Source organism: Sander vitreus, chromosome 22 (genome assembly GCF_031162955.1).
Source record: "Sander vitreus isolate 19-12246 chromosome 22, sanVit1, whole genome shotgun sequence".
Taxonomy (NCBI): Eukaryota; Metazoa; Chordata; class Actinopteri; order Perciformes; family Percidae; genus Sander; species Sander vitreus.
Genome location: NC_135876.1, coordinates 4,205,828 through 4,272,811, shown reverse-complemented (window position 1 = coordinate 4,272,811; position 66,984 = coordinate 4,205,828). Strand labels below are relative to the sequence as shown.

The window sequence follows — 66,984 nt, the reverse complement described above, 5'->3', positions numbered from 1 at the left end:
CTGTGAGAGCCAGAAATCTTGCTTGTTTGTAGGTGACCAAATACTTATTTAAATGTCTGTTCTTGGTCTTGGATTTTGTGAAATAAATTTCTAAATAAATGCGACTTATAGTCCAGTGCAACTTATATATGTTTTTTTTCTCTTCATGACGCATTTGTTGAGTGATGCGACTTACACTCCGGAGCGACTTATAGTCCGGAAAATACGGTACTTATTTTCCACCAGAATTTGCAAATAAATTCATTAAAAATCCTACAATGTGATTTTCTGGATTTCTTTTTCTCATTTTGTCTCTCACAGTTGAAGTGTACCTATGATGAAAATTACAGGCCTCTCTCATCTTTTTAAGTGGGAGAACTTGCACAATTGGTGGCTGACTAAATACTTTTTTGCCCCACTGTATGTGTATATATATATATATGTGTATATGTATATGTATGTATGTGTGTGTGTGTGTGTGTGTGTGTGTGCACGAACACACCTGCATGGAGTGTGTTAGCACAACATGTCCTGTTCTACCAGGTGGAGGTTGTGTTTGTTAAGGAGCTGAAGAGTCCCTGAACAAAAAGTGCTCGGTCCCATGGTAACTGAATCATTAATTCAACACAGTAAACATGGCAACCCACGCTGTGTATGCAAGTTTCTGTGATATATGATTGAGCAGAATCTAATCTGTATTCTAAAAAGGCCTTTTGCCAGAAAATTGATGAGGCCAGAACTGTCTGTGATAATAAATGACACACAATGGACAACACAATTACAGAAGTTTAAAATCAGTTTACACATGGCATGAGCTGAATGATGATGACCGCCAATGCTCATTGCCTGCTAATCTCTCCCACTGATGCTGCACTTTTCCCAAGCATTTCCAGCACTTATTCCACATGAAACATATGTTTCTATCAGGATAAGGGGAAGGCAGAAAATGTATTAGTGATTTATTTACTGTACTTCCATAAAGTTGACTCACAAGATGCAGAAAAAAGGAAAGAATGGCCTCTGTGGGCTCTGTGCCACGGAGGCAGAGATTTCCTTTCAGTCCATAGTACAAGTCAAGCTCCAAAAATAATGAATCCTACACTTCCCACAGTGCATCTTGATAGCATATTTCACAAGAGCATCCATGCCTGTAAACACCTAGCCTGATTGACACCAGACCCTAGTGGGTCTGGGTAAGCTTCATTCACAGCCCATTTCCAAAGGGGCGTCGCCAACGGACGCCGCTCAAATGCCTCTGGGCACAATTGGATAGACCTTCAACCAATCAGACCAACGATCCGGGTGATGTAGCAGCGACAGCGGCATCAACGGGTTGCTGCGCTTCGTTGGCCGTCATGTTGAATGTAAACAAAAAGCTGCTTTCCGTCATCGTGTAAAGCCCACCTCAACGGTTGGGATTGGTAACTCGATTTGGAAAAATTGGAAATGGGCTCTTGGCCAGACTGACTTGCAGAACAAATCTCAAATTTCGTCATTTCGTCAGGGTTTTCCCAGGATAGTAAACACCCACATCTGTACCCACACTGCACATGATGCAACTAACTGCAATTAATCACACAGAATAATAAACCCACTGCACCATTAGGATAGAAACCCTACACGCTTGCCTTCATGGCACGGTGTTTGATCTAAACGCAGCCACTGCTTTCACCATCACATCCCCTTGACTGGCCTTCATAATGTAGCAGGATGTTTTTACCTTCTTCATCTGGAGTGGTTCAATACACCTATTCATGCTGCTGCTTGTATAGTGCCTTATCAGTCTTCCATGAATCAGCGTAAACTGTATAGAAATCCTGCAACTCGGCAGAAAAAACAGCTTACAAAGCAGACTTTTGTCCGAGTTCTGAAACTACAAATAAAATGTGTTTGAATGCATCCAAGACGATTGTGATTGGTTTAAAGAAATGCCAATAAACCAGAGCACGTTTTTCTCCCATCCAGGAATGCTGTGTGAACTAGCCAGATCCTAGACCCTGTTTTTTAATTAAAATGATGAATGGGTTCAACGAGCAAATAGGTCTGTACAATGTCTGTATGGAATGTCATGGCAACCCGTCCTTTAGTTGTTGATATGTCAGACTGATATTAGGGCTGGACCAAAGTGGTGGACCATGAACACTGTCATCCATAGAGCATGGCTAAAAATGAAAGAATATATTTGTGAGGTGTTTTTAAAGATTCCTCAGCAGTAAAACGATTGCCTGGGGCGTGAAGTACAGAATGGGGAAAATAAGAAAGTAAAGACAAACTAACACATTGTTGGTTTGGGTCGGCACTGGGGCAATTTGAGCTCTTTTTAGGGATGCTTCAGCAAAAAAAGTGTTAATGTGTTAATCTAATGTGAGCTAAGGAGTTCTAGGAATGGAATAGGAATAGGAATCTGCTCTAGGAATATCAGAACAACGTGAAACTAAACCCAGAATCTAGATGCCTAGATCATTCAGAAAAACATTGGGAGCCATTTTCAGAAAATAGTGCTTGTCAGCCATTAGTCAAAATCACACAAATCTCAAATTTTCAATAGTTATTGATACTGCATTTTGGAAATGTCTGCTTATTTCCATAGGTAGATATCTGATTTCATATGTAATACCACCTCACCTTTCTAGTAATGGCCCTGTGGCTCAGCATTATAGGAAGTTCTCTCAGAATTGTTGGTGTCTTTCTAGTTACATAATTCAGTGTTTCCCCTATCATGATGCTCCAAAAAAATGTTAAAATGCACAGACAGCACAGTAGAATAACTTTTACAAAAATTACGTTAAAAGGGTTCCAGGCACCCTTAAAGCTCTGATCCTAGAATCGCCCCTTCACATGATGGGATGTGTTGACAGTAAGAAATATAGAACATAATGGCAAACATCCTTTTGTGGACAACTAAGGAAGATTAGAGTGTTGACGTCCTGTGTGCAGCGCTGTAGAGATAATGGAGCCTGATTTGCTAGGCCTGAAGGCAGATGTGTTCTTACTTACTGCTTCTATACTTTTCATTTGCTTCGTCTGTCTCGCTCTGCCTCGCTGCCGTCTTTTCTCAGACAGCGAGCACGTCTTTGGCACTATGCATTAATAATGAGCTGTGTTCAAAAGTTGAAAATGACAAAGAAGGAAGGTAAAAAGGAAGACTTTTTCATCTCATTTTCATTTTATTCCAGACCAATATGTATATTTAAAAAGAGCCTGGTGACATTTCTGAAGACATATAACAAAGGATGAGTCAGAGTAACGTTTCAGTTCACGTTCAACATTTGCTGTCCTCAGAACACCAGCCTCATTTTCTCAATGTCAGTATCTGCAAACCTACTTCTTAAAGAATTAAAGCACAGAGTTAAATGGTTGATCTAAATCTACAACCGGAAGTCAGCATCTACAACATCTTCATGCTCTATGATGTTTGGTTTTTTAGTTTGGGCTATAATTTTGAAGGAAAGAGCTGCTTTCAATGCTTTTTTCTAGCTTGATCATTCCATAACTCCAACACAGAAATGTCAGCAGTGCAGCCAGTGGCCCTGCCATGCCCCATCCAGGGGTCTATTACAGTACTGCAGGAGCATAGTCTAGAGAGAGTAGAGAGTATAGAGTATAGTCATAAAAACTGGGGGGGAAAAAAATCATTGGACTCACCCTGCCCTCTGGAGGACACCTTCAGGACCCCGCTGCCTCCGCAGATCTAACAACAAACTACTTTATTTATCCCTAAAGGGCAATTCAATTTTGCATTCAACCAGTCACATAAAAAAACAGACAAGAATAAACACCATCGCCATCATTCAATCAACCAACATGTCAGTAGCAGCACGTCAACAAATGGGCGAAATATCTTGTCTTTGTTAATGTATTCAATTGAATATAGGTTGACAAGGATTTGCAAATCATTGTATTCGGTATTTACATTTTACACAACGTCCCAACTTTGGAATTGGGGTATGTAGAATTAAAATACTTTGCACTAAAATGTGGATCAATCAACAACAAAAAAAGAAGAGGTTTAGGGTTTAGTTACTCTTTAAGTACAGTAATTATTCTGCAATGAGAATCATGAGAGGCTTGGCTTTGGTCCAATAACAGATCTGGGATCAGCAGACAATCAGCCTCTGAACAGAATCTGCATAAAGGTGTAACATAATGAATAAAAAGGTATCGAGTAAAAATGATAATTCTTCTCAAAAATATAATCAAGTAAGAGTAAAATGTATGCTGCCTAGAAACCACCTCAATGAGCACAATTCAATCCAAAAAGGTAATGTTTGTAAGTAAATACCCAGCTCTGCATAGTAAATAGAAGAATATACACAGCAGATTGAATGAATATATATCTGACAAATACCAGCTGTAGCTAATAAATCGGACAAACATTATTGTTGACTTCTTGATCTACTTAAGACGTCTCACTCTGTTGGATTTGTTGGAACCGCAGAATCCGCCGGCCCTCTGATTGTACAGTGACGTTACAGAGTGAAGCTTCTTTCTTCACAACTGATCTTTGTTTCATTGGCCTGTTATCAAGCTACTCCTAGAGTTCCCATCAATCAGTGCCAGCTGATATGACACGCTGATGACATGCTGATGGCCACATTAGTTCATTTTAGCTGTGAAAGCTACGCTCAGCGCCGGCTAAAGCGTGATTTATGGTTCTGCGATCGATCTCTTTAAGAGCAGAGCAATAGCAGGGCCTGTTAGCAGGGCCTGTGTGAGTGTGTGTGTGTGTGTGTGTGTGGTAGAGCGAGTGAGAGTGATGGTGATTAGCTTCGGAGTGAGTAGAGACTCTAGAGTCATAGTGACCACGGTAGGAAATCTGTAGCAGGAAAAGTTAAACCTCTCCTTGATTTCATGTTGTTTATGGAGAAGGAGAACCAGGAAATGGGGGGGAAATGAGACGTGTAGTTAAATTTTTTGAGAGGTGCACATCAGGCTGCGGCGTAGGGTCGGTATCTCCACGTACCTGCGTACGTAGCCACATAAATCACATAACTCACAATTAAGAAAAGGAAGCTGCTACAGTACCTGAATGTTTTTTTTCCCACACTGAGCTTTACTAGCAATGGTGATAACAAATTTAACAACAAATCCGTTAGTATGTAATCTTAATAAATCGGTGTATTTTGCCAGTCCGTGTGTCAGAGCTCAGCTCACTAACAGCTTATATACACGCGCCGGCTGAGGAGAACAAAACACAGTTGAGTACAGGTAAGAAAGGATCGGCATTCGATCGGTTTGACTGAAATCCATACTGATCCATTAAAATGTCCCTGGATCATTCTGATACCGAGGATCAGTTGGAGACTTTAGGTATTGGTTTCAGTCACCTTGAAACCAATTGACCTTCACTGCCACATGGGTGAGAGTTGGCCTCCGCCAGGGCTGCGCTTTGTCACCAATCCTGTTTGTAGTATTTATGGACAGGATATCGAGGCGTAGTCGGGGTGGAGAGGGGTTGCAGTTCGGTGGGCTGGGGATCTCATCGCTGCTTTTTGCAGATGATGTGGTCCTGATGGCATCATCGGCCTGTGACCTTCAGCACTCACTGGATCGGTTCGCAGCCGAGTGTGAAGCGGCTGGGATGAGGATCAGCACCTCTAAATCGGAGGCCATGGTTCTCAGCAGGAAACCGATGGAGTGCCTTCTCCAGGTAGGGAATGAGTCCTTACCCCAAGTGACGAAGTTCAAGTACCTTGGGGTCTTGTTCGCGAGTGAGGGGACAATGGAGCGGGAGATTGGTCGGAGAATCGGCACAGCAGGTGCGGTATTACATTCAATTTATCGCACCGTTGTGACGAAAAGAGAGCTGAGCCAGAAAGCAAAGCTCTCAATCTACCGGTCAGTTTTTGTTCCTACCCTCACCTATGGTCATGAAGGCTGGGTCATGACCGAAAGAACAAGATCCAGGGTACAAGCGGCCGAAATGGGTTTCCTCAGGAGGGTAGCTGGCGTCTCCCTTAGAGATAGGGTGAGAAGCTCAGTTATCCGTGAGGAGCTTGGAGTAGAACCGCTGCTCCTTTGCGTTGAAAGGAGCCAGTTGAGGTGGTTCGGGCATCTGGTAAGGATGCCCCCTGGGCGCCTCCCTAGGGAGGTGTTCCAGGCACGTCCAGCTGGGAGGAGGCCTCGGGGGAGACCCAGGACTAGGTGGAGGGATTATATCTCTAACCTGGCCTGGGAACGCCTCGGGATCCCCCAGTCGGAGCTGGTTAGTGTGGCCCGGGAAAGGGAAGTTTGGGGTCCCCTGTTGGAGCTGCTACCCCCCGCGACCCGATATTATATATATATATATATATATATATACACACACACACACATACATATATTTATACTTATATTGTTTGTTCTGTTTAACCTGTTTGTTTAACTTATTTTAGAGAATGTGTGACATGCACCAAAACAAATTCCTTGTATGTGTAAAAAACGTACTTGGCAATAAAGCTTTTCTGATTCTGATTGTGACTATTATTGCCGCTGTTCATCACACCCCCAACCGGCACCGTCAGACACCGCCTACCAAGAGCCTGGGTCTGTCCGAGGTTTCTTCCTAAAAGAACATTTTTCCTCGCCACTGTCGCACTAAATGCTTGCTCTTGGGGGAATTACTAGAATTGTTGGGACTTTATAAATTATAGAGTGTGGTCTAGACCTAGTCTATCTATAAAGTGTCTCGAGATAACTCGTTATGATTTCATACTATAAATAAAATTTAATTGAATATATGACAATTTTTGAATGTAAGATTGTGTCTATATTGCCTACTCCTACCTTTTAACTATTTTTTAAAAGCATACAAATAGAGCTGTTACAATTCCACGTTGCTGTGCAATTAATTGTCTCAGAAATAATTGCGATTTACAGTATAATTGTCTCTTTCAGTCAAATTTAAAAAGATGTATTAATGTATGACTTTTTTTATGAATCCCAGGATACATCTTTGTCTTTGTATCACTGTCATGTGACCCAGATGATATAATAACAAGGGTACAACAATGCCGCTTTATTATCATAAAACATATTTTCTAACTGTACAGCCCCCAACCCCCCATTATTTTTGTTGCTATGAACGTGTTCAGGGTCAAGTGCCAACAACTGACAATTGAAATAATAACCAGTAATCACTTATATAATTACAATTTGGCATATTTAAACAAAACCAACAACTACCAGTCATACACCTTAAGACTTTAGCTAATGTTAGCAATTCATTCAGGTTAAACCAAGAAACCGTGATTATTTAAAAAAAAAAAAAATTGACAATTAGACATCATGTAATAATTGTTACAGGCCTACATACAAATGCACTATCGAGTGAGTAACTTTCCACGTAGTAAGGAATGTGACACATTATAGCACATCATGAAAGCTGCTCCATTTCACTGTGACGATAAGACCCAGATTAACAGTCCCATGGAAACACTTTTCAAAATAAAGATGGTAAAGTAACTGAAGGTGAATGGGACTTGATGATGTGTGTGTGATTCAATTCTTTTGCCACTAGATGGTGACAGAATACTGTTTTTTTTGTTAAAAGCACTATGTTTGACAGTTCATTGAGTATCATCAATCATCAAACATACAGAAATAATGCTGCTTTCATTTCCATGACTGGATTACCTGGTGGTGGTAACATTGCTGTTATGTCATGTTATAAACAGTTTCTGAGCAGCACATTAAGGCTCAGGATCATTAAACCATGAAGGCATCCATCTTTTTCTGTCTTTAGAAAACGTATCTTATGTCTTACCTCGCCTGCCAGTGACATGTACAGTTTCATTCGCTCTGATCTACCGAGTTGTTTTGGTGGCATGTTGACTTCCTCTTCTTATAAGCATGAACTGCAGAAGAAGAACAGAGACAAGTTAGAAAAGACAACATTTGGGAGTGTGAGAGGCAGGAATGATTGGGAAAGGGGAGATAACGACAAAGATTCTGAAGTCAGAGCCAGGACATCACCGTGGCTCTTGGTCCACTGAAAACCATCAACGTGTACTATGAATATCAATCATATTGTGCATATGTTGTAATTGTAAATTAATCCTATATATATATATATATATATATAAAAAATACAGAACACAGCCTTTATGCTTTTGTCCCTGATTCGATTATTTCACGATACATGGGTGCCGATTGAATTTGTATTGCCATTTTCATTAATCCTTCTCCGGGAACCATCACCTTATCGTGGTGGAGAGGTTTGTGTGTCCCTATGAACCTGAGGGCTGTGTTGTCTGGAGCTTTGTGCTCCTGGTAGGGTCTCCCAAGGCAAAGTGGTCTCAGGTGAGGGGCCAGACAAAGAATGGTTCAAAAATCCTATGAAAAATCGAGGAAGGGATGAAGTGACCCTGCCCGGAGGAAGCCCGGGGCCCCCGTCTGGAGCCAGGCCCAGATGGAGGGCTCGTCAGCGAGCGTCTGGTGGCCGGGTTTGCCACGGAGCCCGGCCGGGCACAGCCCGAAAAAGCTACGTGGCGGACATCCCTCCATCCCATGGGCCCACCACCTGTGGGAGGAACTGCTGGGGTCGGGTGCGCTGCCACATGGGTGGCAGTGAAGGTCAGGGGCCTCGACGGACCAGACCCGGGCAGCAGAGGCTGGCTCTGGGGACGTGGAATGTCACCTCTCTGTGGGGGAAGGAGCCGGAACTTGTGCGGGAGGTGGAGCGCTACCGGTTAGATCTGGTGGGGGCTTACCTCTACGCACAGTCTTGGTTCTGGAACCATACTCCTGGATAGGGGTTGGACTCTTTTCTTCTCCGGAGTTGCCCAGGGTGTGAGGCGCCGGGCGGGTGTGGGGATACTCACAAGCCCCCGGCTGGCGCCGCTACGTTGGAGTTTAACCCGGTGGGACGAGAGGGTCGCCTCCCTACGCCTGCGGGTTGTGGGGGAAAAAAACTGACTGTTGTTTGTGCATATGCACCAAACAAGAGTTCAGAGTATTCAGCCTTCTTGGAGACCTTGAGTGGAGTCCTGCATGGGGCTCCAGTCGGGGACTCCATAGTTCTGCTGGGGGGGACTTCAACGCGCACGTGGGTAATGATGGAGACACATGGAGAGGCGTGATTGGGAGGAACGGCCTCCCTGATCTAAACCAGAGTGGTTGTTTGTTGTTGGACTTCTGTGCTAGTCATGGATTGTCTATAACGAACACCATGTTCGAACATAGGGATGCTCATAAGTGTACTTGGTACCCAGAGCACCCTAGGCCAAAGGTCAATGATCGATTTTATAATCGTTTCATCTGATCTGAGGCCATATGTTTTGGACACTCGGGTGAAGAGAGGGGCGGAGCTGTCAACCGATCACCATCTGGTGGTGAGTTGGGTCAGGGGGTGGGGGAAGACTCTGGACAGACCTGGTAAGCCCAAGCGGGTAGTGCGGGTAAATTGGGAACGTCTGGAGGAGGCCCCTGTCCAACAGACTTTCAACTCACACCTCCGGCGGAGCTTTTCGTGCATCCCTGTGGAGGCTGGGGGCATTGAACCGGAGTGGACAATGTTCAAAGTTTCCATTGCTGAAGCTGCGGTGAGGAGCTGTGGTCTTAGGGTCTTAGGTGCCTCAAGGGGCGGTAACCCACGAACACCGTGGTGGACACCGGTGGTCAGGGAAGCCGTCCGACTGAAGGAGTCTTTCCGGGATATGTTATCCCAGACGACTCCGGAGGCAGTTGCAAGGTACCGAAGGGCCCGAAGGGCTGCAACCTCTGCCGTGAAAGAGGCAAAGCAGCGTGTGTGGGAGAAGTTCGGAGAAAACATGGAGAAGGACTTTCGGTCGGCACCAAGGTACTTCTGGAAAACCGTTCGCCACCTCAGGAGGGGGGAAGCGTCGAACCATCCAAGCTGTGTACAGTAAGGATGGGACGCTGTTGACCTCAACTGAGGAGGTAATAGGGCGGTGGAAGGAGCACTTTGAGGAACTCCTAAATCCGACTAATACGCCCTCTATGGTAGAGGCAGAGCTGGAGGATGAGGGGGATTGGCATCAATTTCCCTGGTGGAGGTTGCTGAGGTAGTTAAACAACTCCACAGTGGCAAAGCCCCCAGGAATTGATGAGATCCGTCCAGAAATGCTTAAAGCTCTGGGTGTGGAGGGGTTGTCTTGGTTGACACGCCTCTTCAACATTGCGTGGAAGTCTGGGGACGGTGCCTAAGGAGTGGCAGACCGGGGTGGTGGTTCCCCTTTTTAAAAAGGGGGGACCAGAGGGTGTGTGCCAATTACAGGGTATCACACTTCTCAGCCTCCCGGTAAAGTCTACTCCAAGGTGCTGGAAAGGAGGGTTCGGTCGATAGTCGAATCTCAGGTTGAAGAGGAACAATGCGGATTCCGTCCTGGTCGTGGAACAACTTTACTCTCGCAAGGATCCTGGAGGAGCCTGGGAGTATGCCCAACCAGTCTACATGTGTTTTGTGGATCTGGAGAAGGCGTATGACCGGGTGCCCCGGGAGATACTGTGGGAGGTGCTGCGGGAGTGCGGGGGTGAGGGGTCCCTTCTCAGGGCCATCCAATCTCTGTACGACCAAGCGAGGGCTGTGTCCGGGTTCTTGGCAGTAAGTCAGACTCGTTTCAGGTGAGAGTTGGCCTCCGCCAGGGCTGCGCTTTGTCACCAATCCTGTTTGTAGTATTTATGGACAGGATATTGAGGCGTAGTCGGGGTGGAGAGGGGTTGCAGTTCGGTGGGCTGGGGATCTCATCGCTGCTTTTTGCAGATGATGTGGTCCTGATGGCATCATCGGCCTGTGACCTTCAGCACTCACTGGATCGGTTCGCAGCCGAGTGTGAAGCGGCTGGGATGAGGATCAGCACCTCTAAATCGGAGGCCGTGGTTCTCAGCAGGAAACCGATGGAGTGCCTTCTCCAGGTAGGGAATGAGTCCTTACCCCAAGTGAAGGAGTTCAAGTACCTTGGGGTCTTGTTCGCGAGTGAGGGGACAATGGAGCGGGAGATTGGTCGGGAGAATCGGCACAGCAGGTGCGGTATTACATTCAATTTATCGCACCGTTGTGACGAAAAGAGAGCTGAGCCAGAAGGCAAAGCTCTCAATCTACCGGTCAGTTTTTGTTCCTACCCTCACCTATGGTCATGAAGGCTGGGTCATGACCGAAAGAACAAGATCCAGGGTACAAGCGGCCGAAATGGGTTTCCTCAGGAGGGTAGCTGGCGTCTCCCTTAGAGATAGGGTGAGAAGCTCAGTTACCCGTGAGGAGCTCGGAGTAGAGCCGCTGCTCCTTTGCGTCGAAAGGAGCCAGTTGAGGTGGTTCGGGCATCTGGTAAGGATGCCCCCTGGGCGCCTCCCTAGGGAGGTGTTCCAGGCACGTCCAACTGGGAGGAGGCCTCGGGGGAGACCCAGGACTAGGTGGAGGGATTATATCTCTAACCTGGCCTGGGAACGCCTCGGGATCCCCCAGTCGGAGCTGGTTAATGTGGCCCGGGAAAGGGAAGTTTGGGGTCCCTTGCTGGAGCTGCTACCCCCGCGACCCGACCCCGGATAAGCGGATGAAGATGGATGGATGGATTTTCATTAATCGGATTCAAGAAGTATTGCGATTCGATAGTATTGAGTATTGGGATTTTCTTTTCCTTCTTTAACAAAAACAAAAGATTTTGAATAATACACTAGAGACAATATATCATGAGACATTTCTAAAAACTGATTGTTTTCTAAAATTAATGCACATCACATGTCAGTCAGTCTGACATTTATTTACTTTGTAAAGAAGAACATAACATGGATTTTCTGCATTTTCTGCTTTCACTCTGTCTTGTTGGAAACGTGTATTTGATGAAGTCGCCGTCGGCGGTACCAAAGAAACTTTAGGTGAATCATTGGTAAAGACAAATAATTAAAAATATCCATTTTAGGGGAAATTATTGATTTTTTTTCCCATCCCTAATATTAATGTTATACTACAGGCTGTGGGTATTTCTCTGTGGACTGAGCGTTTTGATACTTTCACAGTATTTATATAGCACCTCCACCTGATTTATAATCAAAGAAGACATGGAAATTCCACTTTTTACAGTAAAACAGAAAGCTTCATCCTAGTACTGGCAACATTTCAATAATTACTTTCAATACTCAGACCCAACGAGTAGATTAATATCTGTATAAACAAAGAGGATAAGCAGGACGACTGGTTTTAGATACTTTACGATGAAGGCAATCACAATATCCGGTAAATGCGCTTCATTTCCTTTTCCGCTTCATCCTCGTCCTCTTTCACAAGTACAGACAAAGAAAAGAAGGAACAGTGAATAGGACAGAAAACACGATGGCTCAGTGAGTATTTTAAAATACTTTTTCACCTCCTCTGACGAGCTCCAGCTGCTCTGATGAACTTTAAACATTGCTGGTGAACTTTACAAGTTTGTGATTGAACATGTCTGGTTTCTGTTCTGCAGCTTGTTCTCGTGGTTTCCCGTTTTCTCTTCAGATTCTGTAATCCAACAAAAGTTTATTATTTATAAGTTTCTCTGTTATTTTATCGACAAAGTAGCATCTGTCATGCCAGTGTTAATTTTAGTGTGTTTGTACCTGCTGCTCCTGTGCACTCTGATGTGTTTGAGGAATTTACAGTTTTTTCCGATCGCTATGACAATTTTTTCAATACGTTTAATAACTTTCCTAAACTCTTAACGTACCAACACACCTACAACACACAATTGACAAAACAGTTAATTTCATGCTCAAAATCACACATTGAAAACTAAACTCTAACACTAATTTTGAAAATACAATAATTCACTAACACAATACACTATGTCCACCAAAACAATGCAAACATGTCTCAAAATCAAATAATTCTTCCAAAACACTATCACATGTCCTCTTCCAACAGGAACATTCAGTCAATCACTGCACAATGTCATACAAAACACTAACATCAGATGGAATTACAGAAACTGCATTATTTATCAGGTCTGCCCTTATACAATAGACAATAGTATATTGTATTGACAATAGATTGTGTTTTACACTGCAGTTTCTCTTGAAGCCTCTCTACATTTTTGTTTTGTTGGGTTTAGTAAATGCATGCATTTTGTTTGTTTTGCTGCAGAAATTCAATACAAAAAGTGAATGACCCATCTCAGAGTAGCTTTATAGAATGTACGGTTTACTGTCTAAAAAAAAGAAGACAGAGACTGAATTGTCCTGGTACTCGTCTTCCTCTCACTCGTGCAGCAATTTTTCTTACTTTCTTTGTGTTCATCTTCATTGTTCCTTTTCCATACAAAATCAGCCCAAATAGGTCCTCTTTTACTGTATGTACTACAGTAACATATGGTCATGCGATTGAAAGAACCTCAACACCTGAGTGTGTTTCCTAGATGGGAATCAGCTGTGATTGATCTATTTACATAGCTTCAATCAGTTGTTTTCATACAGTTACAAGCCTTTTTACAACAGAACTCTGTGTTTGAAATATTTCAATATTGTTTCAGATCACGTCACAGCACTGAGTCTGCACTATTGAGAGTACACAATGATATTGCCTTGTCTGTAGATGCCAGGAATCCTGCTGTTTTTGTGCTTTTGGACCTCACAGCGGCTTTTGATACAGTGGACTATGCAGTCCTCCTCTCTCGCCTTGATCACTGTGTAGGCATCCGAGGCTCGGCTCTTAAATGGTTTAGCTCCTGTTTTGCAAATATGTGCTTCTCTGTCATGATTGGTGACCTCTCCTCGTCACCTGCTCTTCTCTCTTGCTTGGGTACCTCAGGGTTCAATTATTGTCCCTATCCTGTTTTCCTTATATATGTTGCCTTTAGGGGCTATAAAGGCAAGCACAACCTGTCATTTCATTGTTATGCAGATGATTTGCAAATTTATTTGCCTATGAAATCAAATGACAGTGTCGCAATAAACTCCCTGCTTAGTTGTATTAATGATATTAAGTTGTGGCTCTCACATAACTTTCTTAATTTGAATGAAGATAAAACTGAGTGTATTATATTCAGTACTTCATGCATGCCAAACGGTCCAGCTTTGAGTTTGGGAGCTCTGGCTTCATACACTAAGCAAGCTGTTACATTTGATTGCAGCATGAAATTTGACAAGCAGATCAGCAATGTTGTTAGAATGAGCTTTTTCCAGCTTTGTCTCCTGGCTAAAGTTAAGCCCTTCCTTAACAGGCACGATCTAGAAAAGGCGATTCATGCTTTTATTAGTTCAAGGTTGGATTACTGTAATGCTCTTTATGTTGGTCTGAATCAGACCTCCATCTCACGACTTCAACTTGTGCAAAATGCTGATGCTTGCTTTTTAACGAATACATCTAGACGTGCACACATCACTCCCGTTCTCTACACCCTACATTGGCTGTCCCTGTTTTAGAATCGATTTTAAGATTTTATTGTTTGTTTTCAAGGCCTTAAATGGCCTGGCCCTGGAATAGGGGGAATAGGGGGGAGGAGGGGGTGATCAGGCTTTTGCAGTTGCTGCCCCGAGACTCTGGAACAAGTTACCCCCTGATATTCGCACTATTACAGATTAGGGCTGCAACAACGAATCGATAAAATCGATAAAATTAGATTATTAAAAAAAGTTGGCAACGAATTTCATTATCGATTCGTTGTATCAATATGCCACTCAGTCGCGGAGATAAAAAAAATAAATTCAGTTGAGCACAGAGCGGAGCAGCGCAGCGCGGAGCAGCGCAGCGTGAAAGAAAAGAAAAGAAAAAAGAGCAGAGCGGGGGTAGAGGAAATACGGAGAGAGACCGGAGAGACCCGTAACATTGTTCTGAAACACATGGCGGAGGCAGAGAAATCAATACGATCTAAGTCATCCGAGGTGTGGGAGCATTTCACACTAAATAAATCAAAAACGTGTTAATTGCAAGATGAGCAAAAGCGACATGGCATTAAGCACCTAAAACATAACATGTTGGAGTCCTTGATGAGGAGGAAGGGAGTTCAACAGCAGGGTAAAGTCACTACAAAATCCTACTTTTGTTCCATTTTGAAGTGAGGAACGTAACGTCCCTCCAGTAGCTCTTCTGGTGCTGGTGTGGTATTTACTCGTTATCCAGCTTGACAAGCGTGACAAGCTAGCGTTAGCTCGTTAATAACAGTAGTTAAGCAGGGGTGGTATAATTTGCAAGACTAAAAATACGTTTTTATTCACTCGCCTTTTTTGGCCCATTCATTTTTCAATCTATTGTCATGTATATATTCTGTGCTTTGTCCCATATCAGTTATTGTTGACAAATATATTTGTGCGTGTTGTACTTTTTAATTTCATTTTAAAGTTCTTTTATAGCACTTGGTCATCTTAAGCTGTGTTTAAATGTGGTGTACAAATGAACTTAACTTGCACTTACTACAATGATGGTAATAATTTAATGAATAAGCTTCAAGTGAACGTGTGTGTGTGTGTGTGTGTGTGTGTGTGTGTGTGTGTGTGTGTGTGTGTGTGTTGTCTGTATCTGCTCTTTGGGTTACTTACCTTTACACAACAATAAACTAAAACAAGTATGTATGTAAGTATGTATTGAGTTGATGTAAATTAATGCTTTTTTGTTTTTTGTTTTTTTATCCGATTCATCAATTAATCGAAAAAATAATCGACAGATTAATCGATTATTAAAACAATCGTTAGTTGCAGCCCTATTACAGATGTAGCTCTTTTTAGATCCAAACTCTAAACCTATTTGTTTAGATTGGCTTTTAATACGTAGTAGTGGTGTGACAATTCCCCTCTCCTCCTCCTGTTTCTATGTAACCTTTTCTGATTTTACTGTTTTCTATACTGCTTTAAAAATACGAAAAAATGCTTTGGGTTGTGTGAGAGAAACGTGTCTGTACCTCACGGTACATTAAACATAGAGATTCAACATCAGCCTGGCTGCCAGGAAACGGTAGGGGTGTGACATAAGTATCGTGATGATATGGTATCGTGAGGCCTCTGGTGATTCCCACCCATAGGAAACAGGGTCTAACCTGTTGCCATTCATAGTTTTCAGTGGCGTGACTGTTGCGGAGACCTGGAGGGAAAAAACAGATACCGCACAGGCCTCAAAGTCAAATCTTCATCTTTTACAAACCACGTGTACAAGTGTTTAGATCACCTCTTTAAAAAGAGAATAAACAAAGATATATATATATATATATATATCCTACAAACTGCAAGTCTTAGGCACATGGTGCCCATTTTCAGCACCCACTGCGGTATTTCAATCATTTAGCCTAAGTGTATGTATTTGATAGGGGTGCAACAGATCACAAAACTCACAGTACGGATCGGATCACGGTTTTGAGTCATGGATTGGATACATTTTCGGATCAGCACAAAAAAAGGGGGAATATATATATATATATATGTAAAGTTTAAATATATATTGAATGAAAGTGAAAGTCTGAATATATGAAATGAAAGTCTGAATATATGGAATGAAAGTTTGAATATATGGAATAAAACTGAATATATTGAATGAACCTTGAATATATTCAGCAAGAAATCTAGTGTCAGCAATTTTGAGCAATGAAGAGATTATTAACACACTGGCGAATGCATGTATTGGCCAAAACACTAGTAACGGTAACTGTATCCAGTACCGTTCTCCCAATGAAGAACTTTATTAACTTTTTCATTGTGACAGACCGAATGAAAGGAGCCTCTTTGGTCAGGCAGGTCCCTTTCATCAGGCTAACGTCAACACACCTTTCATTCAATATATTCAGACTTTCATTCACTATATTCTGACGTTCATTCAATATATTCAGATTTTTATTCAATATATTCAGACTTTCATTCAATATGTTCAAACTTTACATACATACATACATATACACACACACACATATATATATATATATATATATATATATACACACACATATACATATATATATACACACACACACATATACATATATATACACACACACACATATATATATATACACATATACATATATATATATATATATATATACACACACACACACACATATATATATATAAATAATTGATTGTTTGAATCATGTGTGTTACATGGACATGAATATTGCGGTTATGAGGCTTATCCCAATTTTTTGATCACATTAGGGATATAATGTTTACATCGCAGACAGAGAAATCATGTCATATCTCAGGACAGGCTCGCTGACAGCTGTCTCCTCTGAGCGCATCCACCTCTCTCTCTCTCTCTCTCTCTCTCTCTCTCTCTCTCTCTCTCTCTCAAAACGCATCAGTGAAATACACATACATACACATTAAATATTATAAGAACAGCTGATTCCTGGGGCAGTAAACCGCTTTAGCCGACGGGTGGTTTTTGTGCGTAAGAAATAGAATAGAAATAGAATCCTACCAGCGCCTCTGCTGGACGATATGAGGAAAATATGATACGCGATAACGCTGCTAAAATACAACCCATTGCTTGTTGATTTTAAAACAAATGAAAGGAACTCATTTCCAAAATTCATTTCATTTATTAAAGAAATTGAACATTGAATTGAATATTAAAAAGGCACCACTAAAAAGAAGAATTAAAAAAATGTTACATTTTAAAGTGCATGTTTTCTGCTGATATTTTCTTTCAACTAACAAAAAATCTCTGAGTGTCTTTGGTGACGTGTCGCAGCCTTTTTATGATGCGTTTATTGGGCCAGTTGATATCTCAACGACGATAAAAAAAAATTAGATATTGTGCAGCCCTAGAAGCGAGGCCTTAAAACATCTTGCCACTATACTTTGCTTTTACTTTACTTTTCTGCTTTGAAAGTTCAACACTATGTCAAGCGGTCTGCTTCGAGCGTAGCATCACTACCAGAAAGTGTAAAACATCTGCAGATGAAATACAGCAGATATTCAAAAAAAAAAAAAATTTAAAAAGAGCACGGCTGCAGTAAGGGAACAGGGTTAAGAACCTACCCAATCCCACTGAGAACCATGCAGTAACAGTAACAGCAGCGCTCCAATTCATTGCCGTCAAAGGCTTACGTCTGTGGAGCGCCACTCCTGTCCATCAGTGTTGGGAGTAATGCGTTGTAGGGCTGAAACGATTCCTCGAATAATTTGATTCCAAAAAATCCTCGATGCAAAATGATTTGCCTCGAAGCTTCGTTAAATCAATGTTACCAACGTTGTATTGCTAACGGACGGTGTTTCCACACAGATCATTATTATTTTCGCACACCAGACGCTGCTCAGTCTGCTGGCGACACATGCCAGAGCGTAAATAGTGAGGGGCTAAGAGAAGAGACAGAAAGTGTCCAAAGTTTGGAATCAGTTCAAACGTAATTAAAACGAAAACTCGGTACAGTGCGTCTACTGAAAAACCGAACTAGCTTACCACAATAATAGCACGACGTCAATGCTACAGCATCTCAACAGAAAACATTTCTCATCCATTCCACGAAGCGGACCCGACAAAAGTAAATCACGGAGTTGTATGGACGATGAAACTACACCAAACACACCAACTACCAAAAACAAAGGCAAGAAAATACGTAGCAGTGACCACAATTTGATCTAAAGAGCCGACTTGTTGACCATCCCGTCGGAGAAACAGCTGATTGTTGCGCACCATTTTCTCTCACTTTCTCTCTTGGAGAAACAGCTGATCAACGATCTACTAGCATAAGTGTAACAGTGCTGTGTAGCATTGTAATCAAATACATAAATTAAAATAGAGTATAATTAATATTTACATATATTTACATCTATATTACGTCTCAGGATGAAACTTGTAGTTCTGAAAGTTAAGTTGCACAACTTAAGGTCATGTTTATGTATGTTTAATGTATGCCTTAGTGTGAAGTTGATATAATTTCAGAAAATGTTTTCTTTAAAAATTTTACAATGTAATATGGCACTTAAATGCACTTCATATGTTTAGTTTTTTGAGAGATGATATTGTAAGCAATGTAGGCAACAAAAATTTTGCTTTTTCCGAAAATTTAACCAAACTATTGTTTATTATTGCTCTTCAATAAAACAAAAGTATTTCTTATCTGATTAATCGATGGAATAATCGGTAGAATACTCGATTACTAAAATAATCGATAGCTGCAGCCCTAATGCGTTGCAAAGGTTTTTACTGCAAGGCAGTAATATAACGCATTACTAATTGCATTTTGGTAATATTATACCCGTTACAATCTCAGTAACACGCGTTACAACGCAACATTTAGTGGTGTTTTGTTTTTTTAAGAATTCACCAACACTGCGACACATTTCTTCAAACAAAAAAAAAAGCTGCGAGTATTATTTCCTGTTGCTAAATTCGGTGGTTGAGATGACTGCAGAGACGGATACATTTGCGAGATGGATATTCATATTCATATTAATTATACAACATATTCTGAATAATCTATGATGTATTAAAGTGGATAAAAAGGAGACTTTATTGATCCGGTTGTGAAATTCACAAGCTACCTGCCAAGTCATACTTATTATTATGGTTGTTATTTTGGTGAAAGTAGCTCAAAAGTAATGCAAAAGTGGTGTAAAGCATTACAATTCAGGGACATTAATATTGTAATATAACTAATTACTCTCAAATGACAGTAACTAGTAATCTGTAATGTATTAAATTTTGGAAGTAACTTGCTCAACACTCATCACATCACCATCACAATGCAGTGTAAAGGCCAATTTATGCTTCTGTGTTAAATCGACGCCGAGGCTACTAGGGCTGCACAATATTTTTTTTTATCGTCATCATGATAGCAACTGGTGCAATCAACACATTGCAAAAGGCTGCAACATACCCCAAAAGACTTCACTTTAAAATGTAACTCTTTTTTGTGCTGCCTTTCATATTCAATGCAATGTTCAATTTGTTCAGTAAAAGAATGTCGGAAATGATTTCCTTTCATGTGTTTAAAATTCAACAAGCAATTTGTTGTAGTCTAGCAAAAGAGTGAAAACAGCAGAAGTGAGTACACTTCAATATCTGTTTATTTATCACAAGTAATATCGTTAACACGATATTCAACAATGTTATCGCATATTTCGCTTATAAGGTACATGGAGATACCGACCCTACCCTATGCCTGGCGTGCACCTCTCGAAAAATGTAACTACACACACCTGGTTCTCCTCCATAAACGACATGAAATCAAGGAGAGGGTTAACTTTTCCTGCTACAGATTTCCCACCGTGGTCAGAAAGAACAGGGGAGACACTTTGTTTCTCTCACTATGACTCTAGAGTCACTACTCACTCTCTCACACACACACACACACACACACACACACACACTGCTATTCTCTCAAGATTTTTACCTTAATATAAACAGCATGAAGTCATTTTGATGGTAAACAAACCCGTAGTAGGGCGAATCATCCCGATAGCAAAGCAGGGGGGGGACGCCGCTGGCAAAACCAGCAATGCAGGTTTGAGAGGTGGCATCCCGCCAAATCTCGCGAGAATCACAACTTGCCTTACGGCACGACGTCACATACATCAACAACATATAAGAAGCAGCCTCTATGAAAGACCGTGCGTTCACGGACATAGGAAAAACATTTTTCCAAGTGAAAACGTCACCATTCACGTCCCTTCCTGTGGGAATCAGAGGTGGGAAACTCGGGCCAGATTTTGCTAACCGAGTTTCCCAGTTGGTGACAACTGACGTTTGATGTAGGCGAATTTGGTTCACTGAACATATTTCAATGACAAACGTATTTATTGTGGACAAACAACTCTGCTGAGAAACATACACAGACATAACATGTTTCAAATTATTCATAAATAGGCCTATGTATAAAAAAAAACAACACTTTATCTGTGTCCTTTCCCGTTCGTTGTCCTGCAGATAACACAAACACCTAACGATGTGCTGTTTGTATGCTCGCATAAGAAAACAGCAGCAAATTATTGTGGCCTCCATGTTTTTACACACCTGATGCTCTAGGCTACAGCCAACAGTTGGTGGCAGTCACGCCAATATAACAGAAGAAGAAGAACACGCATCCCGACCATCCTAACCATGTGAACGCTGGTAGTTGGAAAAATAACGTAATCACGGGGGTGGTCCCTGTCATTCCGAGGTGGCATGAATGCGCCAAGACACTAGCACGCATTTCAGACGTGAATCATGGCAGAGTTGACAAAGAAAACGAAGAAAGCACGGTCGGAAGAGTCAAGGGAAAGAAAACGAGAAACTGACCGCGTGAGGGACCGGACAAGAGTCCCACTCGGTCAAGGTTTTCACTCGTTGGCGAGAGCTAAAAAGCAGCAAAGGTAACGTTAAATACAAGTACTCCATAGCGACTCTAGGAGTTGCTGTTTGACAAAAAATGGAAATTGCATAGTATGCCTTTAAAGAGATCGATGCACACACCAACGCACAAGTTTAAACTTCAGACCACTTATGTAGGCTACAGAGAAAGCTCAGTGTGGAGCCTCCACAGAACCGTAAATCAAGCTGAACATCAAGCTTAACAGGAAACTGAGAGGCAGCACTGTGTGCTGCAAGGCACCCAGTCTGCCAGAGATTCAGAAGAAGACAGTCGAGAAGGAAGGACGTCTCCCAACTTCCTTACGTAAAATAAAAAGATCATTACATTTATCAATTAATAAATCTTTAAATGATACATTTGTAATTGAACTTTGAGAAGATTTCAAAGATTAGGGGTTGAGTTTGAATGGTCAGATTCAAAGCAGCAGAGACTCAGGTATCCGGACTTGAACTCTGTATATCGGCCACATTTTTCAACTGGATCCTTCACTTCTCATGATGCAACTTCATAGTGTATCTTCATGACATCCAGAGACACAGAAGACATTGTAGCCTACAACTGTTTTCACAGGCTGAGTTGTCATGTAACCTTAATGTGTAAAATATATGGAGTATCTTTTTCAATATACAAAACCAACTCTAACCATAGAAGCAGCATTCGATTTAGCAAATGCAGCACTCTACTCTTTCCTGGGATGGCATCAAGATAACACATCGACCAAAAGGGATCAGCGTGACACTGCTGGGTAATCAGAGATGTGTGTGTGTGTGTGTGTGTGTGTGTGTGTGTGTGTGTGTGTGTGTGTGTGAACCCACAGCTAAGTCACGTTACTCTAGTAGAGTAAGTTTTATCACCTTGCTAAGGCTCAACGATAAGCAATGCCATAAATGAAAGGTGTTATTGTGACGGTGACGCAGACAGACTAGGTTAACCGAAGCCCCCTGACACTGGTCCAGAGTGGGATACACCGCTGCTTCCTGCTCGTGTGAGCCGCTCAGCGGTGCGGACAAGGCGGCTACACAGCTGAAGCACACCGGGTGGGGAAGGGGGGAGAGCTCCCTACCTTGGACAGCTCCAAGAGTTTGTGCAGCCTCTCTGGAGTCTCAGCCGGCTAAACAGCAACACACGGCACCAGTTCAGGGGTCCAAACAGCAACAATGTCCGCTGCCTGCAGCTTACACCGGCTCCGCTAGCTCCCAGCTATTCTCTTCTCACTTTTCCGCATCTTCGCTGCTTTTTAATTACCGGATCCTCCTTGGTGGTGCATGCACGAGGGTTTTGCTCAGACGCATGCGCGGCTCAGGTCAGTCCGTGGTAGGCTGAGGTGAATGCTGCCTTCAAGTCATGAGTGAAGTAAGGTAAAACAGAGAAATCGCCCCAGCAATATACTGTAAATACATTAAGTCAAAGTCAACCATTTGAAAAATAAAAACATCAGCAGGAGTGAACTTCAGAGAGCTGCATCAGTGTTACTTGGTACAAATTACAAGCACGGGGACATGGAGTTTGAATAGAAAATAAATAAATAAAAATGATTGTGTAGTTTGTGAAGCTAGATGCAGTCCAACAATGGCCAATGAGAGCTCTTCTTGTTTGGTTTAGTTAAGTTTATTTGCACAAAAAGAAGATTTAGAAGAAAAAAACTATTTCAGTGCAGGAGAGGAAGGAAGCCTAAAAGACTTATTACAAGACCTCACCTAAAACAAATTTAAAAACGACTAAAATGATATAATTAATCAACAAAATCGCACAAGCAATACAACTAACAAACTAACAGGGAAACATATAACACAGACAGAAATAATAGTTCAAACTATGTATAATAGTAATAGTAGTTTTCGCAGATGGGAACGCCCTTCTTCTGTTGATTGGACGAATGCGTCACGTGGGTCTTTCTGCTCCCGGATTTCAACCCTGACTATAATGGCGGCTCGTTCGAAATACGAATAGTTCACCGAAACATGTCTCTGAAAACATGTTAAGCAAGCAATAAGCTATGCAGTTGCGGAATCTGTCTTCATTTCAGATCGACAACAGCCAGTTTAAAATATTTCCGTCAGCTTTTGAAAGGAGGTTCCTCATTTGCATCATCAACTTTATGCAAATGAGGAGCGGGCGACTCGACGCCCCGCTTCTTTGAGATAAGATAAGATGAAATAAGATAAGCCTTTATTTCCTCCTATTGGAGAAATTTGTCTTGGGCAGTCAAGAGAACAAAAGAAAAAAGTCCCTGGTATTCTCGACTGCCCAAGACAAATTTCTCCGATAGGAGGAAAGAAAGGCTTATCTTATCTCATCTTATCTTAAAGAAGTGGGGTGTGGAGTCGCCCGCTCCTCATTTGCATAAAGTTGAATGCTGTGTCTCAATTGTTTTTGGGAGTAACCAACTCGGGTACTCTAGCTATATAATTCAAGGTGAGTACACAAATGTTGAAATTACATAAAATGCCCGCTCCTAGTAGCTGTGATAAATTAGCCTGAAGCTAACGCTTAACTGTTTAGGAGGAAATTAACCAACTCCTCCCATTGTAGAAAGTGTAAAGGATCCAAACTGTTGTGTGTTTAACGGTCTAATCATTTCAGCTGGACTAGTAGGACATTATATTGTTGGCTAGTTTACTTTAGAATAAAACATCAGATTTTATAAACTACATGTGTTTAGTGTGCAGAAATCTTGTGTGTAATGTGTAAACTAACTAGTAACTAAAGCTGTAACAGATGAATGTAGTGGAGTAAAAGTACAATATTTCTCTCTGAAATGTAGCGGAGTAGAAGTAGAAAGTGGCATGAAAAGAAAAGACTCAAGTAAAGTACAAGTACTTCAACATTTGGACTGTAGAACAGTACTGGAGTAAATGTACTTAGTTACATACATTCCACCACTGTGGCACAGCCTGATAACCACTGCAGGGCTTGCATCATTTAACATGAATACTGGGCTTTCATAGTCGCTTAACCAAGGTTTACTGTGCATTGATAACTGTTCCTTTCTGACAATACGTATGTCTTTTAAAGTGGAAGGAAATCTGCAATAATAACAATAATCTTTAATTCTCTCCCAATGTAACTCATATTTGACATTATCTGTTCATAACAGACATTTGTATTCACTGCTTTAGCTTACAGACACGTGTATCTGCCCTAAAAACCTTTCATATGCAACAGGATGTTTTTTGTCTTAGAGCAGGGGTCTATTAAGCCAAGGACCCCTTAACTGAGAGAGAAACAGAGCAGGGACCCCCGCTTACATATATTGTATAACATTTTGTATAAAGGTTACTTATTACTGGATCTACAATAACATTTGGGTGGTCTAAAGCCTTTATACATACATTTTTAGTGCATAGAATTATAATTGTTGGCATGATTTTACAAATCACGTTTTGAGTTAAAAAATACATGTGGCACAGTGAATCCTTAGGATGAACTTGGGCCAGTAAGCCTATCATCATTGTGTTTGTTTGTTTTTTACAAAAAAGGCTGATTTATATTTGCTAATAATATGTTAGATTAATGTCAAGGTATTTCAATTTTTGAGAAAACTTAAAAACTTAACAAAACGTTGGTGGCTGGATGTTGGAGCTTAGAGTAGACCGTGAACATTGCCCCTATTTGTGTCTGTTCCAGCAGCAGTAACAAGAGTCCTTTCTTTCTTTCTCACTCTCACACACTCACACACACACACACACACACACACTCACACACTCACACACACACACACACACACACACACACACACACACACACACACAGTGACTGTGCATGTGGTGTCCATTTCCCAGGACAGCAGTCATGGAGCAGTGGGAGGAAACGTTGGTGAGAAGTTTGTGTGTCAGAGCTGAGGTGTTAAACCTCACACTGCAGCAAAGACTCTGTGATGACAGCTACACACACACACACATATTGTTAATTAGCAGACGTTAGTATGGTCTTTTGAACGCAGATGCTGCTCGTTTTACATTGACATAATGAAATATTAACGAATATCTGTGTGGGACCTGATCAGCATTAGAATTAATTTGGCCCTACATTAGATACACTCTGATCAATCAACACTGTAGAATATATCTATCATACCAGACGTCAGTGTCGACTGTCAGTTGGAAACCATAGGTTTGAATGTGAGTGTACATATTATGTATACCTGGTATATGAATAAAAATATTTACTAGTTTCAGTTTGACAGTCATATGTCTCATGACTGTGCTGCATGGTTAACGTGTTTAGGTTATTATATTACCATTTTACCAACTTACTGAACTTACTAAAATTCTGTCACCACATTATCAATATAGAAAGGCATTTACCAACATAGTGTAAAGAAAGCAGAGCAGTCTGTCTGCAGTGTTAAATGGCAAGTATAAGAATTACTGTGATAAGACAGTGTTTTAAAAAAAACTCGAAAAAAGTGACAATAACCTTGGAAAAAGACTCGAAAAAATGTTTCAATTCAACATAAAAAGGCTAGAAATATCAGAAAGGCACAAAAACTTCGAAAAAGTCAACAAAAACTCAGAAAGAAGCAACAAAAACTTTGAGAAAAAAAACTCCCAAAAAGTATATGTACCCCCCCAAATTACGCCTATGGATAACCATAGCAACTGGTATACGTAGCACCAGTAACAAGCAAACTGACTACAAGTTCTGCAAGGTAGCTCAATATTGGCTCTGTTTCTCGCCAGTACAACTGACAAATTCAAGCGTGTGTGATCTACAGCTGACTGCAGAAAAAAACACAGATCTACTTGGATCTGTGTGTTTGCACTGTTGAGAGAAAGACTGATGCACTGTGTTTGAAAATGACAAAAAGTAATTATTCTAGCTCTGCACTTCACTACCAGACAGCAAACTGCAGCATCGCTCTTATGCTGTATGGAGAGTTCCATTTCCTTCTTTGATTATAGAGGCAGGTTGAGGTGCTATTAACACTGTGAAAGTATCAAAACGCTCAGTCCACAGAGAAATGCACACAGCCTGTATTCAGAAACCGTGTCTTCCACTGGATGCGTAACGGCTGCGTAACGGCTGCGGATCCGCACCGGAACCTCGGCGGAGTCATTAGGTTTCCATTAAAGTCAATGTGTGTATTTCCACTGACTGCGGAACGGCTGCGTTCAGACTGCGTCCCAGCTCCGGCGATCCGCAGCCCTCCGGAGCAGATACGCAGAGCTTCTATTTTTGCCGGACGCCGGAGTGCTCCGCAGCAATTCAGCACACGGCAAATAGTGCGGGACAGGAAGTCGAGCACAGAAACAAAATAAACATCCGGTTAATTTTCAAAATAAAATACACCGTGCTCACGGCAGATCATATTTCTGCACTACACCTTGAAAACACAGCACAGAATTGTTTTCCCTCTACTCCTCTGGATGGAAACAAACTGTTGTTGGTTTTGTGGTTTTATTCTACGTGAATTCGTGAGATATTGTGGGTCCTCGTGACTACAGCTGTCGGCCGCAGCCGTGCTGCAACAAATCCGGACCTAGTGGGTATTGATGGACGGAGCACGCAGCCGTTCCGCAGCGGAGCCGGTCCTCAGACGTTCCACATCCAGTGGAAATCCGGAGTGAGAGCGCAGATGTGGAAGACCCGACCAATCACTGCAGACTGGGCTTTTTTCGGAACGGGGGGCTTAAAGAGACTGAAACTGACTGTTTAGACAGAGGGGAAATACAGCAGGTACATTCAGACTGACGTGACCAAAGTGTTTTTTGAACATTAAACATGTAAACATGTTCTAGCACATGTATCAAACTCAAGGCCTAATCTGGCCCCTCGCAGATTTTGATCCGGCCGCAGATCAATTTGGGTCCACAATAAATTTTGGCTCACCTAATTTTTGTCGCTTCTTCAACGTTTTGTGGCTTTTTCTGAAGTTGTATCTTTTGCCGACACTTTTGGCTCTTTTTTTAAAAATGTTTTTGCCAGTTTTTGCTAAGTAGTTTGGCACATTTTTTTTCAAACATTTTCCCGATGCGTTTGTCGCTGTTATCTTTGATTGGCTAAGTTACTTTTTTGGGGCTTTATTTCGACCAAGCTGTCAGTGAGAAGAACATATGAGACATGCAAAACAGTCAAAGATGTTTGACTTTTTCGATGAAATAAAAGCATATCAATGAACTATCCATGTCTGGCCCTTGATGTGATTCTCATTTTCCAGTGTGGCCCTCAGTGAAGTTGAGTTGGACACCCCTGGTCTAGCAGAAACCTAAAACACAAGTGTGAACCTAAAAAAATGAGCAGAATATGGGACCTAAGAAGTATTCAGATCGGGTAATAAAATGATTATATAGGGTATTTCACACTGTTCCTTAAGGTCTCCTAATAGGGTAGGGTATTGGTTGGGCTGAAAATGCATCGTGTGCTGTTCTATATTGCCTAATGCAATCCCTGTGGAATGGCTCTATTTCAAACAAGAGCTTTTCTTCCAAATATGGTATGCTCATGAATATTTAGATGAGCTGCGCTGATTGGTTGAGCGAAACATACACATACAGTGGAGACGAGACAGCAGGTCTCATATTTCAGGGTCTGTGAAGGAGGACAGGCATGTCACGTTAGCCTGCGGAGCTATTGAACTCCGACACACAGTTGGACAAAATTTGCAATTAGCCATCAATTTTCTTAAAACGGCACATATTTGACCTCTACATAGTTGATTTCTCGCATAAAAAAGTCTCAAAAGTGAATTTAGTGATGAAATAGCAGACAAACAATGTATGAAATTTCTGAGATCTGCGCGACCTAGATTCACAAGACAAACTGGTCCCAGATCAGTCAGGCCTATGTACATTTTGGGGCGTAACAAAGATAGAGGGTAGAGCCAAATAAGGTAGGAGTTGAGGAGTTGACGTCAACTTTTAGCTTTGTTGAGATCCACTCGTTTTCAGCAGCAGTTTCAAATTGTGAGATTTGCAGAGGAAAGAGGTGTCAATGTGTCTCTGTACGTCCTTTTAACACCAAACTGTCGTTATTCAACTATGACAAGGTAAACTCGGTTTTGTATTCTATCACCCCTTTAATTGAAGTATTATTTAAAAAAATCTACTCTAAAAGTAAAAGTGCTGCATTCTAAATGTTACTTTAAAATGTAGTTGGAATATTGTAACGCGTGTTAGGCAAAATGATCAAACAATTGGCAAGCACTGAACAATGTGGTCAATATTGCAAGACGCGTATAGGAAAATATTGTTTTAGTGTGAGCAAATGTGTGAACTGTCCTGTTGGTGTCCACATGGTGGAGCTGCATCTCTCATTGTTGAACATAGGCGTCATTTACAGGGACCCCCCCCTGTAAATGGGTGTTAAACTCCCCTCCACCCCAATAAACAAAACAGGCCACCTCCCAAAAACCTATCATAATGTCCTTTACATAAATTAACAATTGCAACACAAATGTTTGCAGAAAAATTCACCACAGTGCAGAAAATGAAGTGTTTGACGTTGAAAATGTAAATTCTGCTCAGAAGTGGAGATCGCAATATCCCCTCTTTGTTTAATTTATTTGTTTCACACAACATAAAAAAACACAAATTACAGTGATCACATAGAAAATACATTTAATACACAACCAAAGGACATGTAGTTGTACAAAATCTAAAATATCACCCATACAGATTAAATGGGGGGGGGGGGGGGGTCGAGCCTTCATAGGGTGGCACTGGCCACCCTTGCCGTAGAACCGCCACTGCTCCCTACCCAGTGCGCCTGCGCTCCCTCTCCTCCCTCCCTCCGTCCGTGTGGCTCCGTTCTCTACCTGACAGCTCATCGGAAGACATGCACACAACCGATCCCCGGGCTTCCCGCGTGTAGAGCTAAAGGGCCGCTCTAGCGGGTCTGTGTACCGGGAGTCCTGGGCTGGACACTGAGCCGCTTCCCACTCCGCACGGCACGGCACGGCACGGAGGCATGGCGCGCTCCTGATCCCGGCTGGACGCCCGGAGAGCTCGGCCGTTCTTCCCCCCGTCACATCTTGGATCTCTTTCGATACTGAGAGGCCTGACCATGTCTGCGAGAGAGAAGGGGATTCCGACCAAAGACAGCGTCAGCCTGCTGCCCTGTTTCTATTTTGTAGAGGTGGGTTCACTCTGCATGCCCCCCATCCAACAGCACAGCAGAGAGAGGATACGTCTGATCCATCACTAAGATCCAAAGAGATGGGCTTCCTATGACGATCAGCTTCATATGACTCGACCGATGCTATATTAATATGTAGGTCACAAAGAATACTGTCGCAAATACAAGGCAATATCCAGCACAGGCATGTGCATATGGTGCGCTCTCCTCCACTACAATGATAGTTATATCACATCATTTATCTATTAGCTGTACACTGGAGCCACCTGTACTACAACTGGCATGCACTGCTGCGTGCATTTGTTAGGCTACATGTTGCTACTGTAGGCTATTCATCTATCATTATACATGTCACAAAGCTTAGCTGTACAGGGCTGCTATGGTAATAGTTGGATCAACATATTGTATACATTCACACATATTGAGACAAGGACATTTGTCTCTATATGTGTGAGACACAGTGAAGGAAGAGCACATGGACACAGATACATACATTTGTTTTATTAACTTTTCCAACAGATTATTACTAGTCCTTGAGATCATACATTCAAACATAATTTGCATACTAGTTACAATCCAGCGCTGGAAATGGCTGCAGCATCAACACATGATTTCACACAAACAGGAAGTAAGTAGAATAACACTATATGGACATTATGTGCAGCACAAGGTACTGCCAAGTGTAATATGAGTGTGTGGTGACAGCCAGGATAGTGCAGCCATGATGGATGTGGATGAGGGACTCCTTAGCGGCAACAGAGTCTTTGATGGGACCAGTCAACCAGACTCCTCTGATGATTTTGTACATTTTTAAATAGCATGTCAGGTTCAAAGGTTCATCGAAAACTAATGGAAATGGGCCGATGATTTCAAACATTTAGGTACATATGGCATGCATCTTGTGGGCACTGTCACTTGTTCCCCTGCTGTTTATGCACGCTCTAATTCACCACTGGCCTGTGGCTCTCCAATCACACTGGCATCATCATATATTATAGAGCTGCCTCTGATACTGTATGATGGATGTTGTTGGGATGGCTGCACCATTCCTATGGATTCCTCTCGCAGCGCCAACTTAGATAGGGGATTCCCTCGATTTTGTTTTGGTGGTTGGAATCTTCCATTTACATTTCAATGCGCTCTCATTACAATGAATGTGCCTGAACAAGAAATGTCAGCCTCGAGCTTTTCAAATCGCCACAGCTCCTGTTCACTGAAGGATTTTTTTTAAACTAGGCCAATGCTGAAAGTTAATTCTACTCAGTGAACTACAGCACTTGTGCATATAATTAGGCCCACTCAGGCTGATTCCCTGAGTGTGTGTTTGTGTGTGTGTGAGCGGGTGGCCTGTTAAGCTCAATCCCATCCCGTTCTCCTGTCAGCTGTGACTGGAATGTCCCACACTAGATCAGGTCTCATGGCTCTTCACCTGCCGTATGAATTCTTAATGCTGATAGTTTTAGAGTCAGGATGAAGCAGATCTAACACCACACCATTATGTAATGAGGGGTTAAAAAATACCTCGCGATGAAGCAAGGGTTTGGGTTTAATTAGCTCTAACAGTCTGACATTGGCTGAATTCAGGCATGCATGTTTGATTGGTTTGGCACTCTTATATCATTAAGCGCAAAGTTAGTTTTATCAAAGAATCTCTTTAACTAAAGATAGCGCTTTACATGCTGCGCCAGTGCCATGAAACGCGACACACTTCCTGTCTCATAAATGGGCGTGTAGTGTAGTGAGTGTCATGTTTTTTACTTTAGCTAACATTAGATACACAGCTAACACAGCTAAAAGACATATTTAGCTTTTTGAAAATTTGTTTTTATATGGGGAGTTGGCTAACATTAGTTGACGTTAGCTTTTCTGTGTTGGCAGATCTCGTGAGAGTTTGTTCCTGAAAAATGCCATTTTAGTGTCAGAATGTTCTGGAGATATGTGGCTTGTGAAGACTGGCTCCAATATTTACTTTACATGAACACGGCATGATTAATGGCTGTTTCCTCTGGTTGGTAAAACACTCAACCAATAAGCACGATTAAGAATTGAGAGGTCATCTTTACGGCTACATACTCCACACCTTCTCACTCCCATCGCGTAAAATACGGACGCTTGGTCAGGTGCCTTTGGCGTTGTTATTGATGCTAAAAGTCTCCTTTAGCGTCATATCTAAACGCGCTTTATCTAAATGCGCTGGGTCGAGACTATTGCTGTCACCTTGGACGCAGTTAGGTTTAGGAAAGGATGGTGGGTGGTGATGGCGCAGTGGATATGAGACATGCCTTTGGTGTGGGAGACCTGTGTTTTCCCACTGCGATACATCAACCAATGTGTCCCTAAGCAAGACACTTAACCCCTAGTTGCTCCAGAGGCGTGCGGCCTCTGACATATATAGCAATTGTAAGTCGCTTTGGATAAAAGCGTCAGCTAAAATGACACATGGGACAAGAACGGGACAGTTGGGTTTAGGAAAAGAAGGACGGGACAGTTGGGTTTAGGAAACGTGACACGCGGGACATGAACCCCGGTCTCCGGAGTGAAAGTCTGATTTTGTTTGATAAAGTGCACCGTTGACGGTGTTTCTATTGGAATTCCATTCATCAGCTGGCCATTAGCATTCAGTCTACACGAGAGGTGATGTTGCTGTGTCTCTGCTCGATGTGTTGGCATGTTCACAATATCAACTTCTTAAAGTGATAGTGCATACAAACATAATATATGCAATTGTAGAAATGGACTAGAGCGCATGCATAACTCTGCACAACACTGCTGGCTGCTCTACTTTAGTTTGAAGTGCAGCGAGGCTCCACTGTGAAGCCTCGGGCTGCTTTTCCTCCAAAGTGGAACAAATGGAAGCATGAGGAGGGCTGAACAACTGTTATCTAAAAAAATGGGGAAAACAACAGATGAAACCCAAATATAATGGTAGGGAGGGCCACGGCCATTAGCCGAGATAAAGGACAGAGCGTACGGTGCATCTGAGGAAAAGGCCTGTTTACTCTCGGAGCTCTTGTGCTTATTGTGTCATAACTTACTTGCAGTACTTGCACTTACTTACTTGCTGTAGCCAAAGACAATGCACACGGTTACACATCTCCTTTTCATCCATTGCAATAACATTACTCCCTTTTAAAGCCATTTCAGATATAAACACATGATATCTGCACCCTAAATGACAAATCTAGCAGGCTACCCAGAACCGAGCCGGTGTTACACTGTAATGCATTCATGTTAACATTACGCTGCTTCTATAGAGTACATTCTTCTTCGCCCCCTGTCGATCATGCACGGTCAGACAATGTTCAGCAGTACCGTTTGAAGTCACAGTTTCTGATGAGTCACAGATTTCGGCGTAACACCTGTCAGCCTATTATTAGAAAGTTGAGATCTGGACGCAAACAGAAATGAGAAATTCCAGTCCCTGATGGCCCTTGGAGACACAGCCCAAAAATAGAACATATTTCAACCTTGCTTACTATTTGCTATCACATACGTTATCGGAAAAAAACCCAGTGTTTTAACGTGACGTTAGTAGCCTTCTCTGTCTCCGGTGTTGCCCGTGTTTTGATCGTTACATGTAATGTCCATCCAACAATCCTTACCAAGAAAGTTTGCATAGGCTATTTGATAATACACATAAATCCCCATGTTCTTCCTGATAAACACAAAATAACTGATCGCATTTGTACCCACGGCTGCTAGCCAAGTAGCTTATGAATAGCGTCCGGCCTCGCCCTTGCCTTAAAACATGTTTATATACTTTTTCTCATCTGCTGAAAAATAATGAAATAAATTAATGAAATATATGTACACTGTGTCCCTATCACCAGCCACTAGGGGGTGGTGCAGCACCATCAGCACCCACCCTTCAGAGCCCTTGACCTCGTCAAGCCGTAGCTTGACTTCTTTTATTAGATCGGGGCAGAAAGGACCAGAGACAGACTGCCTCACATCAGAAATGTCAACAACATCTCTGTCACTGATCACGTTGGAGACATTGCGAACCAAGTGAGAAAAGACAGCAGGTGAGATTTACTGGGCACAGAAGCTGTTGTCCCACTATGACCCACTGCACAGGATACATGTCATTATCATTCCCCAAAGCTCCATGTCCTTTGGATCAGTCCATTGTGATCTTTAGGTGGATGACAGGTTATCAAAACTCTGGCCAGTAAAATAGCTTCTTTTCAAGATGACTCTATGTTTGTAGTTTGGCCGTGTGTTGCTGCTGTGGTTCACACCTCAGGAACCAAGTGTGCCAACAGCCCCAGGCCTGTCACACGCTAACAAATCTTTTTTTATCTCACCTCACTCCTTTTTTATTAGCAAAGAGCAATGGAAAACATAAAGGACGCAGCTTCTTATATTGAGTTAGTTAGAATGACTTAACATCAGCAGCGGCAAACCAGCTCTAGCTTCTTAACATACATACTGTAAAGATGTGAAAATGACATGAAAAGTTAGACTCTTTTCTAGTTCATTGTACTGTTCATGTACTGTAAGAGGACCGACAGAGTGGTGGAATTTTAAACTCCAGCCGATTTTATTAGGACTAGTTAACTGCTCCTCAGATTTCTGCAGGGTAAATCCAGACAGCTAGCTAGACTACCGTATTTTCCGGACTATAAGTCGCTCCGGAGTATAAGTCGCATCAGTCAAAAAATGCGTCATTAAGAGGAAAAAAACCTACAGTCAGGTCCATAAATATTGGGACATCGACACAATTCTAATCTTTTTGGCTCTATACACCACCACAATGGAGTTGAAATGAAACGAACAAGATGTGCTTTAACTGCAGACTTTCAGCTTTAATTTGAGGGTATTTACATCCAAATCAGGTGAACGGTGTAGGAATTACAACAGTTTGTATATGTGCCTCCCACTTTTTAAGGGACCAAAAGTAATGGGACAGATTAACAATCATAAATCAAACTTTCACTTTTTAATACTTGGTTGCATATCCTTTGCATTCAATTACAGCCTGAAGTCTGGAAGGCATAGACATCACCAGACGCTGGGTTTCATCCCTGGTGATGCTCTGCCAGGCCTCTACTGCAACTGTCTTCAGTTCCTGCTTGTTCTTGGGGCATTTTCCCTTCAGTTTTGTCTTCAGCAAGTGAAATGCATGCTCAATCGGATTCAGGTCAGGTGATTGACTTGGCCATTGCATAACATTCCACTTCTTTCCCTTAAAAAACTCTTTGGTTGCTTTCGCAGTATGCTTCGGGTCATTGTCCATCTGCACTGTGAAGCGCCGTCCAATGAGTTCTGAAGCATTTGGCTGAATATGAGCAGATAATATTGCCCGAAACACTTCAGAATTCATCCTGCTGCTTTTGTCAGCAGTCACATCATCAATAAATACAAGAGAACCAGTTCCATTGGCAGCCATACATGCCCACGCCATGACACTACCACCACCATACTTCACTGATGAGGTGGTATGCTTTGGATCATGAGCAGTTCCTTTCCTTCTCCATACTCTTCTCTTCCCATCACTCTGGTACAAGTTGATCTTTGTCTCATCTGTCCATAGGATGTTGTTCCAGAAATGTGAAGGCTTTTTTAGATGTTGTTTGGCAAACTCTAATCTGGCCTTCCTGTTTTTGAGGCTCACCAATGGTTTACATCTTGTAGTGAACCCTCTGTATTCACTCTGGTGAAGTCTTCTCTTGATTGTTGACTTTGACACACATACACCTACCTCCTGGAGAGTGTTCTTGATCTGGCCAACTGTTGTGAAGGGTGTTTTCTTCACCAGGGAAAAGTATTCTTCGGTCATCCACCACAGTTGTTTTCCGTGGTCTTCCGGGTCTTTTGGTGTTGCTGCGCTCACCGGCGCGTTCTTTCTTTTTAAGAATGTTCCAAACAGTTGATTTGGCCACACCTAATGTTTTTGCTATCTCTCTGATGGGTTTGTTTAGATTTTTCAGCCTAATGATGGCTTGCTTCACTGATAGTGACAGCTCTTTGGATCTCATATTGAGAGTTGACAGCAACAGATTCCAAATGCAAATAGCACACTTGAAATGAACTCTGGACCTTTTATCTGCTCCTTGTAAATGGGATAATGAGGGAATAACACACACCTGGCCATGGAACAGCTGAGCAGCCAGTTGTCCCATTACTTTTGGTCCCTTAAAAAGTGGGAGGCACATATACAAACTGTTGTAATTCCTACACCGTTCACCTGATTTGGATGTAAATACCCTCAAATTAAAGCTGAAAGTCTGCAGTTAAAGCACATCTTGTTCGTTTCATTTCAACTCCATTGTGGTGGTGTATAGAGCCAAAAAGATTAGAATTGCGTCGATGTCCCAATATTTATGGACCTGACTGTATATAAGTCGTACTGGACTACAAAAAAAAACTACTCACAAAATCCAAGACCAAGAACAGACATTTAATCTGGAAAGGCAAGTTATTAAACTACACAATAGCACACAGAACAAGGGGCTGAATACGGTAGGTGTCCGGTATGTTAACGTAACACATTAACGTTATTCAACTATACAATAGAATACAGAACAACTAACAGGGCGTGGAGACGTAACTGCACTGTTGACGAGCCTCTCCCAGCAGCACGTTGTTCAAGCACCCATCTGTGGACTCGTTCCTCCAGCTCTGGCCATCTTGATTTCAGCGTGCGACTAGCTTTCTTTGTTTTCATCATTGCAGTATGACTAACCTTTTCGCCAGTCCCTCACAAGTTTTTCACTCACTCCAAACTTTCGTTCTGCTGCTCGATTACCGTTTTCGGCTGCGTATTTTACTACCTGCAGTCGCCTGCAGTTTCTATTCTTTCTCAGTTGTTTTTAGGCGCAGCATATAGTTGTCACAAGCCCAGAGTGCCTCTCGCGGCTGTAGACGGGTGGACGAGATGGAGTTGAAATAACATTTAAAAACATGTTAAATTATATGATGATTGGTTTAAAGAAATGCCAATAAACCAGAGCACAGGAGAGAGATGTGTCACCCTTTTCAGCCCTTCTGAGTTTGCAGGAAGGAATAACCTGAGCCTTTCAGCTGCAGAAACAGCACTTTTTGTGGACCAAATAGACAATGCACATTTGCCCCATAGGGTTACATTGCTGATTACAGTGTTCTCGCTTAATACTGGACCAATTTCAAAGATTGTTGTTCCTATCAGTCACTTACACACAAAACATAGGAGAATAGGGTCCAGGTTGAAAAAAACTGTAGTTACCCTTTAAGTATTTTACCTTGGTACACTTTGGTACACAGTTGTGACTGCAAAGCCTCATTCAGCTTAAAGTTTTTAGGAGTGCAGCGGGGACAGAGAGGCTGAGTGGACTGCGTGTAGTATGCATTGAGAAGTTTAACCTAGAGCTCAGAACGTAGCGTTGCTTGTGTGTGCGTGCATGTCTGTGCTCACCAGGGTTTTTATAGTAAACCAAAGCCAAAATAAGCAGTGAAAAATATTTTTGTAAACTGAAACTAGATAAAAAGAAACTAAACTGAAACAATATTGCCAAGTTAAAAAAAACTACTTATAATAAAATAAAAGAATCAATGTAATTCGTAAATCCAAAATTCTCAACAATAACCTCAAAGGTACCGTATGCTCAAAGAAATATGCTGAAAGCATAATATGGCAAACTCAAGCCCATCAAGCAACAACAGATGGGCACATATGAGTGCATGACAGCAGCATCCAGCGTGGCGTGCCTTTGGCGAGGGGGGGTTCTCTGCATCAGCCGTATGCTTGGCCAGCAAATGGTATTTAAGACTGGACGTACTCCGGTGGTAACTCAGTCCATCTGGAAACTCCACTTGCCATTCAAAAGACCCTTTTCTTATTGTTATTGTTTTTGCGGCCATTTTTAGGCCTTTATTTTTACAGGACAGCTGAAGACCTGAAAGGGGAGAGAGAGGGGGAATGACATGCAGCAAATGGCCGCATATTGGAGTCGAACCCGCGGCCGTCGCGTCAAGGAGTAAAACTTTATATATGCGCGCCTGCTCTACCAACTGATCTAACCCGGCCACAAAAGACCCTTTTCTTTAGCCATTTCTGCTCCAGGAGCTTTGTTTCTGCTAGCCATCCACAACGTTACTGCTGCATCGTTTCCTGATTTCGTGAACTACGGAGCTGCTCAAGGCCCAAATCAAAGAACACACGTGCGTTAATCACGCCTCAAACATATTTGCGGCGTTAAAAGGAATTTTCCTTAACACTTTATTATTGTATTAATTTTGACAGCCCAAATTTAAACCCATTCATTTAGACACGCATGCCATTATTGGCATGTTATCAAGACGCATACTCACTTTTTAGCATGTTTATGAACGCTATTTGGCCTCTATTGACTTACATTACGTGTGGATTGCGTGCAAATTGACGTGTATGAAAGGCATAAAATCCACATAGGCAGGTTGGTTCAGGTGGAGGATGGGTAAAACACAGGACTTTCACCCAGGAGAGCAAGGATCGTGTCCCGTGTGTGGTGTTTACTTTCCATGTTCTTCTTTTCCTAATCCCAACCGGTTCTTCTTTTCCTAAACCCAACTCGCGTGTGACGTTCCCTAAACCCAACCGTAGCCACGCGATAACACGTAGCCTTGCGATAACACACCACGTGGCTTTGGAAAGAGGCGTGTATGTTTACACGAAGTCATGTACGCTGTGACATTGCAGACTGCCGTCCGCTGTATACAGCGTTACAGCGTAGACATACACACTGATGGCGTGTATGTTTACGCGAAGTCATGATACCACGTTGGTTATGGAGAAAGGCCGACTATCTGTACATGACTCGTACAACAAGCCTCAACCACTCGTGAATTTTGTTCGTACTTAAGAAAACATTCCTAATATTACGTGAGAAAATTGGTAAATGTAAGAAGTTGTCTTAAAGGTGCCCTGCCACACGTATTTCATTACTTTGTGGTAATGTCTGAAGTTCTACCATGGACTCTGTAACATTTTTTTGTGGAAAAAAATGCCTTGGTTACCTTGGTTCAAGCCATTCTAGCGTGGTATAGAAAGCCTGCAGGAAGACTCGATTTGTGCCAGTTCTCATTAATATTCAACGAGCTAAGCTGCTTGACTCTGATTGGCTAACAGCTAGCTAATGAGAGCCTGGCTATCAGCATCCTTTACCCAGCGCAACTGGGCGAGCTCATGAATAGTAATGAGCTCAGGCAACATGATGTCAGACTGACCAGAATTTGTAATTGGCCTGATTTCTCCGCTTATTTCTTTTCAGTGGCTAGAGTTGACAGAGGAGGTAGCAGTTCATTTTCACATTCACCACATAACACAAACACATATGGACCTAACATATTTCAAAAAAATGCAAGTAAAAACGGTTTTGTGTGGCAAGGCACCTTTAAGTACGTATGGTAATGGTTCACTCCTTGTGCGTTGCTATGGTGATCCAAGCAACATGTGTGCATGAAGTTTGATTGTATCGTATGCTCCTGAAGTGGGACACATTATACAGTATGCATTATATTTACTGTTGTAAATACTTGCTATTTATTGGTTTTGATGTTTCTGTAACTAATTGACCCATAACTGATATGGTTTGACTGCAGTCAAAGCTGAGTGAAGTTTGTTCTTGCACCTCGTAGATGTTCACCTGTTTTACTCATCGGTTCTGATGCTGTTGTAAGCCTGAATTTACTCTCGCCACAAACCTCACGGATCCACTGATTAGTTAGAACATACAGTATATTTTACTTGGGCATTTCTAGGCAAACAACTACCATTGACATCAAATGTTTCTCCATTAAATCAATCAATAATCCCACACTGTAAACCTTTGATGTAAGTTTACAGCTAAAATCTCACAGTATCTGTTTTAATGTTATACAGGATCATACTGTAAATGGCAATGTATTCTGGAAGAAAATAATAATATTACAGCACTATCTGCGAATGTTACAGATTACAGGCATCTTGGGAAAATAAAGGAAAAGATGGGAATTACACTGCTGCCAGTATATTACTGTAAATTCCAATAATACAGTAAGAAACTGTATGTCTATTTACAGTAAAATACCTCAAACTTTAAAAACAGTATGCTTGCTGTAAATAAACAGTAAATTTACAGTGAAAAGCTTTACATTGCAGTTGTCCGGAAAAAGAAAATATGCAGCAAAACATTTGTATGAAGCTAATAAGAGTATACAAAAACATCATCTTAGCCTATATGACTGAACACGTATAGGAGTTGAGGAGCCAGTGAGTGACGTCATAATATAACTACCTTCATATTGTGATGATTGGTCCCGTATGTGTCTGACCTGCTGGCATTTATTAAAAGTTCTCCAGGATCAAATCTTGTGGTTGAAACTGAGCCTGCAAGACGTGGTCCGGCTTTTGCAATGCTTTTATTTGCACCTTCGATCCAAAAAATAAATATCTGTGTCATGTCAGGCTTCAAACCCCCATATCAGATGAGCCCTGGGCAGGCAGACAAACAGAGAGACAATAGGAAGGACTTAGACATGGTCCGATACCAATTTAATTCTTCCTGATAACGATTCCGATTACTTTGACAGTCAGTTATAACGGGAAAAGAACATAAATAAACTACTTTAAAGTAGGTTTTCTTTGGGACTAAATTACATGGTATTGGTTTGGTGCATAAACTCCAGTACTCGCCGATACCAGCATTTTAGGCGGTATCAGAGGTTTTTTCAATACTGGTATCGATATTGGAACATCTCTACCAGAGATCCAGTCAGCATGAAGGAAAATAGGCCAGTAGTGAGATAGAACAATATACGACAAAGAAAGAGCATCTTTGCATGTGAGAGAAACAGAGGGAATGAAGGCAAGACTAAGAGAATGAGACAAAGAGAGGAGAATGTTAGCAGATGTAGGGCAATGGAGCATCTCTGCTGAGCTGAACTCTCCCAGAGGAGCCCAGGCTTTTCAGAGAAATGGGAGCGGAAGGAATATTGAGACTTTCTGCACTGTGATTTATCACTCTGCTATTTCTCCATTCTGACTGTAATGTTAGCTCAGTGAGTGTCAAATCTTTTGAAACTGTGTGCTGAGTATTTCCCGCTTGAAAGGGATTTGATCCATCCGCCCAAAATAATGGACTGGATTTTACTCAATGACCAAACTCTTCTTTTCCTCCTTTTTATTTTGGCAGATTCGGGCTACATTTACACCGCTAGGTTTTGGTTTTCAAGCGGAGTTTTGAGCCAAAAGCGATCTCCGTGCTCACAAGTGGGTTCACAAACGTCATATCTCATCAACATTCTGATATACTGGGCATAAACAGGAGGCAGCGTGGAGACTATGGTTAATTGCTCCTCAGATCTCTGCAGGGTAAATCCAGACAGCTAGCTAGACTATCTGTCCAATCTGAGTTTTCTGTTGCACGACTAAAACTACTTTTTAAATGCACACGTTCCACCAAAACAAGTTCCTTCCCAAGGGTATTTTGCAGAGGCACCGTTTACTCTTAGCGCCGCCCAAGACGATTGTGATTGGTTTAAAGAAATGCCAATAAACCAAAGCACGTTTTTCCCCCATCCTGGAATGCTGTGTGGACTAGCCAGACCTTCCTAGGCAGGAACGCGTCACTGCTCTACATACAGTACCTACAGTACCAGTACTATTAAGTATATGGTCACATTCTATCACATAAGCAATGCAGCAAAAGGAAATATATCACTGCATAAAAGTTGACATAAATACAATGAGACAATACATATTTTTCAACCATCAGATGTTATACAACTCATACCGAGGAAACGATCCCTTTAAGTGGATTGTTGCATCAATGGGAGGAAATAACTTGAATAAATTGAACCTTGACCTAAAAACTTGCCCCACACAAGAGGAATGATTAGGAGGAATCATCCTTCGGCCAGCAGAAAGCTCTAGTTCCTGACCTAAGGTCAAGAGGTCAAAATCATCAAAACCATGACGAATCTTGCTTCAGGGAGCATGAATATTCATACCAAATCCACTACAATTTGGCCAATAGCTGTCCATATCTTGCTCTGTACCAAAGGCCAACATCACATGCTGTAAGCCCTGCCACTATTAGGACAAGAAACAGCTGTGCAACATGCATAATTTGCATAATTTATAATAATTCTGCATGAATTGTCCATTTTATGCTTGTTTTTCTTTTTCTGTAGAAAATATTTACTGGTAGTTTAAGGTTGTTTACTGTGATCTGAACAGCACATGATGAGATAGATGGTGAATTACACACTGGATAGTTTAGTCATTAAATGACTTAACTCACCAAGAAAGGAAAGGAATCCTAAGCATGTGTAGAGACATTGAAGCGTATCGAATACGGTTAGCTGCTATTGGCCTCAGCAAATCACGCTCCTTTTTCAAAATAACAGGATGTGACATAAGATATCCTGCAGAAATCTGCTTTGAAGTATGGAGAGTACAGTATTCCTCCTAGAGCTTCTTCTGCTGCATCTGAAGAGCATGAGCAGTGCAAGTGCTGACATCACTGACCTATATTTCTCATTTCCACACGCTCCGATGATCTACGAGAGGTGTGGGAGGCTGACTGTGAACCAGGAAAACAAACCTGAGAGAGGGAGAGGGGGGGGCAGTGTGGAACTCAGTGGGGGGCTGCATGAGCTGGTTTCAACATGGAACACACAAGCACAATGCTGTGTTCTGGTTGCAGGTTACTTTTACAGGTTTTCTGGGTATTAAGGTTTTCAAAATTGAAATATTCTACACTAGCAGCTCTTTGTATGGAGCCCAACAAGCACAAGTTGTTTTTTTTTGCCCTTAACATCGGATGTTCTTCCAGCATTCTTGTTCAGTCTTTTCTTACCAGCTGTGACTGCCAGATTCACACGTGATGATGGGTAATGTAGTCCAATGTAATTAGTATCAGTTGTCATGGCAAAATGTTATGGGACTCCTGTCAATTGGATTCCAGAAAAGCCATGAATGAGATCACTGGAATCACACAGGAATAGCTCTACCAGATGAGAGGTATTTGATTTGCATACAATCTGCTTTGATGTAGGTGTCACATCATAAAACAACCCTTTAAATGCTTGTGGCCCTTCTAGCAGTTTACAGGGAGTAGAGCAGGGGACTCAAAACACAGCCCTGGGGTGCTCCAGTGTTAAGGATGAGGGTGGAAGAGGTGTGTCTGTCCCCAACCCTCACCACCTTGGGTCTGCCTGTCAGGAAGTCAAGAATCCACATGCACACTGAGGTGTTCAATCCCAGGTCCTTGAGCTTTGTGATAGGCCTGAAGGGAACTATGGTGTTAACTCTGAACTGCAGTCAATGAACAGCAATCTAAAATAGCTTGCTTTTTTTTTCAGGTGAGATAGGGTGGTGTGGAGGATGTGTGCTATGGCATCTTCCGTTGATCGGTTGTGATGGTAGGGAAACCGTAATGGGTCCATTGTGAGGAGCAGATGTAATCCTTGACCAGTCGTTCCAAGCATTTCATCACAACTGAGCTGAGTGCCACTGGGTGGTAGTCATCCAGGCAGGCTGGACTTGTTTTCTTGGACACAGGAATGATGGTTGACTTGAAGCATGTGAGTATGACAGGCTGAGCCAATGACAGGTTGAATATCAATGTGCACGCCGGCGCAAGTTGGTCAGCACACAGTTTGAGGACCCGCCCACTGATAATGTCAGGTTCTGCTGCTTTCTTGGTTTTCACATGCTTGAAAGCACTCCTGATGTCATGTTCAGAGAGGGAGGTGGGTGTGAAAGGTGCACCCATCTATTAACCTCTGCTTCAGCTGTTTTTACTAGTTGGCTGCTGATGGCCTCAAAGCGAGTGTTAAATGTGTTAAGCTCACTTGCTATAGATGCATCACCACTCGACAAGGAGGAGGTGGGCTTTTAATCTGTCACAGTTCTAAGACCTTACCACATGCTTTGTGGGTTGCCCTCCTGGAATTGTAGTTTCCCTTTCTTGCCGTAGTCCATTCTTCTTCTCACATTGTAGGCTGCTGCTTTTAACTGTCGATGTTATTTTAGACCGCATTGCTAATTTGTAGGCTGCAGTGCGTGTGTTTATGGCATCCAGGATGGTTCTGGTAATCCATGGTTTCTGTTTGTGGAATGATTTTGCTTTAGTTTTGGGTACATTTGCTTCTGTCGTTTTACAAATTAAATCTCCCAAAAACTCACAACGTCAACAGTGGTGTCCTGGAATATGCTCCGGACTGCGTTGTGTAGTGCTGTAGGATGGCTTCTGATTAGCTTGACCATTTCCTGACTTCATGTGTCACTGGGGATTCCGCTCCATAGCTGTTTTTGAATGGCGTATAGTAGTGGTTTCTGGTGGTGGACAACCCCATAAATCCTGCGAGAACACCAACTATTGCGTGTTCTGTTGTTTATATGAAGTGCAATATTTGCTAAAAAAAAAAAAAGGCCAAAATGGAGGAATAATGTGCAGAGTTTGGGTGAGATCCTGGAAGGTGTAGGTGAGTAAACTATGTTTAACAAAGCTATCTTTGTGTAAAAATGTTTATTTCCCAAATGTCTCCCTTGGGCAACACACAAGTGACGTCATTGCAGATGTCAGTCACTAACATGTTTAAAAAAATGTTTGTGAAAATGACTGACAGCGCCTGGATCTGAAGATTAAAGATGAGAATTTTAACATTTCACACACTTTATGATTTTATCTAATTTTATCTGCCAGAACCAACGGAGCTGGACTGGAACAGACAAGGTCCAACTTGGTCCCATCAATCGTCACGCCCAAATTATATTTATAATCAGCTCAGCAGTCCTGTGTGTCCCAGACTTTAGTTAACATCACTGATAACAATGAGAACAAAGTTAACAATGAGAGCAAAGTTATAGTAAATTGGGATTATCCTTTCATCTTAACCTCACATTTGTCGGAACAAAGACAGCATAATGCCAACCAGTGGCATCAACCTCACCTATTCCAGGTGCTCTCTTTTAAGGGTTTTTTATGCATTTTTTATCACGGTTAAGAGCTCTCTACTCCACGTTGTGAATAGTACCTCAAAAGTTCATGTATGATGTTTTCACCTTCACCTACTTCACTCTATTGTTTCATAATCCCTGCCTTCCAACTGTCTTTTCAATGCCCCCATCTCTCCAAATGTCCTAATTCCCGGAGGTCACCACTAATGTTGAATAAACTGGATGACACCTCTCTCTTTGTAAGGAAAGGAGGAGTGAAGGAATCAATGCCAGGATAGAAAGACAGGAAAACTAGTGTGTTAGTGAGTAACCCCTGGCAGAATTGTGAGACAGATAAAAGGAAGGAAGTCTGCAAACAGAGGCCCCTTTGTGTGGTTGTGTGTGTGTGAGTGTGTATCATTGGCTCAGCTCCCAGCAGGAGTGTCTTGACTTGAAGAGATCCCCCTGTGTTGGGCTCCTGTAGGGGCCCTCCTCCATTATGTTGCTCTTCTTAGCATTAGCTGAGCGAGCAACGCGCCTGCCACTGTGTGCCAGGGAATCAGGGTATTAAGCTGCATGGTAAGTCTGTGATGCTCGAGGCCATATGCAACGCCCACTGACGCACCTCACTGCAGTCCTCTGTGGACACTTTACCGTCTTCAATTACACATCAGCTTTCTGCCTACACACACACCTCACTTCTCTGTGCCTGGGGGGGGTGTTAGAAAACATTTTGAAAAGAATTCTGACTAGAACTGCAGTGTAAGTGTACAAAATGGAGTGGTCGATATTGGAGTTTTCACTTTCTTATTAAGTCTCAATGAGAAATATTTTAGAGAAATTTTCGTTGCTCACATTTTCCCCAAGAGATATGTAACATTATTACAAGGGTTTTATTGACTTGTATATCTCACTTACTTGACTTAGCTGTGCCACTTCAGTCCATCTCTCTACTCATTATATCATAAAAGTTTTTTATGGGAGGCTATAAAACAACTCTGTTACAATACACAAATGTGAAAGCTTATATTAGCAGTTTATTTGAGTTAGCAGTACCAGTTTCAGAGTAGGAAACCTGACTTCAGGGGGCTATACAGAAGATATTTCTGACTGGGAACTCAGAAATTACGACCACCATAACTGGACCGCAGCATCAGCGCCACAGCTCTGCTCTCTGACAGGACAGGATATGCACTAGTCACTAGTGAAATGACAGTGTGACAGGTCAGTGGTGAAATGGCTGCAGCCAGCCATTCAGCATGTCTAACACAAAAATGCACCGAGCGGTCTGCAGAGTTGATCTCTGGCTATCTTCCATAGACCACTGAAGCACTTTGATTTTCCCGACTGCCAGATCAACACCAGCTTTATTATTCTAACTTCATTTTATGGTTGGGATTAAACTGCTGTGCTATGATTGGTCTTTTATGATTTTAAGACTTCACGCTGGCTATAATAAACAGTTTTATATCTGTTTCTCATTCTGTTTGTTGGCATGAGGAGAATTCAAACAGACGATTTCAGTTGAGCTCAGTGGGAGCCTTGATGTTCAAAAGGGCAATAAATTCCCCATGCCATCTTCCATCACCCTCAGCACCGTCCTCACCCCCCCTTGGGTCATGAAAACTATTTTCAATGCCTTTATCTTCATTATCAAATCAAATTAGCATGATCTTTGAACCATAGGGTTATGGGGACATTTGCAGCATTCACTGCCTGTTTTATTAGTTATTTATTCATTGGCAGTCTGTTAAAGCTCCTCCTGCCTCAGCAAAGTCTTATGACTTTGAACTCCCTTACACAGGGTGCGATTTGTGAAGAAAGCAGCGGGGGGGGGTTTGATCATGCAAAACAAATCAAAACATGCAAGATAGCAATGTGGTGTCAACGTAAAACACAGAGCTTTCAAACAAAAGAGCAGAGTTTTTTAATCCAAACCACCATCTTTTTCCTAAACGTAATGAGTCGTTTTGGTGCCTAAACTTAACTGTCGCAGCATGACGCTCACTTTTTCTGTCTAAACGCCACTACCACGGTCCCTGAAAGGAGCGTTATCTGGCGGTGCCTGTAGCCGGCTCACAGTCACCTGTTGGCAGCTAAATAACTGCTGCTGGTAGCCGGCGTCCTGGAGCTCTGTAGAGGCTAAATACAACCAGCAACTGCTGCTCAGATTTTATCTTTCTATGACACTATAGACTGTTCACGTTACAGTGCTTTACTTAGTTTATAATACTTCTATTTTAGGCATATAATATATGGTCTATTGGTGAAGTAGCATTGATCAATTTGAGTAGGAGGGGATACATTTTGTCCCCACCGGGGATAAAAATAATTCAGCAGAAGCAGGGATTTATAGACCAGAGAGGGGGAAAACCCACGCATCCCCCCGGAAAATCGCACCCTGCCCTTACTTATTTTTCTGTCTGTCTTCTCCTGATGTGTCCATCGATAGCTGCCGATCCTGGTATCGTCTGTGGTCAGTCTGTACTTCCTGGAGTGGACGGATGTGTTCAAGCCGGTGAAGTCTGGCTTCAACTGCCATGACCGCAGCCTGAGCCTTCCCTACATCGACCCCAACCGCGAGGTCATCCCCCTCCTGATGCTGCTCAGCCTGGCCTTCGCCGGACCCGCCATCACGGTAAGGATCCATTGCAAGAGTCGGCTCTTATCTACAGTAGTAGTGCTCACATTAACAGTAACAAAGTTACTTTTCCAGTTTTTGTTTGTATCTTATTCTCTACACCTGATGCCTCAGTTTTCTTTGAAAATGAACTTCATAATAATCACGTGCGTACACAGAGGCCCACCTGGAGTACAGTTTTTTTTTTCCAGCCTATGGCATCAAACACACTGATGCTTACACACAAATACACACCAACACACAGTATGAAAAAGCCTTTGGCATGGATTCCTTCTAATGTTCCCCACAGAACACACCAACACACATCCTATTGTGCTATATGGCAAAAATATTTTCCTGACAACATAAAGACGGAGAAGTAGGAAAGAATCATTTTCTTTACACTAATGAATCCAGCCAGTACAGTGTTCATCAGATCAGCGTCTTCAGACATGTTTCATCTGGATTTCAGCCTCTCCTCTGAAGCTCAGCAATGAATGATTTCCTTATTCAAACTGCAGGGCATGTTCACGGTAAGCAGTTTTTTGTGGGGAAATCACTCGCTAAAACTACATTTTGTGCTGACCAAAAAAAGCAAGCTTAGCTTTGAATACTTTATCTCCCAGCTGACTGTTTCTGACAGCTGAGAGTAACAGAACAGCACAGCCAGTATACTGGATGCACCGAATTCAGATTTGTGGTACCGAATCCACTGGTTAAGATTCTGCTAAATCCGAAACTGAATACCGAATCCTACTCCCATCCTCAGTCCATTAACACAGTAAACACATTAATGTAGTAAACAACGTCCACAGCAGTGTATTTTTCATTTGGTGTAGGGCTAGCAAAGCTGGTAATGGTCGTCTGGTTAACACAAGTTTTTAGCTGTTACTGTCCTTCCTTTGCCGTACCTGAAATTGCTGCATTTTGGCTGCTGTCTGTAGATTCCTTCATGCACAACTCGTATTCTTTCGGATGTTTCATACCAAATGTTGGCGATGTTGTGTATTGTTTAGGGTCCTTGCCACCACGAGACAAATTGGCATTACAAATTGAACATGTAGCTGGACTTGAATGGTCTTCTTTTGACTGAAAGTACTGCCAAACAACACTTGTTCTGCTCACTTTCTCACAGCCTACTGCATTGAACAGTCCGCCTATGTAAACACCTTCCCGTAATCAACGGCGGCGTCATTACGTCGACCAGCGTAGCGCGCATAGTGCAAGCGTAGGGCTCGGTTCGGTGGAAAAAAATTCTACGGTTCGGCAGAAACCAAACCCCATCAAAAAGCCCAATATTCGGCCGAATACGAAGCCGAATCCTGGATTCAGTGCATCCCTAATACTGAGTTTGAAAAAAGCCATAGAACTATAGTAAAATCCTACAAAAGTCATATTAATGCAATAATGTAAGTCTTTAATATCATTTTGGTCGCCAAAAAGAATTTCTTGGTGCAGAAGCTTTGCTGCCTTAGCATTGATTGATTGATTCCTTCAGCCCTGCAGAGCTTCCTCTCAGGCAGTTCAGCCTCTATACCCTGGGCAAAGACTTATTTCATGAGTGCATGCTTGTAACTGAAGGCAACATAGATATAATGAGACATAACTTAGACAAAAATAAGCATTGGAAAAGAGAGGGGGCAATCTTTAGTGGAAATTACACCCTTCAACATAGACCAAAGGTCCTGAGCATGAATCAAACTTGGGACATTACAATTACATGGTGATGGACCAGTGAAAGTCAGTGGGATGACATGCTCTCTGGTTTAGTTACAGTGTCAGATAGCGCTCGCAAATTCCAAAACCTAAAACTAAACATAACTGTCCCAGTGTTTTTTTAAAACATCGGTTACACTTTACTTGAAGGTATCTACATAAGAGTGACATGACACTGTCATGAACGTATCATAAACATTATAAACAAGTCATAAACGTTTATGACATAACGCTTCTGTCATTAAGTGTCATTTGGTTTTTGTCATGACAAGTTAGGGTTAGGGTCAGAGTCATAGACTGTTAATATTAATGGACAGAGCATTGTCACCCATTGGTTTGTGGAGATCTGCTATGAGTCATCGAGTTTGCGGTTACGGGCGGAGCCATCCTGGTTGTGGATGTGACGATTTTAGACGAGAGGGAGGAGTGAGGGAGGAGCCCTTACACTCTGCGTTACGTTACACACTTTCACTGGCAATCACATCATAGCCACGCCCTAAAACACCCCCTGCTTTATCGTCGATTTTAAAATCAACGAGACCCTAATTAAAAAAATGAACATCATTCTGTGTTGCAGAAGACTTAAAATTAGCGATTGAGACCATCAACTCATTATGAAAATGTTTACTGAGGTAATAAATCAAGTGAGAAGTGGGTCACTTTCTCATAGACTTCTACAGAAACCGACCTCCTTTTGCAACCTCACGTGTCACCCCCCTGCTGGAATTCAAATAGAATGCAGGTTTAAGGCACTTCCGCATTTGCAGCACTTCGCCAAAACGGATGCGTTGTCCATTAATATTATACAGTCTATTGTTAGAGTTACGGTTAGGGTTCATGTCACTCTTGTGTAGGTACCTTCAAGTAAAGTGTTAGCAAAGCATCAACTCTGTGCTCTCTTCCACACATTCACAATCACATTATCTTCCTACCATCCCCAGCATCAAAGAAAGAAAGAAAGAAAGAAAGAAAGAAAGAAATAAAAAGCTCTAGCTCCCTGCTTAGCTCACAGAGATGCCAAACCCATTACCAGTCCCCAGATTCATGGTATATCCTGGAAGAAGAGACACCAAGAGCTAAACACACACTGAGTGTCTTCCAAAACGCTTGCTATCTGAAGCCAAGACAGAGCTGTCTCAGCAACACATTGAGGGACAGCTCCCTCTAATATTAATCAGACAGGCGTTTTTTATTAGATGTTTTTCACCCTCAGACATCAATAGAATCAGACTCCTCATATCAGCTGATAACACATTCTTCCTGAGAGACTCGTGCAGCAGAAGAAGGCCCGAGGCGTTCCTGTCCTCGCGTGCTGAACAGCGTTCAAGCACTTTGACTGTCACTGGATGTTAGAGCCGCTGCCGCCGCCCTCAAGGCTTATGGGAAAACAAGTTTGACTCTTATTCTTTGTATTTATGTTTTTTTAAACTGCTGAAATAAAAAAAGACCCAAGTTGTCACGTTTTACAGCGTTCAGTAAATGACTAGAGGACTGAGTTTTTACTTTACGTTCTTCTAAAACTTTTGTATTATTTGTCAATCCACACAATCCACAAGGCAGGCTACGTGTGATTGGCTGTTGAAATGTATCCTTCACAAACCCATTCACTTTGTTGGACAATAAATGGACCTTGGGTGGAGTCACCAAGTCACAATTGGAGAGAGAATGCAATTCAGATGTACTTTAAAAAAAAAAAAAAAGACTATTAGGAAGTACAAACAAAACTCAACTACGCTTTATTTTTTGGAACTATAAATTCAAAAGAATGTCCCAAGAATTTTTTGGGAATTGACTTCTTCAGGTCATTTGGTGCTGATCGTAGAGTGTTTTTCGTCATTCAACAGTCAGCTGAACATGCAACAATGTGAAGTGTTTCTTCAGGCAGACATCCAGTTCAATATATATGAGGAGTAAAACATGAATCATAAAGTAATATTTACTTGGTTCTTTTTAGGAAGCATCTAAGGAATTAAAATGATTTAAAAACGACAGACTTGTGGAATTGAGCTTTGCCCAAATTCCACTTCTGATTCAGACGTTGCAAGCCTTCACTGAATTCAACCGAAAAATTGGAGCATGTGTTTGGAATGATTGCAATACTTTGTCACACAGGACACTGTGGAACTGTGGTGCTGGATTGATGTTTAGCCATGCACTCCAAGAAATAAATCCGTAAAATAACAGAAGAAGTTCTGGCAGCTCATTACCTGGACTTTGTCCCGTAATTAAAAACAGAAAATGTTGTGTGTCGCCACAGTAAAAACACACAACATTTTCTCTTATTCAAAGTTCTCTCGTACTTAGCTGTTCAGTTAGTAAACTTCTGAAAAGAAAACCAATCTTCAATTAATTATAAGCTTATTTTTGTCACTCGCTAATCCAAGCGCTGGTTAGTAATTTACCATAATGGTGTCGTGAATATATCTCACTACGTTAGCTAGCATTGGTGATATCCAACAACAATTCACATATGTAACACATGAACAAGCCAAACAACATTTTAAACTACTAGACATCCAGTCAGACTTCCCAGGATGACTTACCGCTGAAATTCAAAATGTAAATAAACAGAAACACAACTGTGAATCCCATTCCTGGCCATGTTCTGATAAAATATACAGTCATACAACTGTTAAAACACAGATGTTAGTCAGAGTGTGCTCTCAGCGCAGCTGTTGGAATGGGAATGTCGATCCGTCACCGCCACTTTGGTCCAGATTGAAATGTCTCAACGACTATTGGCTGATGACATTTTGCACAGACATCTTTGGTCCTCAGAGAAGGACACCTGCTGTCTTTGAGGATGATTCATGAATTCTTAGCTTTTTGCTAATTGTGTCAGGGATTGTGCAGGCTTGGACCCAAAAATGCAGAGGGTAGAGGTGAAGAGGCAGCAGGAAGGTTTTGAAGGTTTAATGATACAAATAAAAATGGCTTACAAAAACAAAAGGTGTCCTGAAGATGGCAGGTAAAAACTTCCAAAAGAGATCCAAACAAAAACCAATTTTCTAGTAAAACTGAAAACAAGCATAAACAAACCGCATTAGAATTAAAACAGGTTGACTGTACAGAGCAGACATTTTCAGAGGGATGAACAAGCTGCTTTTATCCGTCACTTACTAAATAAGACAACATGAGTTAAAGGTGCAGTAGGTAAGACTTATAAAACTAACTTTCTTTCATATTTGCTGAAACTGACCCTATGTTCCATTGGAACTACATGAAGCAGGTAATAATAAACAAATCCGGCTCCTCTGGCCCACCTACAGCCTGTAGTGTGATTTGCAAAAATCCACAGCTCCCTGTTCAGATGCACCAATCAGAGGAAGGTCTGGCGAGTCCACACAGCATTCTGGGATGGGAGGAAAACATACTCTGGTTAATTGGCATTTATTTAAACCAATCATAATCATCTGGGGCGGCGCTAGGCACCGGACGGACAATACAGCCTCGGGAAGGAACTTGTTTTGGTGGAACGTGTACGTTCAAAAGTTGTTTTAGTCGTGCAACAGAAAACTCAGATTGGTCATATTAACACACACTGACAGTTAAACAGTGAAAAATTCCAAATGTGATGGACTCTCAATAGCAATCCCTGGTAATTTATGTAAATAAAACAAAAATAGTCAGATTCCAAAAAGAGAAAACAGCTGTTTCTCCTTTGCAAGAGACAAATATGGTATACATTTCCCAGATAAGCCCTGGGTTTATAGTGAGACTCAGAAGTACAGTGTGTCAGTTTCAGTATTATGCAGATCCCTCCTCTAAGGATTCCTAATCCATCTCTCTGGCCATCACTTGAGCTGCCTTCCTTTTTCTTCTCTCCATCCATGTGATGGGGGCCGAGGCACAAAGACCCAAAGCAAGAGGAGAGAGGATGTGATGTAAAGGTTGGGAAACAAGGCAAGGGGTATAACGGGGCAGGGTCGTGCGAAGGGATGGGTCTCGAGACCCGGTTCTATTAAGGAGCCGGTTCCAAATTTCTCAAAACCCGAAAATGAATAAGGTCTGAGCTTATCGATACTGTTATGGAGACTAGTGGATCATATGACGTGTCTAAAAATAGATACATGCGCGAACCAGAACAATTGTTTACGAGCACAGTGTGTGCGTCAAAGTCAAAGTATCTTTATTAGTCTCCCCAAGGAGAAATTCGTTTTGGACACTGGGAGAAATTGCTGCAAGAGTTACAACAGAGACACACAAAAAGCACAGGGTTAAAACAATTAAAAGACAAATGTACAGTAAACATTTGGGCTACTCAAAGAGCTGAAGACCATGGGTAAAGACTAGCCTCCCCACTGCAAATCATTCAAGGCATAGTCGGACTGGCTACGGAGAGCAGCACACTGTGGGCCGCTTCATCAGCGACGGAGACCGAAATCAGTCACAGACTCACAGTGTTTGCAATAAAAGCAATAAAAGTTCCGTTAAGATTAAGACAACCTTTATATTAGATTAGATTCAAGATTAGATTCAACTTTATTGTCATTGTGCAGAGTACCAGTACAAAGACAACGAAATGCAGTTTGCATCCAACCAGAAGTGCAAAAAAAGCAGGAAAGTGCAATGCGATATATAATATATTGCAGTGTTATAAGAGCAGAATAAATATGGCTATGTAATATGAACAACGTATGAACAACATGTACAGATATGTGCAATGTAGTAGCAGTGACATTATACTAGTAGTAAGAATAATATAGATATATGCAGTGTATTAGCAGAATGTATAATAAGAAAAACAGAATAAATACGGATATTCTGAATGAACCATATAGACAAGATAGGTACAGTATGTACAGCTATGTGCAGTGTGGTAATATTATGAGAGTAGTAAGAATAAGTGTATGTGCAGGATGAATAGTATGAAGAGCAGTAGAATATGGCTATGTATAGGTACTATGTATAGGTATGTATAGGATATTCTGTTGAACACCATATTTTTTTTAACATTTTTTACAATTTGAAAAGTGAACTACACATTTTTTAATTCTATATTAAACTGTTCCACAACCTTTTTACAAAACAAAGGCGTTTGATTTCAAAGGAAACAAAAGACATGACAAAAATAATACTACTAATTCAAAGGTTCACAGTGTGTCAAATCATAACAGAAGTTATTGATTTAGACGCTGATTGGTGTCATTGACATTCATTAAGGTCTAAGATATTGGGGGTAGGGGAGTGGATTATTTTACTACCATATTATTTAACTTATCATAGTAGTTGCTTCTCTCTCCCCTCTATTCAACACTATGGACATGTACTGTATACACACATTTTTCTACAGAGTCCTGTGGTTGGAGTTAGTTGCTCTGCAGATAGCCAGGTATCCCACTGCAACGCCATCTGTCACTTGTGGACGAGTGTGTTTGTGTCTTGGCCGACTCTCTTGGCTTAAACCAGCGCTCCATAGATAGGCCGAGCTGTGGGACTCCCCCCACATCACACAATTTAATTTATTAGTCATAGTTCTATTATCTTTATTGTTACTATAATTGCCACTGTTCTTTCTTTCTTTCTTAAATGGAAGTTTGTCTTTGCCGCTGTCGCACCAAATGCTTTCCCTTTGGGGGGGGGGGGACTGTTGGGTCTTTATAGAGTAGAGTTATAGAGTGTGGTCTAGACCTACTCTCTAAAGTGTCCTGAGATGACTCCTGTTACGATTTGACAGTATAAATACAATTTAATTTAATTGAATCAAACAGCCAAGCCCAGGCCAAAAATACAAATACACAAATAATCACACAAAACAACATTGTGTGATTATAGCAAAAGGCCAACGTGTAGCCTGCCTCTCACATCAGTGCATGCTGGAATAAGCTGCCCTGTGTGACCCTGCACAGGAAAAAGCAGGTATGGAAACTGTGCATGCTAACACGCGTGTTGTGTTTGGTGTTCACAGATAATGATTGGAGAGGCCATCTTGTTCTGCTGTCTGTCTCGGAGGAAGAGTGGCGGCGGGGTCGAGGCCAACATCAACGCCGCCGGCTGCAACTTCAACTCCTTCATTCGCAGAGCTGTTCGCTTCGTTGGTACGCAAGGTTTTGCTTTCTTTCTATACACTGGCCTGACAGTATGGTGGCTGACTGACGACAGATAGTTTATCCAACTTTTTCCCAACTTTTTAGCCAACTAAAGCAGGGCTCAGTATGCTCTGCAGAGTGATAAACTATGTTCTACAGTTAATCTGCGCTGGTTGCTCTTCAGAGTCGTATTACATTATTTGGTAAATCCAAAATTTGCGAGTAAGCTTCCTTGTTTTCTTTCTGACATATCTGTATGCTGACTACAGAACAGAGAAAGCGATTTGGCACGCATAGTGGGACTGAGACATTTTTTTTTTCAGATCTTTGAGTTAAAGTGTGAAGTGCCAGGCTTCGATGGTGATGGCAAGAATAGCATGCATCTTTATTAAAGTGAATTAGCGAGTAATCACCCTCATGCATGAATCATACATCAATAATAGCTCAATTCTACGCATGATTCATAATGAAGAAGATACAGAAAAATTAAAGTTCATGTGGGAAAAAAAGCATATCATCGCTCATCACATCCTCTGTCCTCAGGTGTTCATGCTTTCGGTCTTTGCGCCACGGCCCTCATCACTGACATCCTCCAACTGATGACGGGCTACCCGACACCCTACTTCCTCACCGTGTGTAAACCCAACTACACCACACTCAACGTCAGCTGTGAGCAGAACCCCTACATCCTGGAGGACATCTGCTCGGGGGCCGACCCCGCAGCCATCATCCAGGGCAGGTAGGGAGACTCCTACTGACAGAGTCGGGGAGCCACACTGGTTGGGACGGTCCAAGAAGGGCTGTAGTCAAGTCCACTTTTGTCCAGTCCAAGACTAGGACTAGTCGAGACAGAGTCAAGACCAATAAGGTTCAAGTAGGGCTGGCCATATTGTGTTGTCTTTTCCTGGTTTTAAAGGCTGCGTTACAGTAAAGTGATGTAATTTTCTGAACGTTCCAGACTGTTCTAGGTGTTCTGCTATTTGTCTTTAGGGACCGTTCGGTATTTATGGAATGGACCACCGGAGGAAAATAGGGGAGGGTCATGTGTTTTTATTCTTTGTTGATGGGAGGGTCATCCAATTTTTTTTTTGTCTAGGGCTTGTTTGGTGCGTATTTATCCATGTAGCCCTCTCAGTCTCGGCCCCTATCACTAGCAGATGGGTCCCTCCCTGTTTAGTCAGCCAGACCTGTAGTTTTAGAGATTGGGATTTCTCAAACTGAATAAATCCCGCATGCACATATAAACACAAAACTGCTTTGCTAGCTCAATTGTGTTGTAACTAAGACATCTGCTGAAAAAATAATTTTATTCATTAGCAGGATTGCCGTACTGTTAAGTTCAAAAACATCCAAAACATCGTATGAAAACATAGCTGACCAGATGCAAGCTTTTATTTTGAAACTCGCGCCGCGGACAGCACCAGCCAGCAGCTGGGAAGGCATGAGACGGGAGGTATATCCTTTCGGTCCCGTTGATTATTTGTGAAAATGTGCAAACGACAGCCTTTTCAAGGCATTTGAGAAGGAAGGAGTGGTAGCATGCAAGCTCCCAAATTGACGCTAATCTGAGAAATGGAGTTTTGGATAATGTTCAGCTTCGGCAGCTTTACCTATGTGCTAAAATATACAATAACTGAGGTAGCCTAGTGACGAGTCCATAGCAACCAGTGTTGAATTACCCAGTGTGCTTTGCTGAAAGGTCTCAATGTTTTATTATTTCATGTGAACACTAGTTCACTAGATGAGTAACTTAGTATTTGAAGTAATGCAGGAAGTGTGCATTTAGTTTCCATGCTTATTGTGTTTCCACAACAATGTTAGTGAGTAAATCTACTGAAATGGCCACCACACCATAACAGAGGAGTGTGATGCATCAGATGAGAATGCAGAGGTTTAGTCACATATGTCATGGCTGTAAAAAACAATGGGAATCTGTACATCTTTGCCAAGTGCAAACCAGTACAATAAATTGTTGGGGAGGGTCATCCCTTTTCTCCCAATCATTTTGGAAGGTCATCCAAAATGTATTGCTGGTGAAGTCAGGTCAGGTGGTCAGGTCTATTTTGACTGAAGGTCCCAAAACTTCTCCAGTGGCCCCTTAAATAAATAACGAACAGTCCCTTACCCACTAAATCATTATATCCACATTATTGATGATTATTTATCACACATTTCATTGTGTAAATACTGTATGTTGTGAAAGCACCAACAGTCAACCCTACAATATCGTTGCAATATCGATGAATTTGGTCAAAAATATCGTAATATTTGATTTTCTCCCTGTCGCCCAGCCCTAGGTTCAAGTCCAAGTCAAGACCGAGTCCAAATGAGAGACAATCATGACTGAGATAGAAAAAAAAAAAAGAATCCTGAAAATGATACTGGCGTATACCAGGCGGCCATTGCCAATGCCTGTTCTAGATGGATTATGAATGAAACTAATAACTATTTTCAGAACAAGCACACTTCATCAATGGGTTTGTTTTGAGGGAGAAAGTTACTTTAGAAAAAAGAATATAGTGCTGGACTTGGTCGAGACCTACTAGAATATTTGGCGAGTCCAATGGCCGAGTCCAAGTCTGGACTCAAGGGTTAAGTTTGTATTTAACAGAAGCACTTTACCTAAAGCAGACTGTGATGCTTTGCAAGCCCATTATGAGAAAAATAATGTCAGACAAGAAAACAAGGAATCTTTGGCCAGGCAGACAGAGGTCTTTACTTTAAACACGGGCCTTTATTTGAAATGATTTCAGTCTTTTTAATCAATCCAGTTTTATTTATTAGTATTATTATTATTAAGTTGTGGGGAATTGACAGAATAAGCTCTTTCTAAGTCTCAACTGCCAAAAAACTCTTTGCCCGTTTGATTAGTGATGTCACGTCAGTGATCAAGTAAGCCAGCCCAGTTTTTCATCTGTGCTGCCCATTGGTGCTGCCTGAGCAAGCACAACCCGGTGGCTTGTTTGAATTTGGTTGACCAATCACAACAGTGGGCCAGCTGACCAATCAGAGCAGACTGGGCTTTTCAGGAAGGCGGGCCCAGATATCAGACAGAGTGTTTCAGGCAGATGCGCTGCAGCAATGGGCAGTATGAGAAACTTAATGTTTTTTCACAGCTTTACATCAAAGCATGTAAAGCTATTCTAGTAGACCCCAAGAGTACATCAAAGCATGTAAAGCTATTCTAATAGACCCCAAGAGTACAAGTGTTAAGCTGAAAAGGACAATAATACGGGTGTGTTTGTGTTTGCAGCCCTGCCTGTTCTGAACCTGGGGATGAGGCTAAGTTTGACCCATGTAGTTTGGGCTGCAGACTATAGGTCTAAATATAACCCACTGCTTCAGACATAGACACTGTCCTCCACTCTGTCTGTGGCAGCTTTAGCTTCAGTCTAGTGTGCAGAGCAGCATGATAAGCTGTTTTGCAGCAGTGGTTGGGCACCAGGGGTAGTACTAACCTATTTTAACAGCAGAAGCTGAAGGATCTACTGACTCATAAAAAAAAGAAAAGAAAACGCCATAACGCTCCCTTGAGTGAGACAAAATAGTGCATTTCCATAGAAAGAACTTTTCCTGGAACCTTTTGAACTCAGGAACATGATCTGCTTTTTTGGCCTTAGGAATTTAGTTTCTGAGCATACAGTTCCTGGTGCAAAAAGTCCCCACAACAGGGGTAGTACTTTCCAGTGGGCCTGGATTTAAGCCGTAAGCCGGCAAACGGTCTGGCAAAAACACAGGTCTTTCCATTCATTTTGAATGGTGGTAGTGCGTTATGGCTGCGGTGGAGTTTGACACAGGGGGGAAATGCAACACCACGTCATGCTGCCGTGGCCAATCATGTAAGCGGAGATCAGAATTGTCGTTGGGTTTTGAAACAGGAAAAACATCACTGCCTCTATCGCTGCCGCACGAACATTTTAAAACACAAAACACAAGCACTGTGAACTGCCTGGGAGTTTGTGGAATAGCTGAATAATTCCTGCAACAACAAAGCACTCGCTATGTCTCGCTTAATACACATATTAATTGTTGCATAATAATATATTGTGTTGGTTGTTTTAGTGCTAGAAGTAGGTCATTTCATTCAGAAGTAGTGCTTTCATATGTGAATGAAATTTTTATGAATCCACAGATGTTGTAAATGCTGGTTTAAGGAGGAGAGCACACACACACACACACACACACACACACACACACACACACACACACACACACACACACACACATCCACTCAAAGAGCATGCCTGCACCAAGACACATACTGTATATAAGCAAACATGCAGAGTCAGGAGTAAAGATGAGGGCTTGTTTGGAGGATCGAGTATCCAGAGTTTTCATACGTAGGTCATTGGGTTGGAGCTGGGGAAACTAGGCCACAGGTTCACTTTCATTATGTAGCACCGCTGCTACACTGCAGTATATGGCCGCAGACATGTTAAGTTGGGTCTAGAACCTCAATTCTAGGACCATTCTCTGGCTAAGATGTTTTTATGATTGATTAGACTTCTATGGATCTTTTAATAAAAAAATGTATCACCCACGTCCCTCCCAAAAATTCAGGGATTTTTTGCTAGAGGGCCAAATCCAAGATGGCCGCCAGCGCCATCTTGAAAAGTTGAGAAGCGTTATTTTGTGGAATGAAAATGTACATTTAAAGCTATAGTGCTTAGTTTCTGTCGCCCCCATGAGGAATTCTAAGTAATGACTGTCGGCGCATCCACATGACACAAGCCTTCCGTGATCGCGCAAAATAGACTTAGAAATGCCCTGCTGTCTAAACTGTGTGATTTTGGAGGAAAATAAGATAACTCTTAGAAAACTGATATATGCAAATATTTCTGTTTCTCTGCATGTATATGAATTTAACTTAAAAAAACCCCACTTAAAATGTATTTTGGATTTTGTATGTCTACATTTGTGTATGCCCTTTGGTTGTGTTATATATATGCCGTTAAAGGTTTCTACCACATCCTCACATGTGTTGTTTATGTTCTGTGAAACAAATAAACTAAACTAAAATGAAAAGTTAACTTTTAAACCAGAGCACCTAGTATCATGTACTGTATGATTTATATACTTTTTTGTATAAGTCAACCACAAGGAATCCAATTCTGACATCAGGTTCATTTTGAATTTGGCCCTCTTCCAAAAAAAAATCCCAGAATTTTTGGGAGGGACCTCTGGGCTTATTTTTATTTATTTATTTTTTTCATAAAAGGTCCATAGAAGTCAAATCAATCATCATAGCATCTTGGCCAGAGAATGGTCACGGAAATGAGGTTCAGTGGCATCAGATAAAGATATTACAACAACTACTGCCTTTGTTAAATATTGTCAGGGTTCTAAGGTGAAGAAAAGGTTGAACATGAAAAGATGCATCTCATTTGGTCCAATCTTTCAACCCATAACAGAACAAGTGTGTGTGTGCAGGCTGTGGTTTGAGGTATCTCATTATGCTTGTGTTTGTTGACTGTGGTTAAACCCTCTCTCCACCTCCTGTTCACTCACACATACACATGTGAACGTTGGCTGAGTCTATTTCTGTTCTTTCACCTCTTGCAGAAAATCCTTCCCTTCGCAGCACGCTACCCTTGCATCCTTTGCCGCTGTCTATGTTTCGGTGAGTAATAGTAATAGTTTTTTTATTAAAATGTCTGAACATGAATCCAACATATTATTAGCAAATATAAATCCCCACTGATGACAGGCGTAGTGGCTACTAAGGTAGTCACTAAGGTAGCCATCCACAGATACAGTCAATCCTAAGGATTCACTGTGCAATATGTATGTTTAACATTAAAATGTGATTTATAAAATCATGCCAACAAATGCTATTTTAATAGCTTAGTATTCTATGCACTAAAAAGGTATATATAAAGGTTTAAGGCGCCCCACATGTTATTGTAGGCCCAGTTTAATATGTAACTTCATTTTGTACAATATATGTAGTGGTGGGGTCCCTGCTGCATCTCTCTTTCAGTTAAGGGGTCCTTGGCTTAAAAAACGTTGAAGACCAGGAAGGGATTATGGAATAGCACAGAGCTAAAATCAGAAGGACAATAAAAATCAGACATTGTGTCATGTGTCTACAGATGTACTTCAACAGCACTTTGACAGACTCATCCAAGCTGCTCAAGCCCCTACTGGTCTTCTCCTTCATTATCTGTGCCATCATTTGTGGTCTGACCCGCATTATTCAGTACAAGAACCACGCCATCGACGTCTACCTGGGCTTCCTGCTGGGAGGAGCCATTGCTGTCTACCTGGTAGGGGCCAGTCCCATCAACAGCCTTCTTTCCACTGGTTCCCTGTTCAAAGGGCCTGTCTGGAGATTGTTTCTTTCTCTGTGTTCAAGATCAGCGGTTGTCCATACTGGGGTTCATCAGTTGGAGGCCCTAATATCACATCAAGCCACCAAATAATTGCTGAGATTTTTCAGTCTGGACCAAAGTAGTGGACTAACCAACATTACACATTGTCCTAAAACTGAGTTTCTAAATTTGAATAGTTAGTCGTTTGGAGTTCACTGTTATGTAATTTGTGGCTATTTTCTTCTAGTGAGAGAAAAGACTTGCATTGAAAACTGGTCTTTATTTTAGAAAAGCATAATCCGGTAAATTCATAAATAAAATGTTAAACCCAATGGCTTCTGTTTGGTTAAACCCATCACATCACAATTTAAGGTATTCCACAGAAAAAAAACATACAACATATTCTATAAACTCAAGGTTTTCTTTAAATCTGTTTGAAATGCTTTGACAAAGAACTCATCAAGGTATCAAGCAAAATAAGCATTAAGTCAAATGTTGCACTGAAGATAATGTTTCTGTTTCTCTGCTGCCAGGGGTTGTATGCAGTCGGAAACTTTCAGTCTAGTGAGGAGACCAGTGCTAGTCCCCCTCTGATGCTACACTGTCCCCCCTGCTCCTTGCCCCACATCAGCCAGGAGGCCGTACTCCACCACCTTCAAATGAAAGCCAGCATGGCAGGGGAGCCCGGCATGCCCACCTCCCACTCTGAGGGCCTCCTCCACCGAGGCCTTCCACTGCAGAGGCCTGACGACTGTCTGCAGCGTTCCAGTGCAGATGTGGAAGTGATCTCCTCCCGCAGCCCCCACAGCAAAGACGCCATGGCGACCTTCAGCCACACGCTTCCTCGGGTCCACACCCCCCAGGCCATGGCAGCGTACGAGGAAGCAGCCAGACGTCACGCTGCAACCCTCCACCATGCCTCCATGGACTCCAGCCGCTCGAAGCAGCTTCTGTCTCAATGGAAAAGTAAGAACAACAACCACAAATGCTCCCTGCAGATCCCAGACTCCTTCTCGTCCTCCGTGGAGTCGTCATCGGGCCAGTCCTCGCAGCATCCTCACCACCACGGCAGCATGGAGCTTCGATCCAGTTCCGAGCCATCGGCTATGGGCCTGAACGGAGGCTTCGATGCTCATACGTACATGTCCAAACTGGCCACAGGCACCAGCACCACCCTGCCCAGCAACTGCAGCGGCATCACCGGAGGGGCCAGGATATCCATGCAGTCCAGACCTGGGTCTTCACAGCTCGTTCACATACCAGAGGAAGCCCATGAAAATTACAACCCCACCTCCCCGAGGACGGGGGGAGAAGGAGGGAGTGAGGGGATGTCGACAATAAATAGCACAGTTCAGGCAAACTGGCAACGGGCGGCGGAGAAGACCGCAGCCTGCAAGACTAACGATAGTGGGCACAACAGCCAGCCGCGACTCATGCAAGTCATTGCTCTTTCCAAGCAGCAGGGCCTGCTGCAGACCCATTCCAAGAGCTTAGACGAGGGCAGCGTGGGCTGCAGCGCCATCGGGAGCTGCCAGGGCTCTGCTCGCTACAGGGCACTAACTGACCAAGACCCCACCAGCACCACAGGGCCAAGCTCGTTGGGCAGCACCACAGGCAGTATTTCAGGGAGTACCGGAGCAATTGTCAGAGTAGAGGCCCACCCTGAAAACAACAGGCCGGTGATCCAAGCGCCGTCCAAAGATGGGAGCGGATCATGGAGGTGGCGTTCCCTGGACCATGGCACTGGGACTGATGGTGGTACAGGGACCAGTGGAGCAGGAGGAGGAGTTGGGAGTTTGAAGCAGTCCTTCGAGCTCAACGATCTAAACCGAGACTCTGAAAGCCCAGACTCGATACGTGAAGGGTCCATTGACAGGAAGCGAAGCAATCACATCGTTACCACCACCGCCACCGTTAGCACCCCGCCCATAGTGACTGTTCACACCCAGAACAATGGCCAGTCGGAGCACAGGCTCCACCCCCAGGGGCTTTCCACCATAAGGGTCACTCCGGGGGATGGTGGTGGTTCTGGATCTGGAGGAGGCGGTGGCGGAGGTGGAGAGAGCGCTTCAGAAACTCCCTCCGTCGCTTCCAGTCGGGAGTCCACGCTGCGGAGAAAAGGCAATAGTATCATTCTGATTCCAGAGCGAGCCAACAGCCCAGATAACGCCCGCAACATTTTCTACAAAGGAACATCCATAACTCCTGTTTTCAAGGACTAACGTACGGAATGACTGGAAACTTTGGAGAAGATGGAGCTAATAATGCAAGACAGCTGGATTTTTCAGAGAACCCCATATCTGTGACAAAGTCAGTATTACCTGCCACTGTATATATCATAATAACTCCAAAAGAAAAAGGTTTTATTCAGCATGAGATTTTTGTACGTGTTAACACTAAATCACAACCTTTTAAGTGTTGTAGAAATAATCACTGTGTACTTTTGTGGTCACTCCTTAAGAAACCTATTGTAATGTCCATGATGTGCCAGTGCTTTGGGGACAGGAGAACCTTTTATAAACAGTTCCGTATGTTTTGGATATAAATCATCAGAAAAAAAGAAAGTAGCACAGTAACTGTAGCAAACTACAGCAAAATAAGTGTATCATAGCTGTGGAGCCAGTGTTTACTCCCATGCACTGAAAAGGGTTTGAAAAGGGTGCTACACCTGAAAATACTATTTACTATACAACATACTGTATCATTTGAATAGATGAAGAATGAATTATTTTAGAGTAAGCAACAATGACATTCATATGTGACAGAGATATGTTTTGTATTTTGTCTCTTTTCTGTACAGATACCACATACTCAACAGAATACTGTTTGGAACCATAAGTGTGCTTAGCATTCCTTCTGTAGCGATGAAGTCAAATATGCTGTGACTTGCACTGAAATATGCGTTTACTGTACCTTGTAAAGTGTGAACCCTGACCTTATCTTTATATCCTGTACTTACATGTGGATGTCCATGCCAATCCCATATCTACAGCACAAAAAAGCAGCAAAACAGTGGAATATTGTGCTTATTTAGACCGTAAGATAAAAAGTACATTTCCAAAACTCGATGCAATAGTTGACCTAAAGCCACCCAACTGAATTTGGCAGGTTTCAGTCTGCTTAAAAGCGCTTTCTTTGTAGCTATCAAGTGAACATTTTGAGAAATACACTTGCTGCTGTCAAAGCCACAACCAAATGCTAACATCAACAGAGTCACAAAGTGGGTTTAGGGTTAGGGGGTGGTTTAGGGTTGGGGGGGTTAGGGTTAGGGTTGGGGGTTCTGAAAAGAAAATTGACAGTTTGAGCACTTCTAGGGCTTGTATGGGCATGGAACTTTCCCAGTTGAGTCACAAATAAACAACCGCCATATCAAACCAAAAGATGATTCAGATGGCAAGCAAACATATTTCCCAAAATGTTGCCGTGTTTCCTACACCATATTTTTCTCAGAAAAACTTTAAATCATTTTAGATCTTTGTTCTTTATAAGAAGAACACTCTGTAAAGCACTGTGCTCGCCATCAAAAATCAAACTTGATTTGTTGTACAGGTACTACATGTAGCATTTTTCAACAACAATATACAATATTATTGTTGAATTGTAATACCTCAGTGTGACTCTCATCATCAAATGAAAACCTTTTTGGGATCTTTGGCTTTGCTGCCCAGGATAAGCATATAACAGGTGATTTTTGCTGGGTTTAGCACTTCCTCCACCATCTGCCGTGTGCGCTGGAAAGACAGCACCTCCTTCCAGATTGGCGCCATAAAGTCATTTCCCTTTGTGCCATAAAACAACCAGCAGATTTTCTAATGAATCCAACCCAGAGTATCAAATGTAGAGGCCAGTAGAGGCTGCCAGCTCTCTGAGAAACCGTTTGGTTTCTTTATGCTGATAGTAGTCTCACATGAATATGTTTTAATTTTTTACATTAATACTAAGTACAAACAGGATAGTGACTGTTGTTTACAGTGGTTTACATTAGAGTGCATATCATTAATTAGTATCTCAGTGGTTAAATGAGCACCGCTGGATATAATTTAAATTTGATACTAATAGTGCTGGCACCAATCGTGCCATGAAAATGTTTTGCCAGAGTGACTATATGAGAACATTTGCCAAAGCTAGAATTTTTCATTGAAAAAAGAATATAAATCATCAGATGTAATTTTCAGTATTTGTATAGCACGCCTGCATTATAATGTACATGGTTTATTCTATAGCCCAGTTTGCATGGTCACTTTTCTATACGGCATATCACAATATTTTTTATCAGAAATGTGCTAAAGAATTCAACAAAAAATGTATTTCCAGATGTTTAAGAGTATGTTCTTCATTTCTGTGTTTCATAGAAAGAGTTATATGACAATCTTTTTATCTAAGTACTGTTGCCCCTTCTGGTCAATAATACAGGCTGGTTTTCTTTGTCTTCTTTTCCTTAAATGAAGCTCACTGGAACATTTTAATTTTAAATGTGTACATAGTTTAACAAAAAAAAATGTTAAAGTGTTGAATCAACTCAAAAAGAGTATTTGTTTTCAAAGTAATCCAGGTGGATTGAATATTTTAAATATATTCTTTTGTCTTTTTTAAAATGTCAAGCTTCGAGTGCTGATTTGGTTTTAATCTTCACCTCGGAATCATTTCGTGTACACACTGTCATCACAATAATGAGGTCTATACCTAATGTCTGTACATACAGTAGGCACAGCTCATTACCACAGGCTGGTTCTCTTTTTTTGCTTAAATAAAGCCGCCACTCCCTCACTACTGTAGCTAGGGCTGAGCGATATGGCAAGAGTCTTCTATCCCCATATAGATCATTTCATATCTCAATACCGTTGTATTTAACCATATAACATGTCTGATAATTCAATAAATTATCAAATAGTCTCTATGAAATAACCACATGGTGAAGCCCATTTTTCGTAAACTCCTTTGTGAGTTCAATACTTGACAATTTAAAAGTACTGAGTATTTCTCATTTTATTAAGAACTGTAGTGCAAAATTAACATAATGTGAAAGAATCAGAACGTATAAGCGGTCTCCAAATGACGTAAAATCTTGCTGTAGCACAGTTTGGCCGCTATTTTTTTGTTTGTTTTGTACCATTGCGATAGAAACGATTTTAAAGAAATATACAAGATAGACATTTTTATATAATTTTGACAATGTATATAATATAGCCCGGCCCTAGCTAGCTTCGACTAGCTCTCAAAATGTCAACACATGAAACACGAGAGAACATTGGAGATTGTTAGAGTTTTCTTAGTTTTTTTTCAGTCTTTTTGACTTCAGACATACTACCCATCTTGGCCAGAAGTTCTGTTTTTTCACTGTCGTATACTGAGATGGCTTTCCTATCGAATACACACTAGAACTTCGACTACCATACAGATTAATGTTTGATATGTTTCAATTGCCCCGCTTTGACAGTAAGATGTGCTTCAGTTGTAGTAACCCGCTCTCCCACATGATATGTTCCAATGCAATGCCACAGGGATAACAGTAAAGAGAATATAGTGGTCCTTTACTAGCTAAAAGGAAAACACAGTATTTTTCTTTTGGCTATATTTTTCTTACTGTCAACAAATCCCATAAAAAGACCAAAACGAACAATGTATTAGTCTGTCTCTAAATACTTTCTGACTTCCCTACTCTCTCTGCAGCTCTCAGCTCCAAGCCCATTGGTTCCTAATGACGACATGAATATTAAAAAAAACACCTGACAAATATACATAGTTTCATTTAAGAAAGGAGGCTATTTTGAATGGCAAAATAATACACGTGGTGCTGTAGTCATTTTCAAAGTCTAACAAATAACAATTTGTCTTTACAGTAGACTTATCCAAGAAGACCGCCATTTTTACTCCATACTTACAGTACATGATCCTGTATATGTGAAACCAGCCTGTATGACATCATCTGACCATGGCCATCTTTACAAAGTTGATCTTACATGATGTGAGGGTGCAAAATACAAGTTACATTCTTTAGATCAAAGCCTTAACAGTGTCCATACTCCCTTTAGGATGACATATAGAAACCCCCCCCCCAGAGTAATATATATAGATTGTTTATAAAGAAAAAAAATATGGTGTGAATATTTCTATGACATTGTTTTAAACGATGTGTCTGATTTAGAGTCTTTTCCAAAGGCCTGTGAAATCACAGAGTGTA

At 41.9% G+C, this 66,984-nt stretch overlaps 1 protein-coding gene across 1 annotated transcript; it reads left to right on the top strand.

Moving 5' to 3' along the window:
• The first annotated feature begins 28,966 nt into the window (after positions 1-28,966).
• Positions 28,967-63,025, top strand: plppr4b (phospholipid phosphatase related 4b). Its single transcript, XM_078280652.1, has 11 exons — positions 28,967-29,243; positions 46,580-46,765; positions 54,372-54,501; positions 55,036-55,231; positions 60,055-60,112; positions 60,585-60,758; positions 61,337-62,381; positions 62,442-62,528; positions 62,580-62,698; positions 62,765-62,822; positions 62,859-63,025. Exons 1-11 carry the CDS (start codon positions 29,172-29,174, stop codon positions 63,023-63,025), a joined length of 2,292 nt encoding a protein of 763 aa, XP_078136778.1. The 5' UTR covers positions 28,967-29,171.
• The last annotated feature ends 3,959 nt before the right edge of the window (positions 63,026-66,984 follow it).

Coding starts and splice junctions, on each gene's coding strand:
- plppr4b (XM_078280652.1), top strand. CDS start 29,172: ATGTCTGCGAGAGAGAAGGGGATTCCGACCAAAGACAGCGTCAGCCTG. Junction 55,232..60,054: donor GCAGCCATCATCCAGGGCAG/GTAGGGAGACTC, acceptor CACCTCTTGCAG/AAAATCCTTCCCTTCGCAGC. Junction 60,113..60,584: donor TTGCCGCTGTCTATGTTTCG/GTGAGTAATAGT, acceptor ATGTGTCTACAG/ATGTACTTCAACAGCACTTT.